The 72,089-nt window shown below is 39.3% G+C and overlaps 4 protein-coding genes across 7 annotated transcripts; all 4 read left to right on the forward strand.

Moving 5' to 3' along the window:
- Positions 1–7,748: 7,748 nt before the first annotated feature.
- Positions 7,749–9,608, forward strand: LOC131253747 (probable LRR receptor-like serine/threonine-protein kinase At3g47570). The gene is made up of 3 exons (XM_058254884.1): positions 7,749–8,798; positions 8,891–9,086; positions 9,136–9,608. The coding sequence occupies exons 1-3, from the start codon at positions 7,749–7,751 to the stop codon at positions 9,606–9,608; spliced, it is 1,719 nt and encodes a 572-aa protein (XP_058110867.1).
- Positions 9,609–37,306: 27,698 nt separating this feature from the next.
- On the forward strand, positions 37,307–46,280 carry LOC131252544 (probable LRR receptor-like serine/threonine-protein kinase At3g47570). 4 transcript variants are annotated; one of them, XM_058253135.1, is made up of 2 exons: positions 37,307–38,000; positions 45,583–46,280. In XM_058253135.1, exons 1-2 carry the CDS (start codon positions 37,343–37,345, stop codon positions 46,020–46,022), a joined length of 1,098 nt encoding a protein of 365 aa, XP_058109118.1. In that variant the 5' UTR covers positions 37,307–37,342; the 3' UTR covers positions 46,023–46,280. The 4 variants fall into 4 exon arrangements, 2 of the variants coding, with proteins under 2 accessions (XP_058109118.1, XP_058109119.1); XR_009174526.1 differs by lacking the exon at positions 37,307–38,000 and adding an exon at positions 38,007–39,988; XR_009174527.1 differs by lacking the exons at positions 37,307–38,000; positions 45,583–46,280 and adding exons at positions 38,007–39,988; positions 40,911–41,270.
- Positions 46,281–48,553: 2,273 nt separating this feature from the next.
- LOC131252543 (probable LRR receptor-like serine/threonine-protein kinase At3g47570) lies at positions 48,554–55,066 on the forward strand. Its single transcript, XM_058253134.1, has 2 exons — positions 48,554–51,468; positions 54,432–55,066. Exons 1-2 carry the CDS (start codon positions 48,828–48,830, stop codon positions 54,818–54,820), a joined length of 3,030 nt encoding a protein of 1,009 aa, XP_058109117.1. The 5' UTR covers positions 48,554–48,827; the 3' UTR covers positions 54,821–55,066.
- A 5,380-nt stretch (positions 55,067–60,446) lies between these two features.
- Positions 60,447–65,050, forward strand: LOC131252546 (putative receptor-like protein kinase At3g47110). The gene is made up of 2 exons (XM_058253137.1): positions 60,447–62,587; positions 64,327–65,050. The coding sequence occupies exons 1-2, from the start codon at positions 60,460–60,462 to the stop codon at positions 64,809–64,811; spliced, it is 2,613 nt and encodes an 870-aa protein (XP_058109120.1). The 5' UTR covers positions 60,447–60,459; the 3' UTR covers positions 64,812–65,050.
- The last annotated feature ends 7,039 nt before the right edge of the window (positions 65,051–72,089 follow it).

Below are 72,089 nucleotides of genomic sequence, written 5' to 3' on the forward strand. Positions count from 1 at the left end.
AATTCCCTTCACTTCAGGTCATTTCCACGCATTTCACGGTCGATTCGCTTCACTTCAGGGTCAACCGCGCATTTCACGGTCATTCCCGCCGATTCTGTGTTGATTCACGGTCATTTTCATGCACTTTACGGTCAATTCCCTTCACTTCACAGTCATTTCCACGCATTTCACGGTCGATTCGCTTCACTTCAGGGTCATTTCCGTGCATTTCACGGTCATTCTTACCGATTCTGTGTTGATTCATGGTCATTTCCACGCACTTCACGGTCATTTCCCTTCACTTCGTGGTCATTTCCATGCATTTCACGGTGGATTCGCTTCACTTCACGGTCATTTCTGTGCATTTCATGGTCATTCCTGCTGATTCTGTGTTGATTCACGGTCATTTCCACGCACTTCACGGTCAATTCCCTTCACTTTGCGGTCATTTCCATGCCTTTCACAGTCGATTCGCTTCACTTCAGGGTCATTTTCGCGCATTTCACGGTCATTCCCACTAATTCCGTGTTAATTCACGGTCATTTCCACGCACTTCACAGTCAATTCCCTTCACTTCAGGGTCATTTCCACACATTTCACGGTCGATTCGCTTCACTTTAGGGTCATTTCCACGCATTTCACGGTCATTCCCTCCAATTTCGTGTTGATTCACGATCATTTCCACGCACTTCACGGTCAATTCCCCTTCACTTCACGATCATTTCCACGCATTTTACGGTCGATTCACTTCATTTCAGGGTCATTTTTGCGCATTTCGCGGTCATTACCGCCGATTCCGTATGGATTCAAGTCATTTCCACGTGCTTCAAGTCATTTCCCTTCACTTCACAGTCATTTCCATGCATTTCACGGTGGATTCACTTCACAGTCATTTCCACGCATTTCATGGTCAATTCGCTTTACTTCACTGTCATTTCCACGCATTTCATGGTCATTCGCTTATTTAGTGTTGATTCACGGTCATTTCGCACACACTTCACGGTTAATTCCTCACATCACGGCCATTTCACGCTTTTACGGCCGATTCACTTCAGGTCATTTCAGTGCATTTCACGTTCATTCCCGCCGATTCCGTGTTGATTCGCGATCCTCACGGTTAATTCCTTTCACTTCATGGTCGTTTCCGCACACTTCACCGTGAAATGCATGGAAATGACTCGTTTGGAACGTGAAATGCATGGAAATGACCGTGAATCAAAACAAAATCATCGGATCGACCGAAATGCGTGAAGTGAAAATGGACCGTGAAGCGACCCGAAACATGCGGATTAATGGTGAAATGAAATGTGAAATGAAATGACCATAAAGGGAAGGGAAGACCCAAATGAAATGAAAATGATGAAATGAAATGAAATGAAATGAAGTGAAAATGAAATGCATGGAATTGATCGCGAAGTAAATGAAATGAATGAAATTGACCGCGAAGTGAATGAAATGGATTTTCGACCATAGACCTGATGAAATCTTGAAAAATAACTATGTTGGTTGGCTAAAGTAGCTTCTCTTACCCTAAAATCATATAGGGTACGTTAAGTAACTAATTTTGGTTTAGAAGATATTCTTGTTAAATGAATAAAGAAAGAAATGAAAAAAAGAGAGAAATTTTTTTTTTTAATTTATATTCTTATATATACATATTTATATAAATATGTATTAGAGAAAATTGTAGGTAGAATAAAGTTCTTCATGTTAAAAAAAAATAATAATAAAATAAAATAAAATTTCATAGACTGGCATAGATTATAGTTTTGGCTACGGTTATAATCTGTAGCTATTGGTCAAATCACCTTCGCTATATCAAATGCTCTTTGATATGCATCGAAAATTACAGGATTTTTGAGGCAAACTCGTTGGACAGTTCTGGACCATTTTTGATTAATCAAAAGACCTTCGATACATATAAAAGGACATATTGAAATGGCAGCGCTACGAATATAGCTACGGTTATAATCCGTAGCTATAGATTTCCCCTAGCCATAAGGCCCTGGTTTTTAATTTTTAATTTTTAATTTTTTGCTGTTGTAATCCCGACTGCTTTTTGTGGGTCCTATTATGAGGTATGTGTTACATCCAAACCGTCCATCTATTTGGTGAACTCGTATTAAGGCTTGAGACGAAAAATAAGACAGATCTAGCTATCAAGTGGACCACACTGTAAAAGGCTGTGGAGGATTGAACGTCTACCATTGAAACCCTTTTAGGGGTCACAGAAGTTTTGGATCATTATGAAATTTTTTTTTCCTCTTCATCCAGGTCTTTGTGACCTTACGAATAGATTGGATGGAAAATAAATGTTATGGTGGGCCCTACAAAATTTTTAACGGTGAAAATCAATTTTCCTGCTGCTCTTTGTGGTGTGGTCTAGTTGATCTGTGGATATGATTTTTTTTTTAGATAATGCTCCGAAATGATCTCGAAAAATGGATGAACGTTGTGGATATAATAAATACCTAACTGTGGGGCCCACGTAACGTTGATCTCTTTGAACCGTTCGTACAACTCGGAGTACGAGGAGCGTCAGCGCTCGTCTTCGAGCACCAGCCGATCCGCTGGAAGGTCAGCAAGGGGCATTTTCGACCTTTGGCAAGTCGTCCGTACAGCTGGGGCTTATTCTTACAGGGGAAAATGAGGTGGGCTTCGTCTCGTAAATAGGCCATAAATGGGTCGTACAGTCGTAAATTTCTCTATTTCATTCAAAAGAAATAAAAAGGAAAAGAAAGAAAGAAATAATTTAAATTTAAAAGAGAGAGAGAGAGTCAAAGGAAAACTGAGGGGGAAAAAAAGTCACGTCCTTGAATCTCACTGGCCAGAACTTGGTGGGCCCCAGCTGAGAATGCTATGGTTAGAGAGTAAGATGATATCCGGAAGCATCCCATCTGGGATTCAGAATCTTATCGGCTCAACATTACTGGACATGGGGCAGAACTCTCCAACGGGTCCTATTATCGCTTGAATTCGGTTGATTCCCTAACATCTCTTATGAGCTGATGAGTACCGATACTTTTAATGGAAAACGAAGTGAATGGTGGACCACACTATTGTATTTTAAATTATTTTAAAATAATTTAGTGTTTCAAAATATCCTACGGATGTGTCTTTTCACTGAAAGGTTATATCCTTTTAATTTTTGTTTTGAAAAGTTGTGTCTTTTGAAGCCTAAGGGTAGCACCACTTGGGTTTAAACCCAATAGTCACAACCCTTTATGAAAGGGTGTCTTTACAAAGTCTATAAATAGACTTCTGATTTTAAGTTTTTACATAGATTACTAAAATCAGATTTCCTCTTAAAAATGTGTTCAAGTATTTTCTAGTTCGGGTTAAGACTACAAGTAGTTCGAGCCCATGTACAGTGAGTGCACTGCTGGGACTGGCTCATAGTCATTGTATCTTGGAGGTCGATTGTTCTGGAAACCTGTTACACTTGGGACGCTGTTCAAGGGGAGCAAATTCGATTTCAAGCCTAGTGAATTACGTCATGCCTCGACTTATACAAATTGATAAGTTTTTTAACTTTCTTATTTTAATTTTATATAATTTAAATAGTTTTCCAAAATCCAATTTCCAACAATCTTGAAATCGAATTTTGGTTTAGAAAACTATTTAAGAATTACGGTTGCATTTATTTGGTTGGAATAGCCCAAAATGAAACCACACCAATCCAATTTGTGGGCCATGACTCATATAATCTAGAGTTGTCATATCTCACATAATGGTCAAGGTCTTGTAGATACTTATTATGTAAGTTCTTTGGACCATATGTATAAAAGTGAATGTATGCACCGACTAAGTAGGATATACACTGATCTTAACATCCCTGTACAATAAAGATCAACCCATATAATCTGGAACCATCATATACCATCTAATAGTTAGGATCTTATACATATTTGGTGTCATATATATTTTTTGGACCACCTGTGCAAATCATCTAAAAGGCTTAAAGTTATGCATTGAAGCTATAGCCTATTGATTGTTTTTATGTTTATGTCATTGACAATGCCAGTCTATCACACACAATAAGATCAAGTCATATGTGGTGTCACACCAAGTAGGTATCCACTAATATTCAACATTTATGTACAATGAGAATTGATCTGCGATGTATATAAAACTAAGAATCAGGGTGGGACACAAGTATTAGGAACTTTTTCAACCACCATGCATGCATAAACAAAGGAGAGCCACTTCACATAGAATCTTTAAAATATAAATGATGGGAACCATGTGAACTAATGATGGTACTATACACATGAGCATTATTATACATGTGCAAACCAGAAGTAAAGAACAACATGATTATTTCATGTAATTATAAACTTTCCTAGTCATCCTCCCTCAAGTCGTTGCTTGCTTATGCCAAACACACATGATGATCCAAACTGTTCATCTTGGGTTCATTGTTGTTGTTGTTGTTTGTATGTATAAATTCCGACCCGAATTCCGGATTTGTAACATTGTGACAATGGATGACGGTTATGAATGTGGGGGGGATCTAATGGCTTCAAGCCCCTAAGATTTTTAAAGAGAAAATAAAAGATTTTCTTATTTCTATTTTCATCTCCAAGGTTCTGTTCGGTTAGAATTATTCTAATGTCTATCCTCTAGTTGTGTCTATTGTTGAACTTTTGCATGGACCAAAATTCTTGATGCTTAATATTCGTTACATACATCAAGTGTATCATTTGATGTCATGTTATAGGGTCAAAATGTCTTGTTTGGATCTCTGGTTACTATATAATAAGAAACGGTTCATATAAAAAAAATAATAAAATAAAATCTGACTGATCAAATATCCTCAGCATACACAACTTTCATGTGAAATTGCATTTGAAAGTTCTTTTCAGCCTGTAGTTTTTAGCTCTTTTATGGCATATTGTGATTTACGGTATCATAAATATTGATATGTCTTGTTCAGTGGGAATAAAGTGGACAGTTAGAATCATTTATCCTAACTGCACATGGGTTTATTCTCTTATGAGTTTGCTCTCGTAGGTAACATTTTACTACTTTAGCAAAGCACATTCATTCATACACATGCAATTTATAATTCTATATGATATATGTCATTGGATAATCTAATCCGGGCCCAATTTTGATGATCAAGACTATTCAACTAATGTGCTAGACTATGTATAATGTGTGTTACCAAAATATTCTTCCATTGGACAATCTTACATGTCGAACTTATGAACTGCAAGTGGATGGTTTACTGTCTACTTTATGATAGGAGATTTTGGAAAGATATTTGATGGTGACTGATGGTGGGTAGCACAAGAGTGCATGGTTTGAATTAAAAAAAATGGGACCTACTATATCAATGGTGCTAGAACAAATATAACATATCATTTTGATCAAGTGCATGTTAAGGAGTTGATTTTTGTGTGATTGATGTGCATAGAATGCATAACTATATTAACAACTATCATAATAAAAGTGATGCTCAGTATCTGTTACTTGATGGAGTCATAATTGTTGACTCTGTGAGGTTGGAAATGAGTTCAGTATGCTTTGACTTAAGATATGAATAATCAAAGAGGCTGCAACTGACTGTCAAAGACTTGATTGAGGAGCAAAAGGAGGAATCAGCCTAGGCAGAGGCTCATTTATGAGTAGCTAGTTGGTGAGGCAATAGCTTGCCAATACGATGATCCCTAGCTGATCTGAAAGGATGATTAGCTACAATGGGACTAAGACATGGCCAAACTCGTATGAGAAGGAAGCCTGATGGAACAATGACGGGTGGAGGTAAAAGGCCTACGGGTCATAAATCCTCTGACCAAGTGACTATCTAAAAGATTAGTCAATGATACATCGAAGGGAATGAGGCTGAGCCTAATATATGAGCTACCAGTGTTGGCAACCCAACCTATACGAGTAGAGATCCTATTAGATAGGTTCAATGGGTAAACAACAAGACACGAGGTAGACGATTGCACTGATGTAAATGAGCCCCTTCTATGGTGTACAGTGCGAGCAGCAATGAAGAAGGATGAGTTTTTGAACTCTTAATGAATCCATAGCCATATATTTGGTGGTGTACCTAATTGCTGCGTACACTTGATGGAATTCACCTATATGGGTGTGGAGGTGGAGGCCGCTTCCTATGAGAATCTAGGCGAATTCTCTAGAGCACTCATGAAATCCAAGTAATGATGTATGGCCGAAACGCACCGAACCGCAGAATCACTTGTAGTGGAAAAGTTGTGTGAGTGGCATGTACTTGCGATCTACATCAAAAGGAATCAGGTTCAAGACTATGGTGTCACCTGATTCCTGTAGACCTGTCATGTTTACTCTAATGTCGGTTCAAGTCTATGGTGACACCGGCACCATTGCACAACTCTTCCATCTTAACCTGAAATGTCAAAAATTTTGAAACATGTGGGGATTGTTGTATTTTAAATTATTTTAAATAATTTCGTGTTTCAAAATATCCTACGGATGTGTCTTTTCACCGAAAGGTTATATCCTTTTTAAATTTTGTTTTGAAAAGTTGTGTCTTTTGAAGCCTAAGGGTCGCACCACTTGGGTTTAAACTCAATAGTCACAACCCTTTGTGAAAGGGTGTCTTCACAAGTCTATAAATAGACTTCTAATTTTAAGTTTTTAAAATGGATTATCAAAAATCAGATTTCCTTTTAAAAAATGTGTTCAAGTATTTTATAGTTCGGGTTAAGACTATAAGTGGTTCGAGCCCGTGTACAGTGAGTGCATCGCTGGGACCGGGTTATAGTCGTTGTATCCTGGAGGTCGATTGCTCTGGAAACCTGTTACACTTGGAACGTTGTTCAAGGGGAGCAAATTCGATTTCAAGCCGAGCGACTCACGTCATGCCTCGACTTATACAAATCGATAAGTTTTTAACTTTCTTATTTTAATTTTATATAATTTAAATAGTTTTCCAAAATCCAATTTCCAACAGTGGACACTCATTTGAGGGGAATCAAGTGGGGGAACTCGAAATGGGTGTGACTGGAGTTTTGCCTCAAATGGTGTGATTTGCCGGGTTAATCCTAATTTGATAGATATGATGAGGAATTTTTTTTGGACATTTCTCTTCCAAGGTCGAGGTCAGGATGGTCATCTCGGCCACTCAGTTTATTACCGAGCTCCGACCTTGGTTAGTTAGGCTCAGCTCAACTTATCAGGTGGTTGGTATGTCGATAAGCTCAGGGTGCCTGTCCTGCTGATTCTCAATCGCTATCATTTAGGCGCTGCCTAATGGTGTGCACGTGTCCTATAGTGCTGGACTGTTGAGTTTTTCCCACAACAGTTACTATTACTGTTGGTGTTGGGAAGCGTTACTACATCGGATTCCAATCACTATCGTTTTCCTGTGGTGTGGTCCACCTGATATTTATATCCTTTCGTTTTTGGGATAAAACCCTAAAATGATCTGTAAATAGGGGATGAACAGAAGGGATGAAACACATACATCATTGTGGGGCCCACAGAGAACCGACCACCAGCCACCGGGCTGGTGGCATGGGGAGAAGCCAATCCGTTTCCATCTAAATCCGCTCAGAGAGAGAGAGAGAGAGAGTTAAAAAAAAAAACATCTTGATCATTTGTGGTTACCAGAATTGTTAAGTAAACAACTGTCTATTTCCACGTAGGCGGAAAATACAAGATACTTTCATGGAAGTTTTAATAATTTTACGCGCTTTTGTTGATTCCGACCGCTTTTATTACTCGGAGTTTGTCTGCTCACTTTCCTTTTTCATTCCAGCGTTCACATACACTATGTAATGGAGCTCCCAAATATCAGCCTAAGGGCATTTTGGTCATTTCTCCTTATCTCTTCCATTCACGTTCCATGCTTCTTCGTCTCTGCCGCTCACTTCTCCCACGAAACCGATCGGCTTTTTTTGCTTCACTTGAAACATATGATAACCGACGATCCTCTCCATTCCATGAGTTCTTGGAATGATACTCTCCACTTCTGCCACTGGCAAGGAGTCACGTGTGGTCGCCGGCATTTGGATAGGGTCACCGCCTTGAACCTCACTGACCAGAACTTGGAAAAAAACAACACTCCTTTCATAGGGAACCTCACCTTCCTCAAGATAATCGATCTCTCATCCAACAGTCTAGAGGGCAGCATCCCAAACTCCTTCGGTCAGTTGGTGAGGTTAAGATGGTTTCTCTTAAGTCAAAATGCACTGTCGGGTACGATTCCGCCTCAGCTATACAATATCTCCTCTATTAAAGCTCTGGACGTGGGAGAGAACAGATTGCATGGAAATCTTCCACCTAACTTAGGCCTCACTCTTCCTAATCTCCAAATACTTCGTGTCGTAGCAAACCAATTCACAGGACCTATACCAGTTTCATTATCCAATTCCTCAGGTCTTCTACTCATTGACCTTGGTTACAATAGCTTTACTGGATCCGTGCCTCTGAATTTTGGAAGCCTCGAGAGTCTCAGCAGGTTATTTTTGAGCAGGAATCAACTTGGAATTGGGAAAGCTCATGACTTGAATTTTCTCTATTATTTGACCAATTGCAGTGAGTTACAAGAATTGGATGTAAGCAATAACATTCTCAGTGGTGTGTTGCCTGAATCCCTAGCTAATCTTTCGACTCAGCTGAACTTCCTATCGTTAGGAAGTAACAAGATATTTGGAAGCATCCCATCTGGGATTCAGAATCTTGTCGGCTTAACACTAATGGATATGGTATATAACTTTCTAAGAGGTCCTATTCCTATGGGTGTTGGGAAGCCTAACAACCTAACAAGATCCAACGACTTGACTTTGGTGGAAATGATTTGTCAGGGACAATTCCATCTTCTTTGGGTAATATCACCCAATTGTTCTTACTCCGTTTGTTTGAAAACAATCTATGGGGGACCGTACCTTCAAGCATTGGAAATTTTACATTCTTGCAGTTTATACACCTTAACAATAATAACTTGAGCGGTACCTTACCCAGATCACTTTTCAGAATTCCCTCTTTGATTGAACTCCGTGTTGAAAGTAACTCCTTTACTGGTGATCTGCCATTTGAAGTCAGTTACTCGAATGCTCTTGGAAGATTCAGTGTTTCTAATAACAAATTGTCCGGCGAAATTCCAAGCCGGCTGGGCGATTGTCTCAGCTTAGTATCTCTGTTTGGATGGGAACTTGTTTCAAGGATCAATTCCTCCAACATTTACTACTCTAAAAGGCCTTCGACTCCTGGATCTTTCACGCAACAACTTATCTGGGAAGATTCCAAGATATCTGGAGAAGTTTGCTCTAGAGTATCTAAATCTATCTTTCAACAATTTCGAGGGTGAATTACCAAAACGAGGGGTCTTTGGAAATATCAGTCGAGTTTCAGTGCTTGGAAATAGTAAGCTTTGTGGGGGTATTCCAGGATTACAATTGCGTCCATGCCCTAGCCAAGCTTCCAAGAAAAAGGGGAAGTCTCTTGCTTTGAAAGTAAAACTCTCAATAATTGTCGTCCTGTGTCTTCTTTCAATAACATCTTTCTTTACCACTCTTTATTGGGTAAGAAAGGCGAGAAGGATACCTTCTGCTGAGGCTTCTGTGGAGATCAAGTTGAGAAGGAAACCTTTAGCTGTGCCTTCTGTGGAGATCAAGTTGACAAGGAAATTTATTTAAAATTTGAATGAAAAAATAAAAATAAAAATTTAATAATAATAGTATCCAAAGTTCAAATTAATAACTTCCTTAGACTTATTAAATTTAGATATAAAAATAAATAATAATAAAATCTTGAATTTAAATTTAAAATAATTAGAAAAAAAAAATTTAAGATAGATTAACTTAAATTATTAAATAATAATTCAATTACATTATTAATGTTATATTATAGAAATCAGTATAATATTATTGCTAATGTAAAGATTAAAATTCAAATTTTAATTCTAAAATTTTAAAGTGTTAATTAAATTAAATTTAAGTGAACTTAAGTTTTAAAAAAATTTCAAAATTTTGGAATTGAAGCTAAAATTTCTTGTACATCCTAAATTAAATAATAGTAAAGTAATATTTTATTTAAGTATTTGAATTATTAAAGTTTCAACAAATTTAAATCTAGAACTATTAATTAGAATATATTGTTGACATTTTTGTGAAATAATTATTCATCTTACATGTATGTCTACCATTCATTGAGCATCAATTTTAATATATTGGATATAACGTAAGCAATTACGGCAATCGTGTTCCTTGGGTGAAAGACTCTAAATTAGCAAGTAGGGCAATTGTGTCCCTTAGGTGAAAGACCCTAAAGCCAGCAAGTAGAGCAATTGTGTCTCTTAGGTGAAAGACCCTAAAATCAACTGAATCCTTTGGAGTCTCTTTTGTGTACGGCGTATGAGTACAATTGTGTACGTAGACTTACGTTAGAGGTACAACTGGAGCAGTAGTCTGACCAGCTAACGTATAAATGGGTCCATTACCATGAGATACCAGTGCGTGGGTGTTAATGCAACGTGACCATCCATTTGGATACAGTGTTGTAAGAAATAATATAAATATTAAGAGTATTCATGGAAATATCACATGCATCACATTTTCACAATTCTATTGTTAAATTTCATTATCTGTATTCTATTTCATTCATTGTTATAAAATTGATATTATCTGAACATGTTAAATTTTGGGTAAGAAATGACCCTACTGGGCTGTTATGCCCATCCTACTAAAAAAATGCACAGGTGCAAAGCTGGAATACCACGAGCAGGCGGGCCTCTACTATTAACTTTATTTTTTACAAAATTAGGTTTTGTTTTAATTCACTTTAGTTTTTTTTTTTTTTTTAAATTTATTTAAGTTTAGTTTATGTTCAAATTTCGATGTAGAAAGGACAAACTATCAAAAGAGTTGAATTTAATAAACGTTTCAGCTATATTTTCTTTTAGATGACGTTGAGTATTTAATGAATTTGATTGAATCAACTATATTGTAATAAATGTCATTATATTATAACTCATGAACCTTGGGATTCGGGTCCCGAAGACCTTATTCGGGTACTCGAATTTCGGGGCGTGACAAGGGTAGCCTTGGGTGGGCCTCACCATGGTGCGTATGTGATATCCATTTTACCCAACAGATGCATATGTTAGGGTAGAGGCCAAAATATTAGATTGGCCCATGTTATAGGAAGGCATAATGAGAGAAACCATTGGAGAGATGCTCACCCTTGATTTTTACCTGGCTAGCTATGATGTTTATATGAAATCCACTCTGACCATTAGATGCATCATCTGGAGCTATGACAAGGGCCATTGAATTAGATAGATCTTTCATTCAGGTGGGCCACACAAAAGGAAACAATGGGAGAGAAAGACATTCACCCTAGATTTTTACAAGGCCCATCGTGATGATGATATGAAATCCAATCCAACCATTAGATGACATATACACTAAAATTTAAGCTTGTGCCCCAAAAATCTTGCCCACTCGCTATTCAAGTGGACCACTTGAAGGGAAACAGCTTAGTGGGGAGTATTGCCCTATACATTATTTTGAAATGTGTGGTCCACCTGAATCATACATGGGAATGATTTTTGGGCCCTAGACCTAATATGGGGTGATGCACCTTGTGGTCGGGATGGATTTCACATAAATATCATGGTGGGGGCCACCTAAGCTGCCAATACCTTTGTAACAAAGATGGGTCTCCCATTGTCTAGCTCACAGGAGAGCAATATATATATATATCTATATATATATATATATATATATATATATATATATATATATATATATATATATATATATATATATATAAAACAAACATGGGTCTCCCATTGTCTAGCTCCCATGAGGTCGAGCTGTGTCGGCCCCACCATGATGTGTCTCAAACATCAACATCTACTTCATTAGCCAGGTGCATCATTCCATGGTGAGCCATAGGCTTAAAAATCAAGTCAATACATTACTTGGGTGGGCCACACTGCATGCAACAGTTGAGAGGGGTTAACCTCCCATTAAAACATTCATAATTATTTATTGGGCCCTATGATATGTGGTTCACAAATCCAACCCATCCATTGTGTGTGTCCCCCTTGCATGAGGGGTTAAACTACGTTTCAGCCGCATCTAAAACTCATGTGGGCCCCACCAAGTACTTTATATGTTTTAGGCATGTCTTCACATGGTTTTAGATGGTATTGCCCACCTGAATTCCATATACGGCTGATTTTTGGGATATCCTATAACCTAAAGGCGACCCATCAAATGCATGGTGTTGATGCTTGACACACATCATGGTGGGGCCTACATAGCTCGACCTCACAGTACTATTTCCCTATATGTGTGTGTGGAATGCTCACCTGCATACTAGTTCTCACAAGTGCTTGTGAGAAGTTTTTTAGAACTCATCTCCTATGATATATATGAGCTCGAAATTTGAATTGTGCATGGGGTGATGCATCTCATGGACGGTTCAGATTTTGTGCTAATGTAATATTAGATGAGTTTTGAAAAAGTTCTCACGAGTTCCAGTGAGAAGCGAGAACTCATGTGCAACTGAGCATTCCTCTCTCTCCATATTTATAACTTATGTTGGTTCAAAGCGATGTTCTATCATATATAATACAAGTTATAGAGAGCAAGTCCTGCGTCCAATTGGTTGGACTGCAAGTTATAGTCTACCTAGTGGAATTCTTCCATCATGAGTAAGTCACGCTATAGAAAACAATCTCTAGCCATTGATAAGTAGAAAAGTACAAATGTAGCTTATTTGATGGGATGATATGAATGAATTTTGCTCTAGGTGATGCTTGTCATAAGGCCAAGCTATTGGATGAGTTGGATGTCAAATGAACTTAATAGGTTGGAAGTTATTTGTTGGGTGGACCATAACTTGTGGTCCAACCGGTTGGACATTGGACCTTCTCTCTCTACACATAGGAGAACGTAAGTCCAACCAGTTAAGACCACAAGTTACAGTGCACCCAACAGGCAACTTTCAACATTTCATATACTTCGAACTTTCAATCTGTGCAATAGGTTGGCCTTATCATGAAATTTTCTTTATAAAAAATCAGCCACATCCACAAATTGAGTGGGCAAACTTTCTATTTTGGTATTTATCAATGGCTACACATTGTTTTGTAGGTATGACCAATATAATGAGTAAATTGGACTGATATTTGCACTAGGTGATCATCATGGTGGGCCCAGCCTATTGGATGAAACGTCACATTCACTTAATAGGTTGGAAGTAATCCATTGGGTAAACCATAACTTGTGGTCCAACCGGTTGGACCTTCACCTTCTCTCTCTACACACACATCAAACTCACGGAGCAAAAGTTGAGAGCACACACCTTGTAATTGTATTGAGAGATGAAACATGTTACAGCTTCCAGGAGGGGAGAAGCTGTCAATTATTGCATGAAGACAACCATGTGCAAAAGTAAGGGTGGTCCACTCATTAGGGAAATTTTACGAGGCATGTTGAATATACTCATTCAAAGTGCACATTTGTTCTGCCTAATGAGTGGACTCACAAACTCTCCATGCTAGCACTATTTTTCCCATGTGGTAAACTTCCTAGCTTCAAGTAGCATAGATATCAATTAACATAGTGAATATATATTTACTTAGATGAGCAATGTTGACATTGGATGTTGCATGTGAACTTTCACATGCAATACTTTCTTTTCTATCAATTAACTTTCACACCTCATCAATTATCATTCACGTGCAATCATGACACACACTCATAAAATCATATCCACCAACTGGGACCATTTCAAACATGCACTGGGATAACATTATGCTTCCGGGTTGAATAGGTAGACCTGTGTACGTTGATCAGCCACATGTACCTTGAACATGAAACACTAGTTATATTTTCTCTAAGCTTTCAAAACTTCCCATGTGTGTGGCTGTTTAATGGAACATCTTACCGTAGTGGTCTGGTATTGAGTGCATCGAGAGTCAAGTACTTAACCTAGACAAGATTCAGACCTGACCTGGGCCTAAATCAAAACAAAGGTCCAAGGACCCGATGGCTACCTGAACCTGATTTTACCTGGATCCAGGTTTTAAAAAAATGACCTCAGATTTGAAGGATCAACACCCAGTGGATTCAAACTTGGTGGCATCAAAATGTTATTGATTTCAAAGATCTAGATATAGAAAGTGGTACTCACATGCACCCCACAGGAATTTTCCGATGATGGCTTCAAGTGAGATGTGTTGCATAAAAATCATAACAATAACTCATTTGTTCACTTGATGATTGAAGAGCTGAGTTCTTTCATTGGAGTAGTAGAGTCTTGTTCAATCAGAAAATCTTTACAAGAACCAATTGATGTTAGAAATTTGGATCCTTAGAATAGAAAAAACGCCAATTACTTATTCCAGTAAAATACTCTCTCTCTCTCTCTCTCTCTCTCTCTCTCTCTCTCTCTCTGAGTTCAACCTTTGATATTATTTGTATATAATGGTCACTTACATTCCAATATGCTATGTATAAATTACGTGAAAAATGGGAAAAAATGACGGATTTAGAGACGGTTCTGGACCGTCTCTAAAATTACTTGGTTTAACGACGCTTTAGAGATGGCCGTAAACCATCTCTAAACTTTTAGACAGCCCTTGACTGTCCTTATTATTGTCTTGAAAAGTTGAACATCCACAAATCATTTAAGACTGTCAAAAACCGTCGTTAACTGCAGATAAAAGACGGCCATTGACCGTCTGGAATAAGAGACGGTTTCTGACCGTCTTATATGCCGGAATTTAAGATGGTCAAAGACCGTCCCTATTAAAGACGGTCATTGGCCGTCTCTTACTGGTAATTTGAGACTATCAAGGACCGTCTCAATGAGAGACGGTCGTTGGCTGTCTTTTCCTGTAATTTGGGACTGTTAAAAATAGTCTGTATTAGGGACGGTTCTTAGCTGTCTCTGTTTGAGACTGTCAAGGACCGTCTCTATTAGAGATGGTCATTGACCGTCTTGTATTGGTAATCTGAGACTGTTATGAACCGTCTTAATTATTGACGATCATCGGTCGTCTTTTACTGGTTTTGCAAGCCAGTAAAAAATAGTCTGTATTAGGGACGGTCCTTAGCAGTCTCTATTTGAGACTGTCAATGACCGTCTCTATTAGAGACGGTCCTTAGCCATCTTATTGTGGTTATTTGAGATTGTTAAAGACCGTCTGCATTAGACTAATGCCCAACTCAAACATTAAAAACAAAAATAAAAATTATGAATTTCGAAAAAAAAAAAAGTTAAAAAGCTTAGAAAAATAACTAACAATGTTTAAGAAAAAAATTTAGATTTTGAAATAAAAATTAAGAACTTTTAATAAAGTTGATAATTTTGAAAAAAAAAATTCGATAAGAAAATGATATTTTGAAAAAGAAAATTTTAAAAATTAAACAAAATTGTAAAAAAATATATTTTTTAAAAAAGAAAACTAGATTTTGTATTTTGAAAAGAAAATTTAAAAAGTTGTATAACAAAAGTGATATTTAAAAAATGATATTCTGAAAAAGAAAATTTTAAAAATTAAACAAAATTGTGAACAAATTGACAAATTGTAAAAAAATTATATATTTTTAAAAAGAAAACTAGATTTTGTATTTTGAAAAGAAAAATTAAAAAGTTATATAACAAAAATGATATTTAAAAAATGATATTTTGAAAAAGAAAATTTAAAAAATTAAACAAAATTGTGAAAAAATTGACAAATTGTAAAAATATATATATATACTTTTAAAAAAGAAAAATAAATTTTGTATTTAGACAAAAAAAATTAAAAAGTTATATAACAAAAGTGATATTGAAAAAATGATATTTTGAAAAAGAAAATTTAAAAAATTAAACAAAATTGTGAAAAAATTGACAAATTGTAAACTTTATATCTATATATATATATATATATATATATATATATATATTAAAAAAGAAAACTAGATTTTGTATTTTGACAACAAAAATAAAAAAGTTATATAACAAAAGTAAGATTAAAAAAATGATATTTTGAAAAAAAAAAAAAAAAAAAAAATTAAACAAAAATTTTAAAAAATTGAAAAAATTTAAAAAATATAAATATTTTAAAAAATAAAAAAAAATTTTTTATTTTGAAAAGAAAATTTTTTTAAAAAAGGGATCTATACCAAATTAAATGGATGTGGCCTACAATACACAAGGTGGGATTAAAAACATGTAAACGTGAAAAGAAAAAGAAAAAGAAGAAGAAGAAGAGTGTTAACTCGAGGTTAAGAAAAAATATACACGTTTAAGAAAGAGGAGTGCAAATCAAAGTTCCTCAATACCTTGGTAAAAAAGAAAATGGTCTAAATTCAACGGTAATATCAGATGGTTGAGATTATCCAATCATTGTGATATTAAAATAAGTGTTCTACCCAACATAATAGATGTGCCCTTCAACACAAGTGCAGACCAAAGGAGATTGAAGTATATAGATGTTTAAAAAGAATAGTACAAGTCAATGTTCCTCAGGATAGTCAAAAAGAAAATGGTCCAAATTAATCCAACGGCAATTTCAGACAGTTAAGATCATTCAATCAGTGTGACCTTTGGAGAGGTACAGGTATGCCAGGTGTTGCCAACATTAAGAATTGGTACCAAATGCATACATTAGTATAGGCCATTCTCATGTTATCATTTTTCGGCTATTAACTCGTCTCCAAAGCAATGAGATGTAAACTTGCACAGCTTAGATATAGTTTAAGCTGCTTGTTAATTAAAAAGGAATTGGAATATAGTTTAAGCCAAATGGAATCTAAAAAGAAAAAGAAAAAAAAAAGACGACCGACATCCATCAAATCATACCAAGTCCACCAATCAGATTTTGTATTTTGACAAGAAAAATTAAAAAGTTATAACAAAAGTGAGATTTAAAAAATGATATTTTGAAAAATAAATTTTAAAAAATTAAACAAATTTGTGAAAAAATTGACAAATTGTAAAAAAATATATATTTTTTAAAAAAAGAAAACTAAATTTTGTAAAAAAAAAATGTTAAATTTATTTATAATAAAAATGATATTTAGTTAAAAGAGAAAAAATATATACATTTTGAAAAAAAAAATGTTAAATTTATTTGTGAAAAATAAAATTACTAAATTATTAGGCACATCCACTAATTGAACCTTTAATCGTTTTTGGACAATCTAATCAGTTCAAATTGAAGAGTAAATAACTTCAGATGTTTAAATCAAATTTCACTGAAATTGTTGGTCAATCTTGTATGCCCAATATCTTTCTCATATATATGTAGCCTGATTGAGGCGAGTAACTAGTCAAATTGAGAATTAATTAGTAAAATAGAGTGAATGAACTAGACATGTGAAATGGGCCAAATATTCTGGTTAAAATTGTGACCCAACTTATAACTGACCTTGTGAGAACCTAAGAATTGATGTTAGTAAGTTTTGTGGGCCTCATCATGATGTGTGTCGAACATCAACATCGTGGATTTGATGTGTCCCATTTATAGTTATGAGATATCTCAAAAATCATCGGTAAACGAAACTCGAGTGGGCCATACCATTTAAAACTATGTGAAGACATCCTAAAAAATATAAAAGCACTTGGTGGGGCCCACATGAGTTTTGGATGTGGTTGAAACTTGGTCTGACCCCTCATCCAAGTGGGACACACATAATGAGTGGGTTGGATATGTGAATCACATTTAGGCAGGCCCAATATATGATTATGAATGTTTTAAGGAAACCTTTCTCCACTACATTTAAGTGAATTACTCGTTACCTTTATCAGAGTAAACTCTGTGGGGTTCACCGTTATTTATTTATTTTATCCACTCCATTCATCCATGTTAACAGATAATTTGAGGTCTAAAGAACAAACAGGAAGCATATCCAAAGCTCAAGTGGACCACACCACAGGAAATAGTGTGATTGAACCTCTACCATTTAAAATTTCTTGGTGGCTATAGAAGTTTTGGATCAAGCTGATGTTTGTGTTTTCTATTCATTTATATATTTTTGATATTATGAACAACCTTTAACTGTTTTTGGACAATCTGATCAGTCCGGACATGAAGAGTAAATAACTTCAGATGTTTAAATCAAAATTCACTCAAATTGTTGATCAATCTTGTTTGCCCAATATCTTTCTCATACGAAATATGATCGAGGCGAGTAACCATTTTTTGATGTTGGTCGGTGCTCTATGGGTCCCACCATGATGTATGTGTTTCATCCATGCTATCCATCCATTTTTACAAATCATATTAGGGCAAAATACTAAAAATGAAAGGGATATAAATCTCAGGTGGACCACACCACATGAAAACAATAGTGATTGGATATCCACCATTAAAACCCTCCTAAGGCCCACTGTACCTTTTATTTGACATCCTATCTGTTGATTAGGTCATACAGGCCCAGATGAAGGGAAAAAAAATATCAGATTGATCCATAACTTTATATGGCCCCCAAAAGGTTTTTAATGGTCGACGCTCATTCAACACTGTTTCTTATAATGTGGTCCAGTTGAGATTGGGATATACCTCATTTTTTGTCTCATACCATAAAATAAAATGAAAAATAGATGGATGACAAGGATGAAACATGCACATACATCATGATGGGGCCCACAGAGCACAGACCATGTGACCCATGACCGCTCGTAAGAGAGACTCACTCTCTGTCCTCTCTCACTCTCTCTCTCTCTCTCTCAGATGGATGACATGGACATAATGGACCATACCACAGGAACACATTAGGAATAATGATTTCCACCGTTGAAATCTTCCTATGGCCTACAATGATTTTTATTTGTCATCCAACCTGTTCAATAGATCACAAATACATGGATGAAGGGAAAACTAAAGTATCAACTTGATCCAAAACTTCGGTGGCCTTACAAATTATTTTAATGGTAGACGTTCAGTTTATACTATTTCCTATGATGTGGTCCACTTCAGATTTTTATAGGCTTCATTTTTGAACTTATGTAATAAAATTATATGTTAAAATGGATAGATGGAGTGGATAAAATAAATAAATTATGGTGGCCCCCATAGGATTTACTCTGTACGCTTGAGAACGGATTGACTACTCCCCTGACACTAACCAATGACTAGTGTTCAGTGCTCTATGGCTCCCACCACGATGTATGTGTTTCATCCATGCTGTCCATATATTTTTACAGATAATTTTACATTATGAGACCAAAAATGAGATATATGCAAATCTCAAGTGGACCACATTACAGGAAACGTGTTGAATGAGCGTCGACCATTAAAAATATGATCAATAGGCATAAAAGTTTTGGATCAAGCTTATTTTTGTTTTTTCCCTTCATCTGGTCCTGGATGACCAAATCAACAGATTTGATGTCAAATAAACAGTACAGTGGGCCTTAGGAGGATTTTAATGGTGGATATCCAATCACTATTGTTCTCATGTGGTGTGGACCACCTGAGATTTATTTCCCTTTAATTTTCGGCATAGAGCCTAATATGATTTGTAAAAATGGATGGACGGCATGGATGAAAATCATACATCATGGTGGGGCCCACAGAGCACCGTCCAATCTCGCCCAAATTTGGGCGCGCGCTCAAAAGAGCCGCGCGCGCCCACATTCCCTCATCTCTCTCTCTCTCTCTGTCTCTCTCTCTCTCTCACCCCTGCCCTCCCTCGGCGAGGGCTCTCTCTCTCTCTCTCTCTCCCTCGCCGCCCTCCCTTCCTCGCCGCCCTCTCTCACTCACGCGCATCCTCTCTCTCTCTCGGTCCGCTCTCCACCGCGCCCTCTCTCTCTCTCGGTCCGCTCTCCACCGCGCCCTCTCTCTGTTTCTGTCTCTCTCGGTGCTCTCTCTCTCGTACATCCACATGAGGTATCTCTCTCTCTCTCAATCTCAAGACCGATTGAAACGATTTGGTGATTTAGGGATTTGGGGATTGTGGATTTAGGGCCTGTTTGGCCGGGTGGATTAGAAGGGATTGAATGGTATTAGGGTGGATGGCATGGATTTCTAGGTAATGATGGTGTTGTCAGTGGATTGTCTTGAGATCCATGGGATTGCTATATCACTGGATTGCTATATCCAGTCTGTTTGGCACGCCCGGCCAATCCCGGGATTAAACCTTCCCATCCCTTCCAATCCCTGGAGCCAAACACGTCCCTGGCAAATTTGAACGGATTAGGGTGGATTGGATGGGATTTAAAGGTAATAATGGTTTTGTCAGTGGATTGTCTTAAGACCCATGGGATTGGGATTAGATCACGACTCTGTTTGGCACGCCAGGCCAATCCCGGGATTTAACTTCCAATCCTTTCCAATACCATCCAATCCCTTCCAATCCGACCGGCCAAACAGGCCCTTAGGGATTTTGGGATATGGGGATTTAGGGATTTTGGGATTAAGGTGGGCCCTACTGAGTTTACTCAGTACAATAAGAGCGTACTGAGTAACTCAGTATGCAATCCGATTTCGTCTGCAGCACCACCATGATCTATGGCCCCACCATGATGTATATATTTTATCCATGCCATTCATCCATTTTTACAGATCATTTTAGGGCTTTATCCCAAAAATTAGAGCTGGTGCTTTTGATCAGTTGAAGCAGAATGCAACTAAGGGCCTGTTTGGATGCCTGTAACTTTTCTAAAATGTAAGTAAGTTATAGGTGACTTAGTTACAGTTGGCGTTTGGGGGAGGAAAGTCACCTGTTTGGGGTGAGAGGATTTTAATACACCAAAAAAAAAAATAGTTGCCAGCAATTTTATGTGCATAGATGGTTCTCCTGCACAATAGGAAAAAGACTGGAGGATTTTTTGAATGTAAATTCTAAGGACCTGTTTGGGTTCCACTTTAAAATGAATTCATATCTTTTTAGTCGATCTCTAATTCATATCTTATAATTACATGAACTTGGATTACACTCTAAAATTCAGTTTATGTAATTCACATTTCGGATCTGACATTAATAGAGATGCAGAACTTGTACAAGCACTTCTGCAGAAATTTGTCTGATATGTGCTCATGCATAGTATCTTTGAGCTGACTGTTCCAAGATTGTATTCCTCCTGCTTGTTCTTGGCAATGCTGGGAGCAATACATTGAAATCATACATGACGAACAGGGTATACTATTTGCTGGAAATTCATTGAAGCAGAAGTGGCAGTGAGTTTCGCGACATTGTTTCAATGCAATCTGCAAAACACTGTAACAAGAAGCATACACAGATTTAGTGTACTAGGTCTTAACCAATCAGACATTTTGAGAACTGTACAATGTTTGTTTTGTTATTCATCCCTTAAGAACAAAATAAAAATACATATAAAATCTTATTGGGTGCAAACAGAAAAACAAGGCCCATTGGACCAGTGATGCAATCAGCTGATGTAGCATGCCACATTAGCATGTACTTCCTACATTGCTTTTTCTTTACCACTGTTTCCAAGGATTTTGTTGTAGGAAATGAGGATTTGCAAATGATATTGATTTTCTGCTGTTGTATACTCGTTCCTTGCTCATTCTATTGCCTTGGTTAAGGAAATGAGTACAGATTTTGCTGATTGGTTTCACTTGTGTTAATATCTTGATTGATTTTGGTTAAAAAATGAACTGTGTTTCTCTTAATACGCTGTTTTTCTTGTTGGTTATTCATGTTTTCCCTAATATGATTGGATTTTGTTGCAAGCAAGGAGATTTGAGCTGTTTTTTGTCCCCATGAAGAACTGTTGTAGAATCTTGAGTTAGCTCTTCTTCTTCTTCTTCTTCTCTTTTTTCTAATCGGCAATGAAAATTTCATTTCTCAAAAAGAAAAAGAAAAAGGAGGTACCTATCCATTGAGGCAACTGATAGGACAGCAGAAATGGATCGAACATGACCAGTCATAGCATTGTTTACAATACAACCTTCCACCACAATACTGAAAAGAATGGGAAAGAGGATCTCATTTCCTCAGACCCCTGGAATTATCGAATGTTCAGTCAAATGTCTAAATGGACCTGAGATCTCTTTGCTTTTCAGAGGCATTGGGTAGATTTTGGTATAAAACAGTCACCAAACTCATTAGTGTACATGTTCATTTAATGTGGACTGGGCAATTTTTGACACCATCAATTGCTTTATCACTCTACCTGATGATTTGACCCACTTGATCACTTAACATCAGGCACCCCTGATGGTTTTCTCAGATGACCTAAACATGTGACTGTGCGTTGCCTTCGCAAAGCTCTGTAAATACAAGAAAAATTACATGGCTATCTGCATTCTTACAAAGTGCTCTGTAAATACAAGAAAAAAAATTGCATGGTTGTCCTGTTCAAGATGCTATTTTCTGGATACATACAAATGTGATGTAATCAGCAGTTGCAGGATTTTTCTTGACATCACAGTGTGACTTTTTCTTCCTTCATCAAACTGATCTGAATCCGATTGGTTCATGGAGATCCTGGTCAAGTGTCTTTATTTTCAAGTTCTTTAGCTTTGCTGTACATTCTGTCTGGAACACTGTTAGGACCTGAACAAAAAAGGCCCTTGTTTGCTTTAAATGAAATGTTTAACCCGACCTGGATCCCAAGAAAAATAGCTGGAAAGTTATGGGGATCTTTGAGAGCTACTGTGCTTGCATGTTGTACATGTGAAGCTACAATTCTCTTGATCCTTTGATGTTTGATTTTTTAGGGATCCAAGTGTTGCGGTTGTGCATAGAGGTCTGTTTTTTTTTCATTATATAGCTTTGTATTGAGGGGTTAGTTAGGGCCATCCCCTATCTAGGTGTATCTATTTTGTTTCATGAAATATACACAGCAGTGGCAGTGTGGTATTATTATTTATTATCATGACTCCCTTATAAAAATTGAATGTGATTTTTTTTTCGGTGCTGATGCCTCAAAAATTTTGAATCATAGGTATGAGTTCAAAAGCAACCATGGAGAATGGGTCATCACAGTGAAACCCGATTTAGGTCCTGGAATATCTGAACGAGTTCCAAATTTGTACATTAGTTCCAAATTTGTTAATGCTGCCAGTGCTGCTCGTCTTTTGGTCAGATAAAATATGTTTATGTCTACATAACACTGCTTGTTTCATTTTGTGCTTTCCCTAACATTTTCACATAAAAAATCATTTGTGTTGTATCCACAGCTACATGGAGTCAGACCCTGTAAAAATTGCAGCAGAAGGTGTAGAACGGTTTAAGAAGGAAAATTGTGATCTGATAATTGTAGACACAAGTGGACACCACAAACAGGAAGCGGCTCTGTTTGAAGAAATGCACCAAGTGTCTGAAGCAACGGTATTCATTTTCTTATTCTAAAGGTTTATCACTCTTATTCATTTATGTTGGTTGCCAACATGCTATCTATATCACATTTAAGTTCCTTGATGTTGTAGAAACCAGATCTTGTTATATTCGTTATGGATAGCAGTATGATATGTTCGTGTGATGTCTGGACAGTCTCTGTAGGTATTTCACACCCTTTTATCATACTTATCTGCAAAATGCACTTATCCACAATGCCTTCAAATTGATTTTGATATATTCTTTGGTGACATCAAGATCTTATATATATGGCTTTTATCATTTATGCAAAACACGCTTATATATAGTGTTTTCAAATTGATTTTGAAACCCAACATTGTTTCAAGAAGAACCTTCATTTTGTTTCATGAATAGAGGATGGACAAGTGATGAGCTTTTTGTTGTATTAGAAAGAAAATTTGTTAGGAGATGTCTGAGTGAGGCACATGGCATAATTGTGAGTCCATCTCTCCATATGTCACATTGGTTATATATGAAAAGATCATCAACTATCTACCCTGTTTCAATCTAGAAAAAAAGAAGCAGTATTTGGTCTAGCTGGATGTATCTGACTAATAAATTGAACCTTACTGATAAATTGGAAAATTTTTATTTAGTAAATGTTTTCTTGATTTTTTCTTATTCCTTATATTGTTTCCCAGTTATATTTGTGTTGGTTTCAGAGTACAAGTAGCAATAGAAAGTGTTGGTCGATTGTGGCTTATAGACAAAGGGATGAGTAACCAACAATACGAATATGGGAGGCCTTCTCCAGGTATCCAGATGCTTTTAGATATAATTATGTTGTTTTTAAATGTATTAGCTCGAAATTGATGGAGTAGACCCGGATGTGCGTCGGAGCTATCCGGATGTAGGTAGTGCGACCCTAGAAGGTGGGAACCGCTGTTATGACCATGATGAAGTTGTCCATTTCCTATGGACAGCATTGGAGTGGCTTGGCCATTTGGACAGGCCATGTTTATGTATTTAATACAAATTGATCGAGCAGACCCGGATGTGCGTCGGAGCTATCCGGATGTTGAGCGGGGGTCCCTAGAAGGTGGGAACCGCTGTTATGACCATGATGAAGCTGTCCATTTCCTATGGACAGCATTGGAGTGGCCTGATCATTTGGACAGGCCATGTTTATGTATTAACTCGAAATTGATGGAGCAGACCTGGATGTGCGTCGGAGCTATCCGGAAGAGCGGGGTTCCTTGGAAAGAGGGAACCGCTATTATGACCATGATGAAGTTGTCCATTTTTTATGGACAGCATTGGAAGGGCCTGGCAATTTGTGTCGGATGGCCGTATTTATATCTGTATTTGCAGGGACCATACCCTTAACCTAAACCAAAACCTATGACCTAAAACCTTAACCTATAACCTAAACCTCAACCTTAACCTAAACCTAAACCTAAACCTTAACCTAGACCTATAACCTATAGCCTTAACCTAAACCTGTAACCTATAGCCTTAACCTAAACCTAAAACCTAAATGTATTCTCAAATCCCTAAACCTAAACCTACACCTAATCCTAATCTCAACTCCCTCACCTAAACCTAAACCTAAACTTGAAAACCAAAACCTAAACCCGATCCCGAACCCGAACCCGATTTCCTAAACCTAAACCTTAACCTATTCTCAATTCCCTAAACCAATTGCTTATAACCTAAACCGAAAGCTAAACTTATACCTTAACCTAAACCTATAACCTATAACCTAAATCAAAACCACGTTTCCCTAAACCTAAACCTAAACCTATAACCTATAACTTAAATCAAAACCAAAACCAAACCTAAACCTAAACCTAAACCTATAACCTATAACCTAAACCTAAACCTAAAACCTAATGTATTCCCAAATCCCCAAACCTAAACCTACACCTAATCCTAATCTAAACTCCCTAACCTAAACCTAAACCTAAACTTGATAACCCAAACCTAAACCCGATCCTGAACCCAAACCCGATTTCCTAAACCTAAACCTTAACCTATTCTCAATTCCCTAAACATATTGCTTATAACCTAAACCGAAACCAAAACCTAAACCTAAACCTAAACCTATAACCTATAGCCTAAACATAAACCTAAAACCTAAATGTATTCTCAAATCATTAAACCTAAATCTGAACCTGAACCTAAACCTTAACCTAGACCTATAACCTATAGCCTTAACCTAAACCTGTAACCTATAGCCTTAACCTAAACCTAAAACCTAAATGTATTCTCAAATCCCTAAACCTAAACCTACACCTAATCCTAATCTCAACTCCCTCACCTAAACCTAAACCTAAACTTGAAAACCAAAACCTAAACCCGATCCCGAACCCGAACCCGATTTCCTAAACCTAAACCTTAACCTATTCTCAATTCCCTAAACTAATTGCTTATAACCTAAACCGAAAGCTAAACTTATACCTTAACCTAAACCTATAACCTATAACCTAAATCAAAACCACCTTTCCCTAAACCTTAACCTAAACCTATAATATATAACCTAAATCAAAACCAAAACCAAACCTAAACCTAAACCTAAACCTATAACCTATAACCTAAACCTAAACTTAAAACCTAATGTATTCTCAAATCCCTAAACCTAAACCTACACCTAATCCTAATCTAAACTCCCTAACTTAAACCTAAACCTGAACTTGATAACCCAAACCTAAACCCGATCCCGAACCCGAACCCGATTTCCTAAACCTAAACCTTAACCTATTCTCAATTCCCTAAACCTATTGCTTATAACCTAAACCGAAACCAAAACCTATACCTTAACCTAAACCTAAACCTAAACCTATAACCTATAACCTAAACATAAACCTAAAACCTAAATGTATTCTCAAATCCTTAAACCTAAATCTAAACCTTAACCTAAACCTTAACCTAAACCTATAACCTATAGCCTTAACCTAAACCTGTAACCTATAGCCTTAACCTAAACCTAAAACCTAAATGTATTCTCAAATCCCTAAACCTAAACCTATACCTAATCTTAATCTCAACTCCCTCACCTAAACCTAAACCTAAACTTGAAAACCAAAACCTAAACCTAAACCTACACTTAATCCTAATCTCAACTCCCTCACCTAAACCTAAACCTAAACTTAAAAACCAAAACCTAAACCCGATCCCGAACCCGAACCCGATTTCCTAAACCTAAGCCTTAACCTATTCTCAATTCCCTAAACTAATTGCTTATAACCTAAACCGAAAGCTAAACTTATACTTTAACCTAAACCTATAACCTATAACCTAAATCAAAACCACATTTCCCTAAACCTTAACCTAAACCTATAATATATAACCTAAATCAAAACCAAAACCAAACCTAAACCTAAACCTAAACCTATAACCTATAACCTAAACCTAAACTTAAAACCTAATGTATTCTCAAATCCCTAAACCTAAACCTACACCTAATCCTAATCTAAACTCCCTAACTTAAACCTAAACCTGAACTTGATAACCCAAACCTAAACCCGATCATGAACCCAAACCCGATTTCCTAAACCTAAACCTTAACCTATTCTCAATTCCCTAAACCTATTGCTTATAACCTAAACCGAAACCAAAACCTATACCTTAACCTAAACCTAAACCTAAACCTATAACCTATAACCTGAACATAAACCTAAAACCTAAATGTATTCTCAAATCCTTAAACCTAAATCTAAACCTTAACCTAAACCTTAACCTAAACCTATAACCTATAGCCTTAACCTAAACCTGTAACCTATAGCCTTAACCTAAACCTAAAACCTAAATGTATTCTCAAATCCCTAAACCTAAACCTATACCTAATCTTAATCTCAACTCCCTCACCTAAACCTAAACCTAAACTTGAAAACCAAAACCTAAACCTAAACTTGAAAACCAAAACCTAAACCCGATCCCGAATCCGAACCCGATTTCGTAAACCTAAACCTTAACCTATTCTCAATTCCCTAAACCAATTGCTTATAACCTAAACCGAAAGCTAAACTTATACCTTAACCTAAACCTATAACCTATAACCTAAACATAACCTAAAACCTAAATGTATTCTCAAATCCCTAAACCTAAACATACACCTAATCCTAATCTCGACTCCCTAACCTAAACCTAAACCTAAACTTGAAAACTCAAACCTAAACCCGATCCCGAACCCGAACTCGATTTCCTAAACCTAAACCTTAACCTATTCTCAATTCCCTAAACCTATAGCTTATAACCTAAACTTAAACTAAACCTTAACCTAAACCTTAACCTAAACCTATAACCTATAGCATAAACCTAAACCTAAACCTGTAACCTATAACCTAAACCTAAACCTAAAACCTAAATGTATTCTCAAATCCTTAAACCTAAACCTAAACCTTAACCTAAACCTATAACCTATAGCCTTAACCTAAACCTATAACCTATAACCTAAACATAAACCTAAAACTTAAATGTATTTTCAAATCTCTAAACCTAAGCCTACACCTAATCCTAATCTCAACTCCCTAACATAAACCTACACCTAAACTTGAAAACCAAAACCTAAACCCGATCCCAAACCCGAACCCGATTTCCTAAACCTAAACCTTAACCTATTCTTAATTCCTTAAACCAATTGCTTATAACATAAACCGAAACCTAAAGTTATACCTTAACCTAAACCTATAACCTATAATCTAAACATAAACCTAAAACCTAAATGTATTCTCAAATCCCTAAACCTAAACCTACACCTAATCCTAATCTCAACTCCCTAACCTAAACCTAAACCTAAACTTGAAAACTCAAACCTAAACCCGAACCCGAACCCGAACCTGATTTCCTAAACCTAAACCTTAACCTATTCTCAATTCCCTAAACCTATAGCTTATAACCTAAACTTAAACCTAAACCGTAACCTAAACCTATAACCTATAGCATAAACCTAAACCTAAACCTAAACCTGTAACCTATAACCTAAACCTAAACCCAAAACCTAAATGTATTCTCAAATCCTTAAACCTAAATCTAAACCTTAACCTAAACCTTAACCTAAACCTTAACCTAAACCTATAACCTATAGCCTTAACCTAAACCTGTAACCTATAACCTAAATATAAACCTAAAACCTAAATGTATTCTCAAATCCCTAAACCTAAACCTACACCTAATCCTAATCTCAACTCCCTAACCTAAACCTAAACCTAAACTTGAAAACTCAAACCTAAACCCGATCCCGAACCCGAACCCGATTTCCTCAACCTAAACCTTAACCTATTCTCAATTCCCTAAACCCATTGCTTATAACCTAAACCGAAACCTAAACCTATACCTTAACCTAAACCTATAACCTATAACCTAAACATAAACCTATAACCTAAGTGTATTCTCAAATCCCTAAACCTAAACTTACACCTAATCCTAATCTCAACTCCCTAACCTAAACCTAAACCTAAACTTGAAAACTCAAACCTAAACCCGATCCCGAACCCGAACCCGATTTCCTAAACCTAAACCTTAATGTATTCTCAAATCCCTAAACCTAAATCTACACCTAATCCTAATCTTAACTCCCTAACCTAAACCTAAACCTAAACTTGAAAACCAAAACCTAAACCCGATCCCGAACCCGAACCCGATTTCCTAAACCTAAACCTTAACCTATTCTCAATTTCCTAAACCTAAACCTAAACCTTAACCTAAACCTAAAACCTAAATGTATTCTCGAATCCCTAAACCTAAACCTACACCTAATCCTAATCTCAACTCCCTAACCTAAACATAAACCTAAACTTGAAAACCCAAACCTAAACCCGATCTCGAACCCGAACCCGATTTCCTAAACCTAAACCTTAACCTATTCTCAATTCCCTAAACCTTTATCTTGTAACCTAAACCTAAGCCTAAAGCTATACCTAAACCTGTAACCTAAACCTAAGCCTAAAGCTATACCTAAACCTGTAACCTATAACTTAAACCTAAACCTAAAACCTATTGCTTATAAGCTAAACCTAAACCTAAACCTAAATGTATTCTCAAATCCCTAAACCTAAAACTACACCTAATCCTAATCTCAACTCCCTAATCCAAACCTAAACCTGATCCTAAACCCGAACCCGATTTCCTAAACCTAAACCTTAACCTATAACCTAACATAAACCTAAACCTATTACCTGCACTTATAACCTAAACATAAGCCTAAAACCTAAACCTAAACCTAAAATCGAAATGTATTTTCAAATCCTTGAACCTAAACCTACACCTAATCATAATCTCAACTCCCTAACCTAAACTTAAACTTAAACTTGATAACCCAAACCTAAACCCGATCCCGAACTCGGACCCGATTTCCTAAACCTAAACCTTAACCTTAACCTATTCTTAATTCCCTAAAGCTATAACCTATATACTATAACCTATAACTAAAACCTAAACCTTAACCTAAACCTATAACCTAAGCCTAAACCTAAACCTAAACCTAAACCAAAACCTATAACCTAAACCTTAACCTATAACCTATAACCTATAACCTAAACTTATAACCTATAACCTAAAACCTAATCCTGAACCTAAACCTAAAACCTAACACCTAAAACTTAAAACCTAAACCTGAACCTATTTTAATGATCAGTTTTATTTTTAAAAAGTGCTCACTTTTTTGGAAGAAGCTTATGCAATTCTTCATGATTCTAAATTATAATGTTTTGTTGGTTTAATATTTTTTTTTTCAGGTGAAAGACACAAAAAGAAAATTGTTGCTGATTTTTTTTCTTTTTTTAGTTATGATGTTAAACTTATATATATTTATGTGTGGATGAATGTAATGTGGATAAGATTGCTTGTGTTTGGATGAATGTAATTTATGTTGGATTTACGTAGTTTGGGTTTAGATGGATGTAGTTTATGTTTGGATGAATGTAGTTTATGTTGGATTTACGTAGTTTAGGTTTAGATGAATGTGAATGTGAATATGATGAAATATATTATATAACAGGTGTATATCAGGAAGAATATGATGATGTAACAGGTGTATATTGACCCTCTTATAAGGGACGGTCCATGATCCTCTTATAAAGGACGGTCCATGACAGTCCTTTTTAAGGACGGTTCATGACCGTCCTTTTAAAGGACGGTCTGTGGCCGTCCTTTGAAGGCCCATAAGAGACGGACCATGACAGTCCTTTTTAAGGACGGGACCATCCTTAAAAAGGACGGTCTATGGCCGTCCTTTAAAGGCTCATCAGAGACGCTGTAAACAGTCTTTTTAAGGACGGTCGATGGTCGTCCTTTTAAAGGACTCGATAGCCGTCCTTTAAAGGCTCATAAGAGACTGCCCGAGACCGCCCTTTTTAAGGATGGTTCACGACCGTCCTTTTTAGGAACGGTCCATAGCCGTCCTTTTTTCGATAAAAATGACGGTTTTCGACCGTCCTTTAAGTAAGACGACACGTCAAATTTGACGGCCCATACGACGGTCCATGACCGTCCTTTTTGGTCATTTGAGATGGTTTTGGACCGTCCTTTTTTCGCAGTTTTGGCATAGTGATAGGCTGGATGGGATGGTTGGATTGATTTCTTAAGGAGATGCTTACAACTATAGAATCCTTTTATTGGAGATGATCACTGGAAAGCAGCCAACTGATGAGATGTTTAAGGACAATCTAACGCTTCGTCATTTTGCTAAGTTGGCTTTGTCTGAACGAATAATGGAGATTGTTGATCCACGATTGCTCGTAGAAGAATTTGAACTTATGCGTGACTGCTTGATTTTAATAGTTAAAATTGGTGTGTGGTGCTCTGCAGAATCTCCAAGAGAAAGAATGTAGATGAGATATCTTGTTGCAAAAATGAATGAAATCAGGGACTTGTATTCATTAAGACTACAGGTTAGGTTGTGAACAATATATGAAGCTTCGTCCTCCTTCAATTCTTACTAAGCGATTATTGGTAGTTATATTGAGAAAGAATTCAAAATAAAATGAGTTTGTTGAATACTACTCTAAACAAGCTCTTATATTTATTCTTGGCCTAAAGAGTATATGCTTGTATTGATATCGAATATTTGGGAAGATGTGTTTCTTTCCCCTTGTTTTATCTTGTGTTAGGGAAAGGGAGATTGTATCATGAATTTAATAAGAAAAAAGACACCATCTTATTATAATAAGAATAATATTTGGTTATTATTATGCATTGCATAATTTTTCAGATGATATTAGAATCTTCGGAAACTGTTTAGCTGTTGGAATAATGAGGTATTCATTCAAGAAGTCTCATTATGGATCTGGCATAAACTATAAATAGGGGTCCCTAGGGCTTTTTTAGGAACAATGGAAAAATATTCTAAGGCTTCCTAAAGGTATTCTATAGGGTTCTAGGGTTATCAAAGGGTGTAGCAAGGGTGAGATTCGAGGTTGTTCGAATCGGGTAAGTCCTTTCTCTCTGTAATTTCTATTTTCGTAGTGGAGATCTGTCACTTTGTGCTGTTGTTTTTTCCTGCAAGGTTTTCCACGTTAAAACTTTGTGTTCTTCTATATTTGCTTGTTATTATTGAATTGCTACCCTAGATCTAGATCTGTGTGATTCCATAGAATAAATCCCTAACAAGTGGTATCAGAGCAATTGTTGGGGCACAGATCTGAATCTGAGGGATTAGTAATAATGACGAACACCAGGTATGATATCGAGAAGTCTCAGAGAAAAATAATTTTGAGTTATGAAAAATCAAGATGATGAGTTCCTTAATCATGCAAAGCGAAGATGGTGCTTTTGAGGAGCGAAAGTCTACTATGACTGATGATTAATGGAATGCTCTTGATAAGAAGGCTTTATTATCGATCCGTTTATGTCTCACGGATGAAATTCTCTACAATGTCATAAATGAGAAAATTGTGGCTAAGTTATGTGTGAAGTTAAAGGATGTTAATGCGCAAAAATCCTCTGAAAATCGCCTACACTTGAAGCGGTAGTGGTATAACTTCAAGATGGCAGAGAGTGTAGATCTGGAGGCTCACATCAGCAATTTTAATAAATTAGTTTGCAAATTGCTGGATATGGAGGAAGTAATGAAAGATGAAGAACAAGCATGTATGTTGCTGAATTCTCTTCCGGCGTCGTATGAGTCATTCAAGGACACCATGTGCAGCACGAATAAAACCTTAAGTGTCGACACCGTTATCTCAACTCTTCAAGAGAAGGCTATGAGAAAGATAAACAGCGACATGAGGACATCTTCTGATGCACTGTTTACAATGGGTAGGAATTCTGAACAAGGTACGGGTTCTTCAGGTTATAAATCCAAATCTAAGGATAAGGGCAAAGGAAAGATAAAGTGCTGGAATTGTGGGAAGGAAGGATATGTGAAGAAGGATTGTGAAAATCCTAAATCAAAGAGAGAAGATTCTAAGGCTTCGTACAGAGAAGCCAATGCTGCCACGTCAGATGGATCGAGTAGATGTGATGGTGATGTTTTATCTGGTCTTCGCTCAGACGGCCATACGATGATCGTAAGGACTAGTGGATGTTAGACACAGCGGCATCTTTTCACAGGACTCCTCATCGGAGTTAGTTCACCAGCTACAGGGAGTGCGATGGTGGACAGGTATTTATGGGCAATGGCACTGCCTGTAATGTTGTGGCTGTTGGTTCGGTACGCATCAGGATGTTTGATGGGGTGGAGCATACCTTAACTGATGTCAGGCACGTTCCTGATTTGAAGTAGAATCTAATTTCTCTTGGTGTACTTGAGGTAAAAGGATGCAAGTACACAGGTATTGATGGTGCTCTTAAAGTATCTAAGGGGGCACAGGTAATCATGAAAGCACAACGACTCGGTAACTTGCACAGGTTGATCAGGAGTACTTCAAAAGGTGGAGTTGCAGTAGATGTAGCGGATTCCACCTCTGCACGTGTGTGGTATGCTGGGCATGACCACATGAGCGGGTAGGGCAGGAAGGCTGAGACGCGCGGACATGGATACAAAGTAAGTGGAGCAGCCACCTGTGAGAAGAATCACACGGCATGATCGCAGGATATCGGCGAGGTACATGGACGATTCCAATATCGCAAGAGATTCACCTTCTATTTAGATGACTCTAGGTGAGCCTGGTGCTGAGAAATGTAAGGTGACTATGCGCGATGTAATAGATTCGTTATACCTGATCGACATATGAGAGCTGGTGGAACTTCCAGTGGGCCAAAGAGCGGTTGGATGCAGGTGGATTTTCAGGAGGATACAACATAGATACAGGGCGAGGTTGGTAGCGAAGGGTTATGCTCAGAGAGAAGGGATCAACTTCTCAAAGATATTCACGCCAACGGTATAGCAGATGTCTATTAGATCCGTGATTGGCGCTGGTTGGCCAATGTGATTTTAAGCTGGAAGGATGGATGTGGAGTCTGTACTTTTGCAAGGGAAAGTGAAGAGTAGATCTACATGAAACAACCAGTGAGTTCAAAGTTAAAGGGGGCTGAGAAAAGACTTGCAGGAGATCGTGGTTCGACCTGTCGCCTAGGCAGTGTTTGATTCCTTCATGGTGAGTCAGGAATTGATGATATATAGATCGCCAATTATGACATGTCTGAAATCAATGCATTAAAGACTCGGTTAAGTGGGACATTCAGGATGAAGGATCGGGGGGCTGCAAAGATAGTTCTCGGCGTTGAGATTGAAGAAGGAGTAGGCGTTGGTGATCACAGGAGGAATACCGTATGTGTAAGTATTGATTAAGGAGGTGATGGACCATGCAAAGTCGGAGAGCGTTCCTAACGCATCTCTCCTCAAGTTTTCCTCAGGACATGTCTCAAAACAGATGAGGAAAAGCAGGATACCTCATGAGCCTTATTCGAATGCGGTTGGCAATGTATGTCATGGTAAGGATTAGACCGGTTATTTCACAGGCTATCAGTGTTGTGAGCAAGTACCCCGGTAAGCAATATTGGGTAGCGGTGAGAAGGTAAGAAGACTATGTCTTTCCTTTTGAGAAGACAGGAGCAAAGATGGTTGGGCACGTGGATTCTGATCTGACGGACATGCTCTCCTAGATCGTTCCTGTAGAGAAGTTCAAGGTCTGTGAAACTTCTCTGGGCTTGGCGATGGCAAAAAAGAAGGACGGAATGTGCACGAGAAGCTATGATGCAATGAAGAAATAAGATAAGAGATCAAGGAGCTACACGGTTGAAGATTGAAGGCATGGTAGAGATTGTTGTCAAATGCCTTAAATCAGTTTTTTGGCATTGGTCGACCGGTCGTGGCTTAGCCACGACTAGTCGTAGAGAGCGGCTCGACTGGTCGTAACCCGCTCGACTCAAAGTCCAGCGGCTATGTATTTTGGTGGGGAGTGAACAACTGGTCGAAGGAATGGCTCGACCGGTCGTAGGGGTCCTGCGACCAGTCGTAGCCCCGGCTCGACTAGTCGTAGTTATGCAAATTCATTTCCGAATCTGATGCGGACTGCGGAAATTTGAATCAGTCTTTCGCAAGGTGCGAAAGGAAGTTGCCTCAACTATAAATAGGGGTCCCTAGGGCTTTTCTAGGAACAATGAGAAAATATTCTAAGGCTTCCTAAAGGTATTCTAAAGGGTTCTAGGATTATCAAAGGGTGTAGCAAGGGTGAGATTCGAGGTTGTTTGAATTGGGTAAGTCTTCTCTCTTTGTAATTTTTATTTTCGTAGTAGAGATCTGTCGCTTTATGCTGTGGTTTTTTCCCGCAAGGGTTTTTCACGTTAAAACTTTGTGTTCTTCTGTGATTACTTGTTACTATTGAATTGCTATCCTAGATCTAGATTTGTGTGATTCTATAGAACAAATCCTGAAAACAAATATCACTGGAAATCTCGGCCCATGCTAACTGGACTAGGAAAACGATGGTTGAAAGAAAAAAAGTTTCTTACCTTTGTATAGATAACACCAATCTTTGATGAGCAAGGTACTTTGCCATGTGTGACGTTTTAGATGGAGGGTAATCATGGTACTGTTGGCAAGAGTGCTGAGCCATTACATGGATATTATACTGAGGTGGGTGTAAGACTATGTACAGAATGTAGGATCGATCCATGGATCGATTATAGAGATAACTGAATCTGAATCTCAAATGCTTACGTAATGGGAAGCTATTCCTTCTTTAGGTTGATAGTAACTTAGTCTTCTACATTGGAATCTCAAATGAGACTTGAGTTTTCTGCCAATATAGTTGTGGACCAAGACATGTATTTATAGAGAAAAAAAAAAAGATTTGAAATAATTCAATTCATTACAACTACTACAATAATTTACGCACTAGATAGAATCCATGTCCAACTAAAGAACTATGAATATGTAACATAATCCAAGCAAACCACCCAATTATATATCTGAATGGGTGACAACTGATGTGGGATCTGCAGTATGCTTGATTAAATACCCAATCTTCAGATCATCCAAACTATTTATCACTTGGGATGTACCTAATAGAAGTCTTACAGAGCATTCCATTGGCACCAATGCCATCTGGTGCACGTGCTGTGATATGCCATCCAAGTTAACCCGTCCATCAGCTATGTACCCTCAGGTTATACCCAGGGCCAGAAAATCAGTTTGAATGAAAACTCTATGGGATACAACACAGAGCAAAGTGGGAAAGGGTGCCCACCCCTGTTCTCAATGGAGTCTGCTGAAAGTTAGAACAGTTTGATGTTTTTCCTGACCTTTGTATAGAGCAGATAAAGGCCTGGATTCTGTACACGCAACATGATGGCCCCATGAGAATTGAGGTGGGAGTCCCCTGTCAACTTGTACCTGTTCTGTGGCCCACCTGAATTCCTGTTTAAGCTGATTTTTGTACCCTGATTTTTGCCACTTGAGCCCAAAAAACTGCCAAAATGGAAACTCGGGTGGGCCACAACAAGGACAAGTTGAAAGAGGCCTTCATTTTCATTCGGGGCCATCATGTTCTGTATAATGAATCCAGGCCCGTCCAGAACATTCATCTGACCTGCATAAGGGATCATGATAAAAATCCCGTTGTTCTGCAGTAAGCTGGGCCCCGGTGAGAATCAAGGGTCTTCCACGCATCAAGATGATTTTAGGGCCCTGGGACTAATACGAGGGATTGAATGCAGGTTTTTTTTTTTAATTTTTTTTTAAAAGACAGTTTCCGTTCATGGAAAACCAAAATAATAGATTTTTGATGAAACATTAATTTCCACATTGGATGCGAATTTTCAAAAGGAAGTTCCTTGTGGGTGGAAGCTATGTGGAAAAGGAAGTTCGCTATGGTGCCCACGGTGATATTTGTGAGAAATCCACCGCCTTTCAGTTTCTCATGCTCACATTAGGACAGGAGTTAAAAAGTCAGGCGGGTCCAAAACTCGGGTGGGTCACACGACAGAAAAAGGTCAGGACGGAAATGTCCACCGTTGAAACCATCCTGGACCCGACCATAATGCTTATATGCCATCCAAACCAATAGCTGGTTGTGCTGAGCCTTTGCTTTCGATCCCTTTTAAGACCTAACAGCTTGGCCAAGACCGTTGTTGGTGTGACTGGACCAATCTCACACTATATTGTTATATTGTGGGCTGGGCTTGGAATCAGTCTTCTGCTCCAAGCAAAAAAATCTGAAGCAGCGCAGGCCAGTTGCAACTCTAGGGCCTGATTGATTGATCAATAGCCCAGTTTAGGAGGCTGTGTGACATGAATTAGTTGAGACATTCACCCATTTAACTGTTACTGCTGATGTTAATGTTCGACAAATCTTGATTATGAAAATTGTCATCCCCTCATGTTGAAAGCCCGATAGTATAACCGGTGTTGCATCACTGATTGCAATTTGGTTTCTTCCATTTGTATAATGGGAACTTCATAGGTCAGTTGGGCCCTAATAAGGTTTCAACGGATGTCATTAGCCCCACAATTTCCTGTGGTGTGATTCAGTAGAGCTTTTCCATGTGTTTCAATTTTACACTCATGTCCTAAAATGGATGGACAAAATAAATAAGACACATACATCCACCGTGGGCCTTATAGAGTTTACTCAGTAGTCTAAAGTTAGTACCCAGATTGGGTCCTATGACTATCCTCTCTTGCCCATGACCCTAACAAGGGCAATTTGGTTATTACTATAGCTTGGACAAGTCATCGACCGACCCTTCTCACTTTCCTGCATTCAGGAAACTCAATGATGGAGCTGTTGCCCATGAGCCTAACAAGGGCAATTTGGTTATTTCTAATCAGTGCCATCCTTCTCTGTTCCATTCAAGTTCCATGCTTCATCGGATCTGCCGCTAACTTCTCCAACGAAACGGATCGCCTTTCTTTGCTCCGCTTCAAAGATCTGGTAACCGACGATCCTCTCAATTCCTTGAGCTCTTGGAACGATACTCTCCACTTCTGCTACTGGCAAGGAATCACATGCGGTGGTCTCCGGCATCCTCAGAGAGTCACCGCCTTGAACCTCACCAGCCAGAACTTGGTGGGCCGCATCTCTCCCTTCATTGGGAACCTCACATTCCTCAGGATAATCAATCTCGCAAAGAACAGCTTCCACGGGACGATTCCTGAAGAGATAGGCCGTTTGCGTCGCCTGCGGTATCTCAGTCTCACCAATAACACATTCATCGGAGAAATTCCAGCAAATCTGACCCACTGTTTGAAACTCAAAGCCGTTGATCTTTATGGGAATCAGCTCGCAGGGAGAATTCCAACTGAGCTTGGAAACCTTTCCTCTCTCACGGTTCTTCTTCTTTCAACAAATAGTTTGGAGGGCAGCATCCCAGATGACCTTTGTCAATTGGTGAACTTAGAGATTCTTGGCATAGGTCGAAATGAACTGTCAGGTACGATTCCTCCCTGCCTATTCAATCTCTCCTCTATGAACTCTTTGGACGTGGGATCGAACAGATTGCATGGAAACCTTCCACCTAACTTAGGCCTCACTCTTCCTAATCTCCAAGTGTTTTATGCCCGAACAAACCAATTCACAGGACCCATACCAGTTTCGTTGTCCAATTCCTCGAGCCTTGCACTTATTGACCTTGGTTACAATGGGTTTAGTGGATCTGTGCCTCCGAGTTTTTCAAGACTGAGCGGTCTCAGCAGGTTATTTTTGGGCAGCAATCAACTTGGAATTGGGACTAATGACTTGAGTTTTCTCCATTATTTGACCAATTGCAGTGAGTTACAAGAATTGGATGTAAGCAATAACCGTCTCAGTGGTTCGTTACCTGACTCCATGGCGAATCTTTCCACCCAGCTGACGATCCTCTTGTTAGGAGGTAATAGAATATTTGGAAGCATCCCATCTGGGATTCAGAATCTTGTCGGCTTAACGCTATTGGATATGGGGTCTAACTTTCTAAGAGGTCCTATTCCTATGGGTGTTGGGAAGCTTAACAAGATCGGACGACTTGACTTTGGTGGAAATCATTTATCAGGGACAATTCCATCTTCCTTGGGCAATATTAGCCAATTGTTCCGACTCGATTTGTTTGGAAACAATCTAAGGGGGAGCGTACCTTCAAGTATTGGAAATTGTATAAACTTGCAGTTTCTATACCTCCAAAATAATAACTTAAGCGGTCCCTTACCTGCACCACTTTTCAGCATTCCCTCTTTGATTTATCTTAATCTTGGCAATAACTCTTTTATTGGTTATCTACCATTGGAAGTCGATTACTTGAAAGTTCTTGGAAGATTCGATGTTTCTCGGAACAAATTGTCAGGCGAAATTCCAAGCACCCTAGGCACTTGTCTCAGTCTAGAGGATGTCAGGTTGAATGGGAACTTCTTTCAAGGAACAATTCCTCCAACATTTACTACTCTAAGAGGCCTTCAATCCCTGGATCTTTCACAAAACAACTTGTCTGGGGAGATTCCAAAATATCTGGGGAAGCTTCTTGCTCTAGAGTATCTAAATCTGTCTTTCAATAATTTTGAGGGTGAATTACCAGAACAAGGGGTCTTTCGAAATGCCAGTGCAGTTTCAGTGCTTGGAAATATTAAGCTTTGTGGGGGTATTAAATATTTACGACTGCCTCCATGTCCTAGCCAAGATTTCAAGAAACAGGGGAGGTCTCTTGCTTTGAAAGTAAAAATCTCAATAATTGTTGTCCTGTGTCTTCTTTCAATAACATCTTTCTTTACCACTCTTTATTGGGTAAGAAAGGCGAGAAGGAAACCTTCTGCTGAGGCTTCTGTGGAGATAAGTTGAGAAGGAAACCTTTAGCTGTGCCTTCTGCCGTGGATCTTTTTACGAACGTGTCTTATGCAGAGCTCTTGAAAGCAACAGATGGGTTCTCTTCTGCCAATTTGGTTGGGACTGGGAGATATGGTGCTGTATATAAAGGGTTTCTGGATCGTTATGAACCTATAGTAGCAGTAAAAGTCTTCAACCTCCAACGACAAGGAGCTATGAGGGGCTTCATGTCCGAATGCGAAGCCATGAGAAATATCAGGCATCCGAATATTGTTAGGATCTTAACTTGTTGCTCAAGCATTGATTTTAAGGGCCTTGATTTCAAAGCTCTAGTTTATGAGTATATGCCTCATGGAAGTCTGGACAAGTGGTTGCACACAGATGGCCGCGAACCGCTTTGGAGAAACTTGAATTTCAGTGAAAGGCTAAACATAGCTATCGATGTGGCTTCTGCTTTGGTTTATCTCTGCCGAAGGTCGATCATTCATCGAGATATAACGCCAGGCAACATTCTTCTTGACGGTGCCATGGTTGCTCGTGTGGGTGATTTCGGGCTTGCCAAGTTATTAGCTGAGGTTGCTAAAACTAGGACGGTTGTGATGATGGGCTCTGTTGGGTACATCGCTCCAGGTAACAATTTCATCTATTTCCTTTTATATTATATAGAGTCCTATGTAGAAGCTCAGATGGGCTCCACCGTGATGTGCATGTGAAATCCACTTCAACCAACATATGCATGAACCCATGTTAGGCCCAAGGCCCAAAAATAAGACTAGTCCATGATTTAGGTGGGACATACTAAGGGAAACAGTTGGGGGAGAGGATGGCCACCTTTGATTTTTTACATGGCCCTCTATGGTGTTTACATGAAATCCACTCCGACCATTAGATGTATCATCCTGAGTTACCTCCAGGGCCAAGAAATCAGTTTGACCCGTGATTTATGTGGGCCAAACCAAAGGAAACAATGGGAGAGAGACCTACATCCTGGATTTTTACGTGGCCCATCTTGATGATAATATGAAACCCACTCCAACCAGTAGATGGCACACTAAAGTTTAACATTGAGGGCCAAAATAGGCCCATCCGTGATTCAGGTGGGCCACTTGAAGGGAAACAGTTTGGAGGGCAACTGTTGCCTTGTATATTGTTTTTGATGGTGTGGTTCACCTGAATTATGGACGGGGATGATTTCTTGGCCTTATAACTAATATCGGATGACACACCTGATGATTGAACTGGATTTTACATAAAAATCATGATGGAGCCCACCTGAGCTGCCAACCCTGTTACACGCATGGATGTCTCTTGCACTCTCGCTCACAAGAGACCATGTGTCTGTATATGAGTGTATGAGGTCTACAGTTCAGCCAGTTGTACCACAGGTTATAGTCCACCCCACAGATAACTTTAAACCTTTCATGTACTTCCAAAATACAACCTGTGCAATAGGTTGGCCCCATCGTGAGGATTTCCTCGTGCAAAAATCAGCTACATTCAACGGTGAACTTTCAACCTTTCATTTACTTCCAACATCCAATCTGTGCAATAGGTTGGCCCATCACGAGGATTTCCTTATGCAAAAATCAGCTACATTCACTAATTGAGCAGTCAACGTTTCTATTTTGGTATTTAACTACGTGATGAGTAGATGGGCTGATTTTGTTGAGCAGAGCTGTTTTTGCTGCTGGCGCATCTACTTCCTGATTTGGAGCCAGGCTCTGTTTTTGCAAATGTTGTGGTTATAGTTTGTGGCTCTATAAAATAGGTGAGTTTGAAGTTTACATGAAGCCCACCCAAATGTCTGTACAATCTGTTTTCTCATCAACACACTTATAGATGGTGAGCTCCCACCTTTTATTTATTTTTAAAAAAATGGAGAAATGGGCTGATTTTTGCACTGGGTTGATCCTCATAGTGGGCCCAACCTATTAGAAGGTTTTGATGTTACATTCACTTAATAAGTTGGAAGTTATCTGTTTCCAACCATCTTTCTCTATATCCACACGCACATACCACACAGAGAGCAAAAGGTAAGAGCACACCCCTTTAACTGTACCAAGAGATGAAACATGTTACAGCTTTTGGGAGGGGAGAAGTTGTCAATTATTTCCAAAAGGTATTTTAGCCCCAAACATACCTTTACAAATGCTTACTTGAGTATGTGGGACAAGGTAGCCCCCAGCATGAAGATAATCATTTGCAAAAGTAAGGCTGGTCCACTCATTTTAAGAGGCATGCCCAATATACTCATTCAAGGCACACATTTGGCCTGCACATTGAGTGGACTGTCTGACTTTTGCATATTGTTTACTTTAAAAGCATTTCAAAATTGCATCTCTTACAAATTTACCATGCTAGTGCTATATATTTTGCCTGCATGGTAAACTCCTTATTTTGAATAGTTAGGAAACTATTCTAAGGCTTCAACTACCATAGATATCAATTAATATAGTGAGAATATATTTATTTAGATGAGCAGAATTGACATTGGATGGTGCATGTGAACTTTCACATGTAATTCTTTTCCTACAATAAACTTTCACACCTCATCAATCTATCACTTGTGTGGATAATATGAGCCATATAAAAGGTGGGTACGCTATAAATATCACCATGTGTGAACAATAGACCAATGGAAACATTAGGCTAGCCACAAACTTATTATGAGTCAGACCATCTACTCTATTCCTTAGTTTGGATGGCTCAGGTTGCCTGATGGGTGGACTATCCTTGTTTTTATCCCGGGTCATGTATTTCTAAGCTTTCAAAGTTTCCGGTCTATGGCTGATTAATAGAACTTCTTACTATAATATTGGTCTGGTATTTTTTTTAGTATATCCCAACTGTTGAATGGCTTTGGTTTTTTTATGCTCCACATATGACTAAGGCATATATGTTCTTTAGGTGGGCTCTAGCAAGTGTGTTGCCTTGGCCTTGTCGTTCTTATGATCATGTAGGCTAATCTTGTACATTGAATGTGGAACACTAGTACCATTTTCTTGGTGGGACAACCTAAATGGGCAGGGAAGTTATCAAACCAAAACCGTGCTGGGCCCAACATGCCAGCTAGTTAGATGTGAGCATTTGTCATATGTGTGTATGAAGTTTTCTCCCTAGAGCCAGTTCTCACAAGAACTCAGTGCGAACCTTTGGGAACACATACATGAGGTCTCCAATTCGATATCATATTACCTAAAAAGACCCTCATCCCATATGATGTGTGTACAAAATGTAATCCATCCACTGGATGAATTACCTCGTGATCCTAGGGCCTAAAAAGGTGGTGGGACACAACAAAGTGGGAGGAGATGCCTACCCTTGATTTTCATCGGGGTCTACCTGAGTTGCAAAACAGTTTGATTTTTTTAGCTGGGTCTCCATGCATGGCTCAGTGGTAGACTTACATGAGTTTCAACACTTAGACTAGGGATCGTATGCCCATGTAGTGTGAGTGGTTGCGTGAGTGTGTGGGGTGTGGGCGAGTGTGTGTTACAAAAAAGTTTGATTTTTAGCCCACCTCTCATCTAAGACAGATGAAGGGTCTATATGGCCTGGATTGCATTTGCACATCAAGTGAAATGAAGTTTGCTAAGCTACAAGAATTGTACGAGAGCCTGTTACACACCATGCATGTGTAAAATTGGTACATGTGTGCAATCTAATCCATGAATCAGGTGGGCCTAGTCAAGCACTTGACCTATACCAGCTTCGGACCTGACTTGAGCCAAAATCAAATCGAATGGTTACCCGAGCCTGATTTTATTTGGATCCAAGTTTTTAAAAATGGCCTCAGATTTTGAAGGAACCACATTTGGCAAGATTCAAACTCAATAGCAACAAAATCTTACTGATTGCTGACGTAGGACGTGGCAGAGATACATTCTTTGTATGGTTGGACCAAAAGAAGGTGAACTGTAAATTGGCTATAACTTTTGATCCGGGTATCATCACGGGAGGCATGGCTTATGAACTTTGATTAGAACATGCCATCTACGGCCAACTGACCCATTTAATGGTTGCGTCAATCCATTTTGCGAGAAAATGCGCGCTTCTAGCTCAAAAACGAGATTTTTCATGGGCGGTGCTCTAGGTAACATACTAGCGGAAGAATCGGCAAGCCATATAAAGATTGCAAACAGTGATTGACTGTTTGACAAAAGTTGTAAGACAGATCCATGCTCGTAATAATGAGCAACATAAGATCGGCAATAGAGCTCGTGACCATCATTTCGTGATGCGTCATTGGTGATGCATCACAGCTGTCACCTAATAATGGTAAATCATAAGTCACTACTCTGATCGTGAGGAAGCTATTGTACACACCAAAGGAGGAAATAAATTTATAGCGGCACAACATCTTTCAAACAAGGTGCACCGTGAACTAAAGGGTTTGTGATGTGATCATAGATGGTAGGAATAGGGAGAATCTTGTTTCAAAGTTGATGGTGAAAAAGTTGTAACTAGAGACAGAAATGCACCCTTCTCCGTATATAGTTGGATGGATCAAGGAAGTCATCAAAACAAATGTAACTGAGCAATGCCGTATTCCCTTCTCCATTGGTAAATATTAATATAAGGACAAAATAGTGTGTGACGTGATGGATGCGTCAGCTTGTCACATGTACGATCGTGATACTGCGTATAGAGGTCAGGATGATATATTTATTTTTGTAAAGATGGTAGAAAAATTATCCTCACACCTATGGAAATGGAGAACCAACCCAAGACTTTTAAAATGGAAGAGCATTCTCTCATAACCGATTAAGATTTCGCCATACAATTTGAGGAGACATGAGAGATAAATGCATTAGTTGAAAAGGAAAAGGATGCGGAGCCCATGAACATCCCAAAGGATTTGAAACTAGTGTTGCAGGAGTTCAAGGTGATTGTGTCTGATGAACTTCCTAAGGAGTTACCTCCAATGCGAGATATACAAAACCATATTGATCTTGTCCTAAGGGCAAGTTTGCGTAATTGCCCACGGAAAGAACGTGAGATCTTGCAGGTATAAGTGGAAGAACTGATTCATAAGAGTCAAGTCAAGGAGAGCTTGAGTAAATGTACTGTGCCAACTTAGGAACCTAATGCAAAGTATAAGGAAAATGTTGATGAACATCAGTGCCAATATCATGAGCCAAGTCCCTTGCGTAACTCAACGACGAATTTTTTTCTAAGTAGAGGGGTCTGATGTAGGACATGGCAGAGATACATTCTTCATGTGGTTGGCTAAAAGAAGTTGAACCGTAAATTGGCCATAACTTTTGATCCAAGTATCGTAACGGGACCCACAACCTAGGAATTTTGACTGGAATAGGACATCCGGAGCCAACCAACCCATTTAATGGTCACGTCAGTCCATTTCGCGAGAAAATGGTCGCTTCCAGTCCAAAAATGGGATTTTAGAAAAAAAAAACATATTCTATTTTTAGTATTTTTTATTTTTGTCGTATTTCCTTTTTTTCTAGAATTTTAGAATTTTTTCCTTTTTTAGAAATAAATTGTAATCATGCTTCTAGCAAAAAGTTTATCTAGAATTTTTATTTTTAAAATTAGTCTTTAGAAGAGTTTTACTAGAATTAAGACTTTTGTTAGGGTTAGAATTTTGCTATTTTTGGTAATTACAAATTTTAGTTTATTTTTTGCTTTATTAAGAGAGTAATCGAGAGTTGATGGACATTATCACACAATTACACATTACTTAATAGACTTGAGTTTGCTCTCTCTCTCTCTCTCTCTCTCTCTCTCTCTCTCTCTCTCTCTGTGGATTCAAGGTTTTATGCACTTAAGGAAGACGTATGGTGATCTTTCTCTTCCCTTTTCCACACTCTTCCCTACTTCAATTTCAAAGTTCTAGATATACAAAAGCGGTGCTCACTTGCACCTCACATGAATCACGCCATAATGAGGTGTGAGGAATTCTTCTCTAATGATGGATTTAGTTGAGATGTGTTACATAAAAATCATACAATAACTCATATAATCACTTGATGACTGAGGAGCTGAGTTCTTTCAATGGAGTAGTAAAGTCTTGTTCAATGTAGAACGTCACTGCAAGAACCTTCAAGCTCATAGCACACCAATTGATGTTAGAAATTTGGATCCATAGAATAGTAAAAATGCAAATTACTTGTTCAAATAGAATATTCCCTCTCATCTGTCTCTCTCTCAAAATTTAACTTTTTGTATCTAAATGGTTGCTTATATGTGAACATGAATTGTAGAGTATGCGATGGGAGGTAAACCATCCACACAAGGAGATGTTTACAGCTATGGAATCCTTCTATTGGAGATGATCACTGGAAAGGGGCCAACTAATGACATGTTTAAGAACAATCTAACCCTTCATCATTTCGCTAAATTGGCTTTGCCCGAACAAGTAATGAAGATTGTTGATCCACGACTGCTTGAAGCAGAAGCAGAAGTTACTCAAAGCAACAGAAATCATATCGATAGAAGAAATAGAATGGGTGACTGCTTGATTTCAATGATCAGAATCGGTGTGATATGCTCCACGGAATCTCCAAGAGAACGAATGGATATTAAAGATGTTCTCACGGAAATGCATGCAATCAAGGACTTGTATCTTGGCAATGCGATTCACAGAGAAAAAGTTTGGTCACAACTGTTAGATGAAGGTCCGTCTTACATTAATCATTACTAAGTTATTATTGGTAGTTATGTTGAGAAAGATTTCAAAATAAAATAAGATTGTTGAATACTTTTTAATAAGCTCTAGATATATTTAGTCTTAGCTTAGGAGTGAGCTTGTGTTGATGGTGAATATATAGCAAGATGTCTTTTTTTTCTTTTTCTTTTTTCTTCTTTTTTGTTTTATTTCATGTGAGTCAAAGGGAGATTGTATCATGAATGTAATGAGACAAAGGCATCATCTTATTCCTATAAGAGTACTATTGGGTCATTAAGATGTTTAATCACTAAAACATTTTATTCAACCCTTTTTCAAAATGCCTTTACAATCCAATGAAGTGCTTTAGCAATACCCACTGGAGAGTTGCCTGAGGAAGTATTCATCTACTAAGTCCCATTAAAAGATTATGTTGTTTTGCCTGATGAATGTGAAACACTGCTCTACTTTCAAATATCTGTTGATACACCACCAACAAGATGGTTAGAATCATCAAAATATGGAAATGTCCAACCTAAATGCATGCCGAGATAGACCATCTGGATTCTGAAAGTTGGTATTTCTCAGCTTGAAAGCCCCAAATAATATAGACTGGGGTGTTGCATCACTGATTGCAATTTGTTTTATTCTATCGTATGGTGATGGTGGGAAGTTTGTAGGTCAGGTGGTACGGAACTGGGTTCTTATCATGCACTTGCTCTCATATAAGATAGCCCATCCTCATCACTTGCAATTTGGGTGGGTTCATTGCCTGGGATCCATTCCTCAGTCCTGCAGCTGATGATGCTGTTTGTAAATTATTTAGATGTGAATTGTACATGGATGAAAGTGATTAAGTCTAAAGCTTGAGTTTCAAGTCCTCCAGGCATGGATTTTCATCCTTCACAGGCAATGTCTAACTTCCGAAGTCCTCACTGTTGGAGGGATTATAACTTAGAAATCAGTTGTTGGACAAGTACTTAGAACTGCAACTTGAGTTGGGTCAATCCGAAACTGATTAATGCAACCTGAGTTTGGGTTGAGTCAGGTTGGGCTGTAGAGGTCTTTGGATTGGGTCAGGTTGGGTTGTCAAGGTCATCAGGTTGGGTTTGGGTACTTTTGGGTTGCAGCTTGGGTCCTCTTGAGGTTGGTTTGGGCTCAGGTTTACCTGCAACCTGATCCAACGGGTCAGCACGAGCCCATTCTATCTGGATTGCATCCCAAGTAGTCCTCTTTGAGCAAGAAATTTGGCTGGTTCATTTTAGAATTAGATTTGGTACTTGGGAAAACTTGACTTGTTATGCATCATTTAATAATCCCTGACATGCTTTAATTAATAGATATCACTGATTTCATGTCGTTAAAACTTTGATTATGAAGGTTTTGGGCTGCAACTCAGCTGGACAATATACCAAGCCTAGTCTGAGTGCACCCTTGTTTAAACCTCGGTCCTAGAGGAACCTGGCTTGGTCTTAGGCCCGAGTTTTAGGGCCAATGGCTGGCTATGCTAGGCCTTCCCTTTTGACCCTTCTTGAAGACCTAACAGCTAGGTGAAGACCAGTGTTGGGATCCTTGGACCATCATCCAACGGGAGCCAGGTGCAACCCCGGGGCCTGATTAATTGATAATTAACCCAGTTTAGGTTGAGATACTTAGAAGAAGATTTCGACATGGCCTTGATTTTGTTGGCTTTACCATGAAATGATGGTTAATTACCAAATGGGCCAGGCCAGGAGGATTTCAGTATAGCGTTGGCATAAGAGATAGGATGCTTGTCTCTGGATATGCGGTCTAGTGGTCGGTGCTCTGTGGGCCCCACCATGATCTATGTGGTTTATCCACACCGTCCATCCTTTTTTACACATCATTTTAATATTCCCATGAATAAAAATAAGACAGATCAAAATCTCAGGTGGACCACACCATGGGAAAACAGTAGTGATTGAATGTCTACCATTAAAAACCTCCTAGGGCTCACAGTAATGTTTGTTTGACATCCAACCTGTAGATTAGGTCATACAGACCTGGATGAAGGTAAAAAACAAATATCAGCTTGATCCAAAACTTTTGTAGCCTCAAGAAGTTTTTAATGGTGAGAGTTCAATCAACACTGTGTGTCCCACTTGAGATCTTGATCTACCTCAGTTTTGGATTTATACCATAAAATTATCTGAAAAAAATGGATGGACGGCATGGATGAGACACATCCATCATGTTGGGGCCCACAGAGCACCGACCACTAGCCATTGGCTAGTGGCAGGGTGAGTAGCCAATCCGTTTCCGTCTCTGGACACTTCTTTCAGCATGGGATGAATTCCCTACCTTTCTTTTCAATTTTCACCTAGGATGATATGGAAAAGAACGGTTGACTTCTGCACACTTACTTTCCGGGTCCGATGAACGGTCAAGATTGAATGAGCCATGGAGTAGGGTGATCCAGATTTCGTCCTACCCCTACCACGACCGATTCGATCCTAGCTGGTGCTCTGTGGGGTCCACTGTGATGTATTCGGTTTGACACATGCAGAGGAAGCGAATACTGCGTGGCCACGTTGATTATTCGACCCCATTCGAGGCGTGGAATAAAAAACGAAATCGATCCAAATCCCAGGTGGACCACATCACAGGAAACGGTGGTGATTGAATGCCACCTTTAGCTAATCCGCGTCTGTTGTGAACGGGCTATTTCTCGGAAGGTGGGAAATACAAGGTGTACTTTTATGGAAGTTTTAATAATTTTACACGCTTTTATTTAATCTTATTTTATAAACATAATGCCGTCCGCTCCATCTCTGTCTCCTCACTTTTCCTTTCCATTCCAGCATTCACACACTCCATCTAATGGAGCTTCCGCATATCAGTCTAAGGGCATTTTGGTCATTTCTCCTTATCTCTTCCATGGGCGTTCCATGCTTCTTCGGATCTGCCGCTCATTTCTCCAACGAAACCGATCGCCTTGCTCTGCTTTACTTCAAACATATGATAACCGACGATCCTCTCCATTCCATGAGTTCTTGGAATGATACTCTTCACTTCTGCCACTGGAAAGGTGTCACGTGCGGTCGACGGCATCCTGATAGGGTCACCGCCTTGAACCTCACTGACCAGAACTTAGTGGGCCCCATTTCTCCCTACATTGGGAACCTTTCCTTTCTCAGGATAATCAATCTCGCAAACAACAGCTTCCACGGCACGATTCCTGAAGAGATTGGCCGTTTGCGTCGCCTGCGGTATCTCAGTCTCACCAATAACACTTTCACTGGTGAAATTTCAGCAAATCTCACCCATTGTTCGAAACTCGAAGCCTTTTGTCTTTATGGGAATCAGCTGTCAGGGAGGATTCCAACTGAGTTCGGATCTCTATTGAATCTCAGAAGATTGGACCTTGGTCACAACAATCTTATAGGAAGCATACCACCTTCACTTGGAAACCTTTCGTCTCTCACTTACCTTTATCTCCGAAGAAATAGTCTGAAAGGCAGCATCCCGGATGAACTCAGCCGGTTGATAATCTTGGAGCTTCTTAGCATAAGTGAAAATGAAGTTTCAGGTACGATTCCGCCACTGCTATACAATCTCTCCTCTATTAAGTGTTTGGACGTAGGATGGAACAGATTGCAAGGAAACCTTCCACCTAACATAGGCCTCACTCTTCCTAATCTCCAACAGCTTTATGTCGAAGGAAATCAATTCACAGGACCCATACCAGTTTCATTATCCAATGCTTCAGGGCTTTTACTTATTAAACTTGCTAACAACAGTTTTAGTGGATCCATGCCTATGAATTTTGGAAGCCTCAAGGGTCTCACCAAATTATATTTGGGGGGCAATCGAATTGGAATTGGAAAAGCTCATGATTTGAGTTTTCTTGATTCTTTGACCAATTGCAGTAGATTACAAGAATTGGATGTAGGCGATAATTGTCTCAGCGGTTCATTGCCTGAATCCATGGGTAATCTTTCAACTCAGCTGAGAATACTCTGGTTAGGGAGTAACAGGATATTCGGAAGCATACCATCTGGGATTCAGAATCTCGTCAGCTTAACAACACTGAGAATGGAGTACAACTCTCTTACAGGTACTATTCCCATTGGTGTTGGGAAACTTAACAAAGTGAGACAACTTTCCTTGGGTGGGAATGAATTATCAGGGGAAATTCCATCTTCCTTGGGCAATATCACCCAATTGTACATACTTGATTTGTTTGGGAACAATCTATGGGGAACCGTACCTTCAAGCATTGGAAATTTTACATTCTTGCAGTTTATACACCTTGGCAATAATAACTTGAGCGGTACCTTACCCAGATCACTTTTCAGCATTCCCTCTTTGACTGAACTCCGTGTTGAAAGTAACTCCTTTACTGGCGATCTTCCATTCGAAGTCAGTTATTCAAATGCTCTTGGAAGATTCAGTGTTTCTAATAACAAATTGTCAGGCGAAATTCCAAGCCCGCTAGGCAATTGTCTCAGCTTAGAGTATCTCTGTTTGGATGGGAACTTGTTCCAAGGATCAATTCCTCCAACATTTACTAGTCTAAAAGGCCTTCGACTCCTGGATCTTTCACGCAACAACTTATCTGGAAGGATTCTACAAGGCTTGGAAAAGTTTGTTCTAGAGTATCTAAATCTATCCTTCAACAATTTTGAGGGTGAATTACCAAAACAAGGGGTCTTCGGAAATATCAGTCGAGTTTCAGTGGTGGGAAATAGTAAGCTTTGTGGGGGTATTCCAGGATTACAATTGCGTCCATGCTCTAAACAGGGGAAGTCTCTTGCATCGAAAGTAAAAATCTCAATAATTGTTTTGGTGTGTCTAATTTCGCTATCATGCTTCTTTACCACTCTTTATTGGGTAAGAAAGTTGAGAAGGAAGCCTTGTTCTGTGCCTTCTATGAAGAATACTTATATTACCGTATCTTATGCGGATCTCTTTAAAGCAACGGATGGGTTCTCTTCTACCAATTTGGTTGGCACAGGGAGAACTGCTGCTATATATAAAGGGTCTCTAGATGGCTACAGATATGTAGTAGCAGTGAAAGTCTTCAACCTCGAACGCCGAGGAGCTATGAGGGGTTTCATGGCCGAATGCGAAACCATGGGAAATATTAGGCATCGGAATATTGTTAAGATCTTAACATGTTGCTCAAGCATTGATTTCAAGGGTAATGATTTTAAAGCTCTAGTTTATGAGTACATGCCCAATGGAAGTCTAGACAAGTGGTTGCACAGAGATGGCCAGGAACAGCAGCCGAGGAACTTGAACTTTCTTCAAAGGCTAAACATAGCTATAGATGTGGCTTCTGCTTTGGATTACCTAGACCAAACATCAATCATTCATCGCGATCTAAAACCGAGCAACATTCTTCTTGATGATGATATGGTGGCTCATTTGGGCGATTTCGGGCTTGCTAAGTTATTCTCTGAGGTTGCTCAAACTAGGACGGTTGTGATAATGGGATCTGCTGGGTATATCGCTCCAGGTAACAATCTCATCTATTTCCTTTTATATTATATATAGTCCTAGTCTATTCGTAGGAGACATCACATGCCAACAAAGTGAGGGTGGCCTTGGGTGGCCCCCACCACGGTGCGTATGTGAAATCCATTTCATCCAACAAATGCATATGTTAGGCTCAAGGCCAAAATATTAGACTGGCCCATGTTTTAGGAAGGGCATTATGAGAGAAACCGTTGGAGAGATGCTCACTCTTGATTTTTACATGGCCAGCTATGGTGTTTATATGAAATCCGCTTTGTCCATTAGATGCATCATCTGAAGCACGACAAGGGCCAAAGAATCAGAATGATCTGTCGTTCAGGTGGGCCACACAAAAGGAAGCAATGGGGGAGAAAGACATTAACCCTAGATTTTTTACAAGGCCCATCGTGATGATAATATGAAATCCAATCCAACCATTAGATGACATGTTTACTAAAATTTAAGCTCGGGGCCGGAAGTTATGCCATTTGCAATTCAGGTGGGCCACTTGAAGGGAAACAGTTTGGAGGGGAGTGTTGCCCTATAGATTATTTTGAAATGTGTGGTCCAGCTGAATCATAGATGGGAATGATTTTTGGGCCTTGGACTTAATATGGGGTGACACACCTTGTGGTTGGGGTGGGTTTCCCATAAATATCATGGTGGGGGCCATCTAAGCCACCAACACCTTTGTAACAGAGTTGGGTCTCCCGTAGTGTGACTCACAAGAAACTATTTCCTTTTGCTATGAGCCACCAAAGTTTTGGATCAGGGTGAAAGTTGGGCCCTGGGCCTTGGGGTGCTGCATTAGATGGACGGTTCAGATTTTGTGCTCATACAATGGGAGATGAATTCTGAAAAAGTTCTCACGAGTTCTCGTGAGAAGTGAGAACTCGTGCGCATGTGAGAATTCCTCTCTCTATATAAAACTTATATCGGTATCAGAGCCATGTTCTATTATATATAATACAAGTTATAGAGAGCAAGTCTTGTGTCCAATTGGTTGGACTACAAGTTATGCTCCACCTAGTGGAATTCTTCCATCATGAGTAAGTTACACTATAGAAAGCAATCTCTAGCCATTGATAAGTAGAAAAGTACAAATGTAGCTTTTTTGATGGGATGATGTGAATGAATTTTTCTCTAGGTGATGCTTGTCACAAGGCCAAGCTATTGGATGAGTTGCATGTCGCATGAACTTAATAGGTTGGAAGTTATTTGTTGGGCGGACCATAACTTGTGGTCCAACTGGTTGGACATTGGATCTTCTCTCTCTACACAGGAGAAGGTCTCAAGTCCAACACATGTTACAGTCCACCCAACAGGCAACTTTCAACATTTCGTATACTTCTAACTTTCAATCTGTGCAATAGGTTGGCCTCATCATAAAATTTTCTTTATAAAAAAATCAGCTACATACGCAAATTGAGTGGGTGAACCTTCTATTTTTGTATTTATCAATGGCCAGACATTGTTTTGTAGGTATGACCAATATGATGAGTAGATTGGAGTGATATTTGCACTAGGTGATCATCATGGTGGGCCCAGCCTATTGGAAGGTTGAAACGTTACATTCACTTAATCGGTTGGAAGTAATCCATTGGGTAAACCATAGCTTGTGGTCCAACCGGTTGGACTTTAACCTTCTCTCTCCACACACACATCACACTTACAGAGCAAAAGGTGAGAGCACACACGTTGTAATTGTATTGAGAGATGAAACATGTTACAGCTTTCGGGAGGGGAGAAGTTATTAATTATTGCACGAAGACAACCATGTGCAAAAGTAAGGGTGGTCCACTCATTAGGGAAATTTTAAGAGGCATGCTGAATATACTCTTTCAAAGTGCACATTTGTTCTGCCTAATGAGTGGACTCACAAACTTACCATGCTAGCACTAGTTTGCCCATGTGGTAAACTTTCTAGCTTCAAGTAGCATAGATATCAATTAACATAGTGAATATATATTTACTTAGATGAGCAATGTTGACATTGGATGTTGCATGTGAACTTTCACATGCAAAGCTTTCTTTTCTATCAAGTAACTTTCACACCTCATCAATTATCATTCACGTGCAATCATGACACACTCATAAAATCATATCCACCAACTGGGACCATTTCAAACATGCACTGGGATAACATTATGCTTCCGGGTTGAATAGGTAGACCTGTGTATGTTGATCAGCCACATGTACCTTGAACATGAAACACTAGTTATATTTTCTCTAAGCTTTCAAAATTTCCCATGTGTGTGGCTGATTAATGGAACATCTTACCGTAGTGGTCTGGTATTGAGTGCATCGAGAGTCAAGTACTTAACCTAGACAAGATTCAGACCTGACCTGAGCCTAAATCAAAACAAAGGTCCAAGGACCTGATGGCTGCCTGAACCTGATTTTACCTGGATCCATGTTTTAAAAAAATGACCTCAGATTTGAAGGACCAACACCCAGTGGATTCAAACTTGGTGGCATCAAAATGTTATTGATTTCAAAGATCTAGATATAGAAAGTGGTACTCACATGCACCCCACAGGAATTTTTTGATGATGGCTTCAATTGAGATGTGTTACATAAAAATCATAACAATAACTCATTTGTTCACCTGATGATTGAAGAGCTGAGTTCTTTCATTGAAGTAGTAGAGTCTTGTTCAATTAGAAAATCTTTACAAGAACCAATTGATGTTAGAAATTTGGATCCTTAGAATAGAAGAAACGCCAATTACTTATTCCAGTAGAATACTCTCTCTCTCTCTCTCTCTCTCTCTCTCTCTCTCTCTATATATATATATATATATCCTTAGAATAGAAAAAATGCCAATTACTTATTCCAGTAGAATACTCTCTCTCTCTCTCTCTCTCTCTCTCTCTCTCTCTCTCTCTCTCTCTCTCTTCAACATTTGATATTATTTGTATATAATGGTCACTTTCATTCCAATATGCTATGTATGAATTACAGAGTATGCGATGGGTGTTAAACCATCTACACAAGGAGATGCTTACAGCTATGGAATCCTTCTATTGGAGATGATCACTGGAAAGCAGCCAACTGATGAGATGTTTAAGGACAATCTAACGCTTCATCATTTTGCTAAGTTGGCTTTGCCTGAACGAATAATGGAGATTGTTGATCCACGATTGCTAGTAGAAGAATTTGAACTTATGTGTGACTGCTTGATTTTAATGGTTAAAATTGGTGTGTGGTGCTCCGCAGAATCTCCAAGAGAAAGAATGCAGATGAGATACGTTGTTGCAAAAATGAATGAAATCAGGGACTTGTATTCATTGAGACTACAGGTTAGGTTGCAAACAATATATGAAGCTTCGTCCTCCTTCAATTCTTACTAAGCGATTATTGGTAGTTATATTGAGAAAGATTTCAAAATAAAATGAGTTTGTTGAATACTCCTCTAAACAAGCTCTTGATATATTTATTCTTGGCCTAAAGAGTATATGCTTGTATTGATATTGAATATTTGGGAAGATGTGTTTCTTTCCCCTTGTTTTATCTTGTGTTAGGGAAAGGGAGATTGTATCATGAATTTAATAAGAAAAAAGACACCATCTTATTATAATAAGAATAATATTAGGTTACTATTATGCATTGCATAAATTTTCAGATGATATTAGAATCTTAAGGAAACAGTTTAGCTGTTGGAATAATGAAGTATTCATTCAAGAAGTCTCACTATGGATCTGGCATAAAAAATAAAATAAAATTATATGATCCAATGGTTTCATCCTACTGAGGAAGTTCATTTGCCTGATGAATGTGATCATTGCTCTGTTTTCAAAATGTTTGTAGATGCACAGCTAACAAGATGGGTGGAGCTATCAAACCATGATAGTATCTGACGTAATGGATGATATAGTTACAGACCATGAAAATGCACATATGCGTATGTAAAAAGGTATTCAACTTGCTAAACTAACTGTAATTAGATCACAAGGAATGAAATCTCAATTGCTACAAATATCACTGGAAATTATCTCTGCACATGCTAACTGGACTAGGAAAACAATGGTTGAAAAAAAAAAAAAAAAGTTTCTTACCTTTGTATAGATAACACCAATCTTTGATCAGCAAGGTACTTTGCCATGTGTGACATTTTAGATGAAGGGTAAGCATGGCACTGTTGGCAAGAGTGCTGAGCCATTACATTCTCCGTAGGAACGGATATTATACTGAGGTGGGTGTAAGACTATGTACAGAATGTAGGATTGATCCATGGATCGATTATAGAGATAATTGAATCTGAATCTCAAATTCTTACGTAATGGGAAGCCATTCCTTCTTTAGGTTGATAGTAACCTAGTCTTCTACATCTGAATCTCAAATGAGACTTGAGTTTTCTGCCAATGAAGTTGTAGACCAAGACATGTATTTATAGAAAAAAAGATTTGAAATAATTCAATTCAATACAACTACTACTTCAATAATTTACACACTAGATAGAATCCATGTCCAACTAAAGAAATATGAATATGTAACATAATCCAAGCAAACCACCCAATTATATATATGAATGGGTGACAACTGATGTGGGATCTCCAGTATGCTTGATTAAATACCCAATGGTCAGATCATCCAAACTATTTATCACTTGGGATCTACCTAATAGAAGTCTTACAGAGCATTCCATTGGCACCAATGCCATCTGGTGCACGTGCTGTGATATGCCATCCAAGTTAACCCGTCCATCAGCTATGTACCCTCAGGTTATACCCAGGGCCAGAAAATCAGTTTGAATGAAAACTCTATGGGATACAACACAGGGAGCAAAGTGGGAAGGGATGCCCACCCCTGTTCTCAATGGAGCCTGCTGAAAGTTAGAACAGTTTGATGTTTTTCCTGACCTTTGTATAGAGCAGATAAAGGCCTGGATTCTGTACATGCAACATGATGGCCCCATGAGAATTGAGGTGGGAGTCCCCTGTCAACTTGTACCTGTTCTGTGGCCCACCTGAATTCCTGTTTAAGCTGATTTTTGCCGCTTGAGCCCAAAAAACTGCCAAAATGGAAACTCAGGTGAGCCACAACAAGGACAAGTTGAAAGAGGCCTTCATTTTCATTCGGGGCCATCATGTTCTGTAAAATGAATCCAGGCCCGTCCAGAGCATTCATCTGACCTGGATGAGGGATCATGATAAAAATCCCGCTGTTCTGCAGTAAGGTGGGCCCCGGTGAGAATCAAGGGTCTCCCACGCATCAAGATGATTTTAGGGCCTGGGGCTAATATGAGGGATTGAATGCAGGTTTTTTTAATTTAATTTTTATTTTTATTTTTCTTATTATTTTAAAGACAGTTTCCATTCATGGAAAACCAAAATAATAGATTTTTGATGAAACATTAATTTCCACATTGGATGCGAATTTTCAAAAGGAAGTTCCTTGTGGGTGGAAGCTGTGTGGTAAAGGAAGTTCGCTGTGGTGCCCACGGTGATATCTGTGAGAAATCCACCGCCTTTCAGTTTCTCATGCTCACATTAGGACAGGAGTCTAAAAGTCAGGCGGATCCAAAACTCAGGTGGGTCACACGACAGAAAACGGTCAGGATGGAAATGTCCACCGTTGAAACCATCCTGGACCCGACCATAATGCTTATATGCCATCCAAACCAATAGCTGGTTGTGCTGAGCCTTTGCTTTCGATCCTTTTGAAGACCTAACAGCTTGGCCAAGACCGTTGTTGGTGTGACTAGACCAATCTCGGACTATATTGTTATTTTGTGGGCTGGGCTTGGAATCATGTCCTCTGCTCATGGGTCAAGCCAGGAAAAAAAAAAAAAATTCTGAAGCAGCGCAGGCCAGTTGCAACTCTAGGGCCTGATTGATTGATTAATAGCCCAGTTTAGGAGGTTGTTTGCTATGTAGTATAAGATTTCCTGCAAAGGTACAGCCCAGTTAAGTATGTGGGCTTGGGCAAATGATGGTCAATTACCAAATGGGCACTCTAGCAACCCCTCACCAACCAAAACCATGTATATAAGCAGCCTGTGGGTTGGAGCCTAGCCATAAGTATACATGCTCCATTCACCGCTACTAACCATAACATCCACAGCTATATTGAAGGTTGGTATACCAAATGGATGGGAAGATTCTGACCCTTCATGAGTGTGTTGAGATCAATTGTTTTTCCTTTCTTTCTTTATAAAACATGACTTTTATAGGCCATATGGGTCAGCTGGGTCTCCTCATTGGACATACGGTGTTTCTTAGAAATCATGGGCCCCCCTAAATGTATGATTTAAATTACCATAAGGTTCTTCCAAAAACGAAAAAAGGTTACTATTACTCTTTTACAGAAATGCATGGAATGCTGTATTATTATTATTATTATTTTATTTTTATTTTATTATTATTATTTTTTTGTTAATTCAATTTTGTATTTGGATTCAACAGACGTATTGTAGTCCTCCCAACGGTGCCCCCTTTCTTCCACATCTCTTTCTAGCAAACGCCTTTCTTCCTTTCTTTATTTTTAAATAGAGAAGATGACCAATTCCATTTATCACGGAAAGTAACCCGATATCAAAATCAAGGGCCCCTTGGGAAAGAGCAACAAGCAAAATACAAGGAGAGGAAAACAAAAGCAATAATAATAATAATAATTAATTAATAAATAAAAGAAAAAAAAAAAGGAAAATGAAAAAGACTCAAATTAAAGGTCACGAAACAAAAGCAAAAAAAAAAAAAGGCTCAAGCTAAAGGTCATGAAAGCGATATAGCACTAAGGACCCCACTCTGGACGGTCAGTGCACCAAAAACTTCCCACATTTGGAAGAATCCTAACTGTTCAATAGGTGGCAATCAACGAGACAGTTAACGTATTACAGTAACAAGGCCAAATATTATACTTTCATGATCTTCCAGTCCTGGTGATTTTTTGGTGCAGTCAATAGGTGATGAGGCCCATCATATCAATGGTCTGGATTACGTGAACCATGGACTCCACTCAAATGATACAAGCATCATTCCTCTATTGGTAGTAATAATGGGCATGTTTCAATGCTGAGGTCTCCGGTTCAAGATCACGGCCTGACATCAGGTACTTAACCAACCAAATGCTAGAGATCCAAATCAGCAAATGTCAAATTGTATGGTGTGTTTTGATGCATTCTTTGGTTGAATCAGAGACCGCTGTAAATTGGATTTAAGAAAATCACCGTAACTACCCAGGGGAGAAAATGGGCCAGGTTGAGTTGAAGGGAGACTCAGACAAGAATCAATCAGGTTAGAATTTTAGACCTAGACACAACTGATAAAAATTCAGGTCAGGTTGGGATTGGGTCCAAGTTAAAAATAGCTGGTGTTTATTTAATAGGCCGGGTGTGAGTAGACCTAAGCCCAGGCAGTTTCATAAAGCGGAGGCAATTTAACACACAGGACGCAGCGTCTTGATTTGACAAAATATAGTAGACCGTGCTCAGGTTATTTATCACACCACCACTTGTGGAGATTATTATTAATAGAGTACATCTAGTTGCTGAAGGTTTGTTAATGTACAGGTTTAAGGTGTTGGGGCCTGACAGATATAACTACTGGTTGAACCGGGGTCCTGAATTTTTTGTTGGGACCTGCTCGAATGTGTAGTTTCATCTTCAAATTTGAATGAATTTCTCGTGGCAAGAGTACACTTTAAAAAAAAAAAAAAAACACTACTGGTTGAACCAAGAAGCTCAGGTTGGTGGAAGTGACATACATGATGCTTGGTTAGACATGAATTAATTGACACATTCGCCCATTTAACTATTACTGCTGATGTTAATGTTCAACAAATCTTGATTCTAAAAATTGTCATCCCCTCATGTTGAAAGACCGATAGTATAACCGGTGTTGCATCACTGATTGCAATTTGGTTTATTCCATTATATAATGGGAACTTCATAGGTCAGGTGGGCCCTAATAAGGTTTCAACGGATGTCATTAGCCCCACAATTTCCTGTGGTGTGATTCAGTTGAGCTTTTCCATATGTTTCAATTTTACACTCATGTCCTAAAATGGATGGACAAAATAAATAAGGCACATACATCCACAGTAAGCCTTACAGACTTTTACTCAGTAGTTTAAAGTTAGTACCCAGATTGGGTCCTATGACTATCCTTTCTAGGACCGACTCCATACTCCATGCTCCCTACTCCCAGAGCCCACAACGGATTTGTTTTATCCATGCCATCCATCCATTTTAATAGATCATTTCAAGGCATGGGTACAGAAGGAAGCAGTTCCAAGCTCATATGAGCCACATCACAAAAAACAGGGGAGATTAAATACCTACAGTTGAAAGGTGTAGTTATAACACATACATCATGGTGGGCCTACATAATTTTACCAGTTCAACACACCACCAAGGTCCGTGGTGGCACACCATTCAATCCACTTCCGATAATTTGCTTCCCTGTATCGTCGTTGGTCCATGCCACGATTAGACTGCAACAACCACGATTTTCCTGCTTGACGCAAACAGAGGATCCTTATTCTTTGTTATTACTATAGCTGGGACAAGTCATTGACCGACCCTTCTCACTTTCCTGCATTCAGAAACCCAATGATGGAGCTCCTGCCCATGAGCCTAACAAGGGCAATTTGGTTATTTCTGATCAGTGCCATCCTTCTCTGTTCCATTCAAGTTCCATGCTTCATTGGATCTGCCGCTAACTTCTCCAACGAAACGGATCGCGTTGCTTTGCTTCAGTTAAAAGATTTCATAGCCGACGATCCTCTCGATTCCTTGAGCTCATGGAACGATACTCTCCACTTCTGCTACTGGCAAGGAATCACATGCAGTGGTCTCCGGCATCCTCAAAGAGTCACCGCCTTGAACCTCACTGGCAAGAACTTGGTGGGCCGCATCTCTCCCTTCATTGGGAACCTCACCTTCCTCAGGATAATCAATCTCGCAAACAACAGCTTCCATGGGACGATTCCTGAAGAGATAGGCCGTTTGCGTCGCCTGCGGTATCTCAGTCTCCGAAGAAATAGTCTGATGGGCAGCGTCCGGGGTGAATTCAGCCAGTTGGTAAGCTTAGAGGTTCTTAGCATAAGCGAAAATGAAATTTCAGGTACGATTCCGCCACCGCTATACAATCTCTCCTCTATTAAGTGTTTGGACGTAGGATGGAACAGATTGCAAGGAAACCTTCCACCTAACATCGGCCTCACTCTTCCTAATCTCCAAGAACTTCATGCTGAAGGAAACCAATTCACAGGACCCATACCAGTTTCATTATCCAATGCTTCAAGACTTTTACTTATTAAACTTGGCAACAATAGTTTTAGCGGGTCTGTGCCTATGAATTTTGGAAGACTCAAGGGTCTCTCCAAGTTATATTTGGGAGGCAATCGACTTGGAATTGGGAAATCTCACGACTTGAGTTTTCTCCATTCTTTGACAAATTGCAGTAGCTTACAAGAACTGGACGTAAGCGATAATCGTCTCAGCGGTTCGTTGCCTGACTTTATGGGCAATCTTTCAACCCAGCTGAGAATACTATGGTTTGGGAGTAACAGGATTTTCGGAAGCATACCATCTGGGATTCAGAATCTTGTCAGCTTAACAACACTGAGAATGGAGTACAACTCTCTTACAGGTATTATTCCCATTGGTGTTGTGAAACTTAACGAATTGAGACGACTTTCCTTGGGTGGGAATGAATTATCAGGGGAAATTCCATCTTCCTTGGGCAATATCACCCAATTGTACTTACTTGATTTGTTTGGGAACAATCTATGGGGAACCGTACCTTCAAGCATTGGAAATTTTACATTCTTGCAGTTTATACACCTTGACAATAATAACTTGAGCGGTACCTTACCCAGATCACTTTTCAGCATTCCCTCTTTGACTGAACTCCATGTTGAAAGTAACTCCTTTACTGGCGATCTTCCATTCGAAGTCAGTTATTCAAATGCTCTTGGAAGATTCAGTGTTTCTAATAACAAATTGTCAGGTGAAATTCCAAGCCCGCTAGGCAATTGTCTCAGCTTAGAGTATCTCTGTTTGGATGGGAACTTGTTTCAAGGATTAATTCCTCCAACATTTGCTAATCTAAAAGGCCTTCGACTCCTGGATCTTTCACGCAACAACTTATCTGGAATGATTCCACAAGGCTTGGAGACGTTTGCTCTAGAGTATCTAAATCTATCCTTCAATAATTTGGAGGGTGAATTACCAAAACAAGGGGTTTTTGGAAATGTCAGTCAAGTTTCAGTGCTCGGAAATAGTAAGCTTTGTGGTGGTTTTCAAGGATTACAATTGCGTCCATGCCCTATCCAAGTTTCCAAGAAACATAGAAAGTCTCTTGCTTCAAAACTAAAAATCTCAATTATTATTGTCGTCCTGTGTCTTGTTTCATTATCATGTTTCTTTACCAGTCTTTATTGGGTGAGAAAGTCGAAGCGGAAACCTTTTGCTGTGCCTTCTGTGGAGGATAAGTTGAGAAGGAAACCTGCTGCTGTGAATAAGTCGAGAATGAAACGTTTTGCCGTGAATAAGTTGAGAAGGAAACCTGTTGCTGTGCCTTCTGCGGAGGATTCTTTTATGAAATTGTCTTATGCAGAGCTCTCTAAAGCAACAGGTGGATTCTCTGCTGCCAATTTGGTTGGCACCGGAAGATCTGGCGCTGTATATAAAGGGTTTCTAGATCGTTATAAAACTGTAGTAGCAGTGAAAGTCTTCAACCTCGAACGCCGAGGAGCCATGAGGGGTTTCATGTCCGAATGCGAAACCATGGGAAATATTAGGCATCGGAATATTGTTAGGATATTAACATGTTGCTCAAGCATTGATTTTAAGGGTAATGATTTTAAAGCTCTGGTTTATGAGTACATGCCCAATGGAAGTCTAGACAAGTGGTTGCACAGTGATGGCCAGGAACAGCTGCAGAGGAACTTGAACTTTCTTCAAAGGCTAAACATAGCTATAGATGTGGCTTCTGCTCTGATTTATCTATACCGAAGGTTAATCATTCATCGAGATTTAAAACCGAGCAACATTCTTCTTGACAATGACATGATTGCTCGTGTGGGTGATTTCGGGCTTGCCAAGTTCTTATCTGAGGTTGCTCAAACCAGGACTGTTGTGGTGATGGGAACTGCTGGGTACATCGCGCTAGGTAACAATTTCATCCTTTTCCTTTTATATTATATTGTGTCCTTGTATGTTCGCAGGAGACTGGACATGCCAACAAAGTGAGGGTGGGCCCCACTGTGATGTGTATGTGAATTCCACTTTGACCAACAGATGCGTCAGCCTATTTTAGGCCCGAGGCCTAAAAATCAGATTAGTCAGTGATTTAGGTGGGTCATACTAAGCAAGTAGTTGGGGCCTTGATTTTTACATGGCTCACTATGATATTTAAGTGAATCCACTATGATCATTAGATGCATCATCTTGAATGGGCCAGGAAATCAGATTCAAATTAACCTGTGATTCATGTGGGCCAAACCAAAGGAAACAATGGGGAGAGAGAAGTCTAACCTTGATTTTTACAGGGCCCATCGTAATGATAATACCATCATCCTGAAATCCACTCCAGAAATTAGATGGCACACTAATGTTTATGCCTGAGGCCCAAAAATCAGGCCCATCCATGATTTGTGGGCCACTAGAAGGGAAACAGTTTGGAAATTGGGCATTGCCCTGTACAGTATTTCTGATCGTTTGGTCCACCTGAATTATGGATGGAGATGATTTTTGGTCCCTGTATCTAACGTAGGTTGATGCACTTGGTGGTCGGAGTGGATTTCACATAAACATCATGGTTGGGCCCACCTATGCCGGCAACCCCTTTGCACACATGAATTGTCTCCTGCATTCTTGCTCACAAGAGACCATATTTCTGTATATGTGTGTGAGAAGGTCTTAAGTCCAATCGGTTAGATGACAGGTTACACCATAAGTCACAGTCCACCCAGCGGATTAATTTTAACCTTTCATGTACTTCCAACATCTAATTAGTGCAATAGCTTGGCCCCATCATGAGGATTTCCTTTGCAAAAATCAGCTACCTCCACTAATTGCGTGGGTGACTCCCTTTTATCTTGATATTTATCAATGTCGATCGATCTAGACATTGTTTCCTAAGTGTGACCCATATGATGAGTAAATGGGCTGATTTTTGCACTAGGTGATCTTCATTGTAGGCCAACTTATTGTAAGTTTTGGATGTTATATTCACTTAAAAGGTTAGAAGTTCTCTGTTGGGTGAACCATAACCTGTGCTATAACTAGTAGGACTTCAAACCTCTCTCTATATCTGCACACACACAGACAACAAAAGGTGAGATCACACCCTTTGCTACCCTTTGTAATTGTATTGAGAGATGAAACATGTTACAGCTTTCGGGAAGGGAGAAGTCATTTATTTCCAAAAGGTATTTTAGACCTACACATTCCTTTGCCTGTGCCTATTTGAGTGTGTGGGACATGGTAGCCCGCAGCGTGAAAACAACCATGTTCAGAAGTGAGACTGGTCCACCCATTAGGTAGTAGTCTTGTTCAATGTAGAACATCTTAGCAAGAACTTACAAGTTCCCACGCACATCAATTGATGTTATAAATTCGGATCCTTACACCCTGATCCATAGCTCAAGTGGTTGAGTGAAAGGTACTTCGTTTCAACATTGAGGTCTTGGTATCGATCCCTAGTGGGGGTGGCTAACAGTGAAGCATGAGCTGACAATGGGGTGTACTAACAAGCTAACAAAATAAATAAATAAATTCAGATCCTTAGAATAGAAAATATGCCAGTTACTTGTTCAAAAGAATATTCCCTCTCATCCCTCTCTCAAAATTCAACCTTCGATATTATCTAAAGGTCACTTACATTCCAATTTGTGATATGAATTACAGAGTATGGGATGGGCAGTAAACCATCTACACAAGGAGATGCTTACAGGTATGGAATCTTTCTATTGGAGATGATCACTGGAAAGGGGCCAACTAATGACATGTTTAAGGACAACCTAACCCTTCATCATTTCGCTAAATTGGCTTTGCCTGAACGTGTAATGGAGATTGTTGATCCACGATTACTTGAAGAAGAAGCAGAAGTTTCTCAATGCAGTGTAAATCATATCAATACAATGAATAGAATGGGTGACTGCTTGATTTCAATGGTCAGAATTGGTGTGATGTGTTCCATGGAATCTCCAAGAGAACGAATGGATATGGAAGTTGTTCTCACGGAAAAGAATGCGATCAAGGACTTATATCTCGGGGATGAGATTCACCAAGACAAACAAGTAATTAGGTCACAGCTGTTATGTGAAGGTCCATCTTACATCAGTCATTCATTAGATATTATTGGTAGTTATGCTGAGAAAGATTCAAACTAAAATAAGTTTGTTGAATACTTTTTTAACAAGCTCTAGATATATTTAGTCTTGGCTTGTATTGATGGTGAATATATGGGAAGATGTCTTTCTTTACTTTCTTTCTTTTTGTTTGTATGTTTTATTTCATTTGAGGCAAAGGGAGATTGTCCCATGAATGTATGAGACAAAGGCATCATCTTATAACTATATGAATGCTATTGGGTTATTGAGATGTTTAATCACTAAAGCATTTTATTCAACCCTTTTCAAAATGACATTATAATCCAATGAAAGTTCTTTGGCAATTGGACTACCCAGTGGAGAGTAGTCTGAAGAAGTATTCATCCACTGAGTCACATTAAAAGATTATGTTGTTTTGCCTGATGAATGTGAAACATTGCTCTACTTTCAAATATCCAAATCATTCATATTGTGGGTCCCACCATGGATGGTAGATACCATTAAAAGCTCCTGCATCAGTCATGCATGTTAAATATGGACCATTGGCTGCTACTCAAACGATTTTATTGACTTGCTTGTATGCAATTTCTAAGTAATATCCAAGTGCCTGCTTATCATCACTGCCAGAGTATGAAACTTTTCATGGAAAAAAGGGGAGGGAATTGATGGTTTCATGGAAATATGAGAAAGGGAACAACTTTTTTTGTGATGGTCTCTATCATTTCCAACCTTCCAAGCACATGATTGCTCACAATAAGAAAATTAATCACATTTCTGGTGTCTAATGTTTATTTTGTAAGCTCATTGATATCCAAAATGCATTAGCAAATGTAGGCAAAGAGCTGTATTGGGTGCAGTATTTGCTTTCCACAAAACTGTTCTTCTTCCAAGAAAAAAAAAAGCAATCAAAAAGAGGTGGTCTCCAAAGCCACACTTAAAATCAGAGGAGATTAAATTATAGAGTTCAGCTCTAATGCAGCACTGGTGCCCAAGGTTTTACTCAGTGGTGCAAAATGGTTTTAAGACTGGGATGAGTCCCCTGCGACTCATTTGTCAACTCAGACTTGGTGAGGTCTGATCTGGTTTAACATCCACCTGTCACCTAGATGAGTCACCCCTTGACTTGGCCGAGTTGCGACTCGACTCGAGGCCGGATGAGCCAGTCCGAGTTATCGAGTCTGTACTTCTGTACATGGTTTTAACATTGGGATATGTTGTGCGATCCCTAGAATGATTGAATGTTGTGAAGCTCATCCTGGGATCAAAGAGCCTTTGGTGGTTGGCTAGAGTTTAGAGCGCGTAAAATGAGTAACTGGTGGCAAAAAAATGGCCATCAAACAGTATAGTGCATGTTTAGGCCATTTCTGCGCAATCAAACCTTCCGATCTCAATTTATGCAATCTTGGCTCCCCATTGAGTTGTCATTTACTTGTCCTACATCAATATACAATGGATGATGTGGAACCGTGTAATCTAGATGGAGCCCACCATGTACTGGAACCATATAAAAAATTACAGTGCTAAATGGTCCCAGGTATGAATAATGAAAGTAGCACACAATCTAAGAAATTACAGTGCTAGATGTTCCCAGGTACGAAAAATCTGACATCTATCCCAGTGCACAACAGTCCATGGATACCGTTCATTTGGTTGATTGCACTGTTAATGGGCCATGGTAAGATGATCAATGACCTGATGGAACCTACTAATGGAGGGTAAAACAGAACACCTGCAACCTTTTGTCCAATCCTTCAGAATTCCGGGGGCGTCCACCAAATGAATGATATGGAACATGAACATTCAACTACTCTCAAGCACAAGCTTGAGAGTTTCTGACCATTCATTGAACGGAGCAATCCTTTAACAAACACTCAACCCCAAATTAATCGAATACACTCTTGTTGGCCATGCCACATGACATAAATGGATAATTAGGAAGAGGATCATCAACAACTTAGGGAACATACAACTAAGGCCCACCTAATCAATGATCTAGTCTACGTTTCGGTAGATGAAGTATTCAAGTTAAGCACCACATAAGTAGAACCAAAAGCTTGCACACATGTGGAACATTGACAAGTTTGTTGCAGTCCACCTCTACAAAATCTCTTTGCATGGGATCTATCCCTCAGGCCTGCAGCTGATGTTGCTGTTTGTAAATTATTTAGATGTGCATTGTACATGGATGAAAGTTTTTAAGGCTAAAGCTTGAGTTTCAAATCCTGTAAGCATGGATTTTCATTCTTCGCAGGTAATGTCTAACTTCCCAAGTCCTCACTGTTGGAAGGTTTATAACTTAGAAATCAGTTGTTGGACAAGTACTTAGAACTGCAACTTGGGTTGGGTCTACCATGTTCTCAGCAGCATTCCGGTCCACATGATGGCGGCGACGGATATCCCTTGCACACTTCTTGGAGAGCTGGAAAGAGCCTTTACTGATTTTTTCTGGGGCTGGGAGAGGGACAGAAAATGCTGCCATTGGGTCAGCTGGAAGAATATCTCCTACCCAAAATCAGAGGGCGGTTTGGGAGTTAGAAGTTTGAGCAGAGTCATGCAATCTTTCAGGATGAAAATGGCGTGGGTTATCAAGAACAGGGGGAAGGATAGCTGCCGGGCAATCTTTATGAAGGAGAAATACTCGGCAGACATCAAGTCCAATCGCCGCACACCCCTAGCAGCCTGGGCCTCACCGCTGTGGAAGCAGATCCGAAAACAATGTGGCAGTTGCATCTAGTTCTCGCTGGATCATTGGAAGTGGAGGGTGCAGTTTCTGGCAAGGTGATTGGTCCGGTCTGGGCCCCTCCACGGACTGGCACAGCAGGAGCACCCAATTAATCATTTCATTGGTCCCAGTGGCTGGTGGGATCCAGCAGCGGCAAGACTTCTCCTTCCACAAGTCGTGCTAGACCATGTGTCAGACGAGGGGATATGCACTTCAGTGAGAGAGGACAAACAGATTTGGGTTAAAACTTCCTCAGGCGAATTCAGGGTAGGATCGGCTTGGCTGTCGTCTAGGCCTCTCGGGGTCATTAAACCGTGGTCCAGGTGGGTTTGGCACTCGAAACTTCCTCCTAAACTATTGACGTTTACCTGGAAAATCATTCTCAAAGCCATCCCAGTCGACGTTAGAACCCAAGCCGAAGGGATCCACATGGCTTCCAAATGTGTATGTTGCTGAGCCCCTCACCCGAACCACATGGAAACCATTGACCACGTCTTCTCCTCGGGTGAGCTGGTGTAGCTAGTGTGGAATCAATTCCAGCCTCTGTTTCAGGTCCACTCGTTCGTCAAAGATTCAGCTTTCGGCAGAGCTTCCAAATGGTGGGCGACAACCGCGCAATCTGATCATCTCCATACTTTAAGGGCCTAGTTCCCACTCTAAATTTCTGGGAAATTTAGATATCCTGAAACGCAGCCAGATTTAACGATTCCCCTCCAGGTGCTACAAAAGTGACAGCCCGTGTTCATCATTGGATCTACCGGATCGGCCCAACCCGACCCCTCCCCAAAAACGCCAACCATGCAACAGCTACTGCTCTAGCTGAGCTAAGAATTGATAGTGCAACACTGCATAGGAGATCGGTCCAGGTGATCAGATGGACGAAACCCAAGCTGGGCTAGGTCAAGATACATGTTGATGGTTCGGCTCTGGGGAAACCAGGCCCGTTGGGGGGAGGCAGCGTCCTTAGAAATTGTGTGGGTGATTTCCTTTTTGCTTTTGCTTCTGGTTACGCTTTTGGATCTAATTCCCGGGCTGAAATCGGGGCTATTTGGGAGGGCCTGTCCCTTTGCGCGGATCGCGGCTTCTCTAAGGTAGAGGTGGAGAGTGATTCCAAGGTAGTCGTAGGAATCCTCAAGGGGAACTCCTCTCCCTCATAGACCATGTTCTACTGGTGAGCAAGGATCAAGAACCTCATGGATTAGATAGAGGTTTCCATCAGGAAGCAAATGGTGTGGCCGACGACCTAGCATGTAGGGGTGGTAACAGCCAATTGCTAATTCATTTCTTCAATCCTCAGCAAACCTCCCCTAGATAATTAGAGGGCTTTTATTTCTTGATAGGGTGGGGTCTGGGAAATCTGAGGGTGGCTTGAATTGCCTCAAATTTTAGAATTTATAGTTTGATTTTTCTCACAATAGGCGGGCCTTTTCCCCTTTTTGATGTTAGGTCCGCCCGAAGATCCCTCTATAAGTGTTATCCCTTTGAATGAATATATTCCTTTTGAAAAAAAAAAAAAACTGAAATTGATTAATGCGCCTGAGTTTGGGTTGGGTCAGGTTGGGCTGTAGAAGTCTTTGGATTGGGTCAGGCTGGGTTTTCAAGGTCATCAGGTTGGGTTTGGGTTGTGGCTTGGGTCCTCTTGAGGTTGGTTTGGGCTTGGGTTTACCTGCAACCTGATCCAATGGGTCAGCACGAGCCCAATCTATCTGGATTGCATCCCAAGTAGTCCTCGAGCAAGACATTTGGCTGGTTCATTATAGAATTAGATTTGGTATTTTGAAAACTTGATTTGTTATGCATCATTTAATAATCTCTGACATGCTTTAATTAATAGATATCACTGATTTCATGTAGTTAAAACTTTGATTATGAAGGTTTTGGGCTGCAACTGAGCTGGGCTATATCCCAAGCCTAGTCTGAGTGCACCCTTGTTCGAACCTCGGTCATAGAGGAGCCTGGCTTGGTCTAAGGCCTGAGTTTTAGGCCCAATGGCTGGCTATGCTGGGCCTTCACTTTTGAACCTTCTTGAAGACCTAACGGCTAGGCGAAGAACAGTGTTTAGGTCTTCGGACCATCACCCAATAGCAGCCAGGTGCAGCCCCAGGGCCTGATTAATTGATAATTAGCAGAAGATTTCCTGCTAAGGGCCGGCCTGGTCTGTACTTAATTTTGTCGGCTTGACCCTGAAATGATGGTTAATTACCAAATGGGCCAGGCCAGGAGGATTTCAGTATATTGTTAGTGTAAGAGATGGGACGCTTGTCTCTCTACACACTTCTTTCGGCATGGGAAGAATTCCCGACCTTTTATTTCAGTTCATTTTATTTTTATTTTTATTTTTATTACTTTTTATTTACCTGGGATGATACGGAAGGAAACGGATTGGCTACTCCCCCTGCCACCAGCCAATGGCTGATGGTCGGTGCTCCGTGGGCACCACCATGATGTATGTGTTTCATCCATGCTGTCCATCTATTTTTCTAGATCATTTTATATATGAAACCAAAAATGAGGTATATCCCAATCTCACGTGGACAACATTACAGGAAACAGTATTGAATGAACATCGACCATTAAAAACTTTTTAGGTGCCATAAAAGTTTTGGATCAAGCTTATCTTTGTTTTTTCCATTCATGGATCTGTATGACCTAATTAACAGATTGGATGTCAAATAAATAGTACAGTGGGCCTTAGAAGGATTTTAATGGTGGATATCCAATCACTATTTTTTTTTCCTGTGGTGTGGTCCACCTGAGATTCCCTTCGTTTTTTTAGAGTAAGCATTAAAATGATTTGTAAAAATAGATGAAACACATACATCATGGCGGGCCCATAAAGCACCGACCATCAGCCACGGGATTGGTGGAAGGGGGAGTAGCCAATCCGTTCCGATCTGGAAAAGGACGGTTGACTTCTTCACACTTACGTTCCAGGTCCAATGAACGGTCAAGATTGAATTAGCCATAGAGTAGGGTAATCCAACCGGTGTGCCCTTTCTTTTGGCGTATCACGCATCCATGGTTGTCTACGAAGATAAGCAGTGTAGATTCGCTGTTGGCCCAGCAGAGATGTACGATAAGAGCGTACTGAGTAACTCAGTACGCAATCCGATTTCGATTCGGACGCAGATTTCGTCCTACCCCTAACCACGTCGAAATCGGATTGTGAGTTACTCAGTAATCTCTTATCGTACTGAGTAAACTTAGTTGGGCCCAATGTATGTAGTCTATCCACGCCGTTCATTCGTTTTTACAGTAAATATAAGGGGTTGAGCCCAAAATTGAAGCATATCCAAAGATCAATTGGATCATACCACAGGAAACAGTGAGAATAATGATTTCCACCGTTGAAACCTTGATAGGCCTGACAGTGATGTTCATTTATCATCAAACCTGTTCATAAGATTATAGAGACATGGATGAAGGGAAAACACAAAAATAAGCTTGATCCAAAACTTACGTTGCCCCTAAGAACTTTTAAATGGTAGATTTTCAATTCATATTCTTTTCTGTGATGTGGTCCATTTAAGAGTAGGATATTCTTTATTTTTGGGTTCAAGCTCTAAAATTATACCACAAAATGAATGAACGGGGTGGATAAAAATCATAAATCTTAGTGAACCTCAAAGAGCTTACTCAGTACGCTACGCAATCCGCTTCCTACGACGTTGGACTAGGTCCTAGCGGGTGCTCCATGGGGTCCCGTGATGTATGCGTTTTATGTAGGTCGTCCACCCATTTTAACATGTCATTTAAGGCAAGAGCCCAAAAACAGGCATATCAGATGCTGAAATGGACCACACCACAGGAAACAAGGGAGATTGAATGCCCACCGTTGAAAACTTCCTGGGCGCATGAAAGTTTTGGATGAGGCTGATATTTTTGTTTTCACTTCTTCCATGTCCTTGAGACCTTATGAGCAGGTAGGATATATTTTCATTATTTCAATCTCATCTCCAGATACTGATGGTCACAATCATCCTTTCAGCTTAACTTTCTTAAGGCGGCCGTATGGAAATGATAATACAGTACGCAGGGTCTGCATCATTAGATTATTCAGCATGTGACCTCCACTGGGTCGGTGACACGCTCGATGGTGGATCGCGGCAGAGGGAAAGCAAACTCTTCACGTCTTGAATCTTTGGAAAACTCAGACCACGAAAAAATGATAATAATAAAATAAAAAATCTCAGGATCATCGTTCGGCCACGTTAATTATTCTAGCTCATTTACGAAGTGGTCAAAAAATGAAATCAATCCAAATCCCACGTGAACCACAATCACAAAAAACAGTGATTATCGAATGCCAGCATTAAAAACTTTCTAAGGCCTAATGTAGTGTTTATTTGCCTTTCGTAAGGTCAACCAGACCAGGGTAGAGTAAAAATACAAAGATGGGCTTGATCCAAAACCCTTCAATCCCGGAAACGGATTGGCTACTCTCCCCGCCACCAGCCAATGGCTGATGGTAGGTGCTCTGTGGGTCCTACCATAATATATGTGTTTCATCCATGCCGTCCATCTATTTTTATAGATCATTTTATAATATCATAGAAAAAAATTGAGGTATATCCAAATCTCAATTGGACCACATTATAGGAAACAATGTTGATTGA

Source organism: Magnolia sinica, chromosome 8 (assembly GCF_029962835.1).
Source record: "Magnolia sinica isolate HGM2019 chromosome 8, MsV1, whole genome shotgun sequence".
NCBI lineage: Eukaryota > Viridiplantae > Streptophyta > Magnoliopsida > Magnoliales > Magnoliaceae > Magnolia > Magnolia sinica.

Excerpts from the sequence above, each read along its gene's own strand:
- LOC131252543 (XM_058253134.1), top strand. The coding sequence starts at position 48,828 with ATGGAGCTTCCGCATATCAGTCTAAGGGCATTTTGGTCATTTCTCCTT. Across the intron at positions 51,469-54,431 it reads TGCTGGGTATATCGCTCCAG|AGTATGCGATGGGTGTTAAA; the intron begins GTAACAATCTCA and ends TATGAATTACAG.
- LOC131252544 (XM_058253135.1), top strand. The coding sequence starts at position 37,343 with ATGATGGAGCTGTTGCCCATGAGCCTAACAAGGGCAATTTGGTTATTT. Across the intron at positions 38,001-45,582 it reads AGGTCGAAATGAACTGTCAG|AGTATGCGATGGGAGGTAAA; the intron begins GTACGATTCCTC and ends CATGAATTGTAG.
- LOC131253747 (XM_058254884.1), top strand. The coding sequence starts at position 7,749 with ATGGAGCTCCCAAATATCAGCCTAAGGGCATTTTGGTCATTTCTCCTT. Across the intron at positions 8,799-8,890 it reads GACAATTCCATCTTCTTTGG|TTTATACACCTTAACAATAA; the intron begins GTAATATCACCC and ends ACATTCTTGCAG. Across the intron at positions 9,087-9,135 it reads CGAAATTCCAAGCCGGCTGG|GATCAATTCCTCCAACATTT; the intron begins GCGATTGTCTCA and ends ACTTGTTTCAAG.
- LOC131252546 (XM_058253137.1), top strand. The coding sequence starts at position 60,460 with ATGGGCAGCGTCCGGGGTGAATTCAGCCAGTTGGTAAGCTTAGAGGTT. Across the intron at positions 62,588-64,326 it reads TGCTGGGTACATCGCGCTAG|AGTATGGGATGGGCAGTAAA; the intron begins GTAACAATTTCA and ends TATGAATTACAG.